We start from the raw sequence: 72,089 nt of genomic DNA on the forward strand, positions 1-72,089 counted from the left end.
AAAATATAGAATTGTAACAAAAATAAGATTATCTTGATAATCTTACAATACTTAAGAAAACGAAGGTTATTAGATTACCTCCAATATTACCAAAATCTTATATTACTTGAAAACCAAACGTGATAATCAGGTAATATAAGATGACATAAACCTAGTAATCTCATATAACTTCCAATCAAACGCCCCTAAGAGATATAGAGAATAAAGGAAACTTAATTTTCAAAATAGAAACTCTCTTCATGAACTTCAAAATTGCTGCCCTGATTTACAACACTTCGAATTTTAAAATAACAATTCAAAGATTCTTAGAATACTTGACCTTTTGACTGGAAACTGATAAAACTCATAAGACTCATAGAGAAACTCAAAAAGACATTGAAAATAACAAGGCTTCAAAACTTGAGGAGCCTCATTTTGTAGGGAACCTAAACAGGTTGTAAAAATTGGGCTGTAACTTATTCTAGAAAACTCCAAAGTCAATTCCGTAAAATGCATTAGAAAGCTAATTGGGAGAGCTTTCCAATGATGTGTAGCTTGCACATGAATTTGTTCTACATCAATACCAGTTTCATTTCGAATTTGCCCTTGAATCTAGCTCTTTTGCCCCAATAATCAATATAAGGATCTGAAGCTCATTTGAAATGGCATTTTTACCCATACATTGGAACACTCCTATGTCAGTCTCCCTTGGTTGGAAAAGACTTGTCCTCAAGTCTTGGCTGTTGTCTTTAACATGGTATCGACTAAGATCAGAAACATTGAAAGTTGATGAGACCCCATAACTTTCTAGTAATTCAAATTTGTAGGCTTTCTCACCAAAAAGGTGGAGTACTTTGAAAGGACCATTAGCTCTAGGTTTAAGTTTGGCATACTTTCCATGCGGAAACCTTTCCTTCCACAGATGTACCCACACTTCTTTAATCTCAACATTCATTATATGCTTGTTTGCCACATTTTTGTACTTCTTGTTTTGTTGATAATCTTGTCACGAACCTACTCATGCAACTCCTTGATACTTTTAACTCTTCTCTTTAACATCTGAACTGAACCAACGAGTAGCGGAAAGAGGGGCAAAATCCAAATGACTAATTGGGTTTTGACTATAAACAACTTCAAAAGGACTATGACCAGTTGTTTGACTTAAAGAACGACGGTAAGCAAATTCAATTTGAGGTAAAATCAAATCCCAGTGTCGAATATTCTTTCCAACATTTAACTCCTTGGAAGGTTTCCTAAGCTTTGATTAACAACTTCAGTTTAGCTATCTATTATTGGATGATAAGTAGGATTTACCTGGGAAGTCGAGGGGATGCCTATCGCAGTACTTTGGGAAGGTGGAGCTACTTCGGGGAGGAGTAGTCTCCTGATTGCGAGGAATCTCCTCGTTGTTGGTGCTAGTATGCTCGGTTTCAAGACCACAAGCCATGAGTTTTAAAGGTAAAACTGCTTGGTCAGATGAGAATACCGATTAAAGATCTAACGTGAAATCTTGGCCCTCCTTCTAGTGTCAAACTATTGATGCTTGATTTTGACACTAATGACCTCGCACGTGCAAAGTGTTAAGAAGGTCTTAGAAATTACATGTGACTGATGATGAGATTTGGTTAAAGTGCAAAGACTTAAATATAAATGAGACAATAAAAATTTTTATAATGGTTTGGATGCTTAAAACGATACTTATATCTATTATTTTCTTTTATATGAGTGTTCTTGGTGATTAGCCAAGTTTACAAGGGGTCGCAAATAGCGAACATAATTACAAGAGCTTGGTATTTAGAGAGAATATTAAACCTGTTTCTTTCCCGTAAGTTGTCATTGCTATTTGTTTTGTTGAATTCAGAAAGTATGGTCATTCATTCATCCCGATTTTGCAAGGGGGAGTCCTCTATTTATATCCCCTGAGTTCAAAGTGATGATTACAAGTTTGCAAGTGAATAGGTACCGTGCAAGTCCTATCTTGCGTCTCATTGGCTGATAACTTAAGAAATATCCTTAAATTATATAGGGATTGGATAGGTGTGCAGACCACATTCATTCACAAACAAAACTTGAGCCTGCTAGGTTGGTGACAGATGTGATAGCCTAAACTCTGATTGGTACTCGCTGATGTAAACTTAAGTATAACATCACTTTTAAAACCTAAAGATGAATTTTAACTATTTTTGGATGAGATGTGAAACAAAAAGAGTATTTTTTTGTCTTCTACCACTGACTTGTGTCAATAAATGAAACTTATAACGTCAACTATCTTTTTTCGGTGAAATTATCACTTGTTGAAAACGTCAACATTAAAAGTGTCACTATTTGGAACCTTTAGTTAAACCGTTAGTTTGTTCAAAATTGAAGGGCCAAATAGTTGTAAACCCATGACCATGATACATAAATTGCAATATTATCCATCAAATAATGCTACGCCAACAACTCCTTCTCACAATGCTAACATGGCACTTGACCTAACACTGTCATGATAGTTTTAACACGGAAATGATTTTAATTAGACCAAAGAAATGACTGTTCCTTTCATAGGGAACGGTCATTCCTTATAAAGGTATGGTCGTTTCTTACGGAAGGAATGGTTGTTTCTTACGAAAGGAATGGTCGTTTCTCATCAAGAGGAAGACGAGGGGGAGGAAGAGAAGAAGAAGAAGAAGAAGAAGAGAGAATAAAAGAGAGAAGAAGAAAAAGAAGAAGAAGCAGAGAAGAAAGAATAGATGAGAGAAGAAGAAGAGAAGAGAGAAGAAGAAGAAGGAATAGTTGTTCCTTGAAGGAATGGTTGTTCCTTCATAAGATACAACCGTTCCTTATGAAGGAACAACCTTTCCTTCATAGGGGATAGTCGTTCCTTCTCCAAGAACGACCGTTTGTTTCTCATAGTGCTTGATGCCTTGGGTGTGGTGAGGTGTGTGGGAGGTGAAATGACAGTGCTAATATGTTGACACGTTAGGGTTGTAAGAGAGGTTTGTGATAGCGTAGTATTACTCTTATCCATCTCCTAACAGATGGGCTAGCTTAAAGCATACCCACAATTTTTTACAAGTATTGTATTCCCTTTTTAAAAGATAAATAATAACATTAGGACGTACATAATAATTTCAAGAGATTAATGATAAGCTAAAGATGCATGTAATTTTCAAAATCACAGGTGCACTTTAAATATAAAAAAAACCTACTTCGCCATAGAATGTGAGATTTTAAAACAAAAACACCCTTTAGATTTAGTGTAAGTGACAGTTAGTTTAAACAAGTGACATTATAAACCAAGGGTGCGTTTGTTTCCCTATTTTTGCACTATCTATTCCTATCATTTCCAAAATAAACATTTGTTTCCTTATTCTGAAAATATTATTATATTTTATTAAACTATTTAAACCCCCCAAAGTTTGTTAATTTAACTAAACACCCCTAAAAAAAGTTTAGAAATTGACAAAAACAATCTCATCCACCTACATTTGCCAGATTCTGACCACCACCGTCAGAAGGTGGCCAAAATCTAGTATAATGACACACTACCGGCTGGATCTAGTCGGTAGTGTACCGATATAGCATTTTCTGGCCAGATCCACGTGGATCCGCCCGAAAAAAGCTAGATCTACAGCCAAAGATTTTGCTATTGACGGCCAGATCATTGGTCGTAGGTAGTCATCATTGATGACCAAACGCGGCTAAATCTGGCCCTCATGGCTAAATCTAGCCATAGATCTAGCATTTTATGGCTAGATCCACAGTGGATCTAGTTGGAAAAAACCCTTTCGTTGCACAACTGGCCAGATCCAACCGGTCGTACGCCGATACGACGACTTCAGCCACCCATCGATGGTGGTGGCCAACTGCCAATATTTAATGGGTGGGTGGGGGTGTTTTTATAATTTTTATTGTTTGTATTATAGGGTGTTTATAAATTAACAAACTTAGGGGAGTGTTTTTGTTAATTTTCAAATTCTACCTCGTTATTACCACACAACTCTTACTTTTTCGAAAATACTATCCAAAATACAAAAACAAATGCACCCAAAACGTTATAATGTAGTGACATTATTATAATAAAAACGTACAACAAGTGCATCTTTTATATTATTATTTTTAACTATTACATAATTAAAAAAAATTTGTACTAAAAAATCGTTTTTCTCTAATTTAAAAATTATTGTAATTTTGTTGAATAAAAAGATATTTTTTATGAAAAATATTTTTTTATATTTGTTATATCCAATTAATATTTTGTTTATTGTATTTATATTAAGATAAGATAAAAGGGTTTTTGTTCCTTTTTGCCATATTTTATATGTTAAATAACGGACTAGGCTAACGATAATTATATTTTGAATGAAAAAATAATTATATTATAACATTTAGACTTAATAATTTCACCTGTTTTTAAACCCTTGAATTTATCTATACTTTCATTGAACTTGAAGGGTGGGTGCCTTTTCTTTTTAAAGACCAGAATGAAATATGTCCGTTATAGAAACTTAAATGAAAGGATAAGACGATCAGATTAATTTATAAAGAGAAAAGAAGTTGAATAACATTTTCCACCTGAAGTTTAGTGACTGTAATTTTGAACCCACAAACTTTGAAAAAAAAAAAAAAACACATTTTTCCACCCATCGTTAACATCAAACGTTAGTTTTAATTGTGAAAAGACATTCTCGTCAATGTGCAAAAATGATATTATACAGTTAGTATCGTTTACACCCCTAAAATATAAACATCCTTTTCCTTCATGAACTTGGGAATTAGTCACACAGACCCCCTATTTTCAATTTCTACCATTAAAATAGAGGTTTGACCCTGATTGACCGATGAAATTACATATATGTCCACATCCACATATTTTTTAGACTATTTACCCCAGTCCTCTCACGTAAATTAGTTGTGTTTCTATAAAAAAAGAAATGCAAGAAACTTTTCATTTGTAATAATCTATAAAGTAAAAAAAATACAATTTCTCAATAAAAATATAATTTTTGCAAATTATATATTTTATGAAATTATAAAAAAAAATATAATTTCGAAAAAAGAGAAAAAAAAAAAACTGAAAAATTGTAATAAAATAAAAACTTATGAAAATATATAAAAATTTGAAAAAAAAATTGAAAACCGAAAAATGATTCATTTGGCTGAAATCTCACATGGCCAAGTGCAATTAAGGCTGATCGCACCATGGCTTGTGCAATTTGGCCGAAATCACACCAAGTCAGGTGTGATGGGGCCTAAATCGCACGAGCCTAGGTGTGATTCCAACAAAATCGCACTTACCCAAGTGCGATTTTGGAAAAATTGCACCAACCCAAGTGTGATTGCGTTGTCGCGACTCACGACAGGTGTTTCTGGTGACTTTCTTAATATATTTTTTTAATTTAATGATTGATTTAAAAAAAAAATTTATAAACCCTAAAATTAATATAACCAAACTAAGAGTGGAAAATTCATATAATAAAGTTTTGGGGGGATATTATTTGGCCTCATTACAATTTTTAAAGTCAAACAGTAAAGGGTATTATAGGCTGCGTTTGTTTCACATTTGGGAATGCTACTTTTAGTATTCCCAAAAAAGTTAAACAGTAAAATACCCAAAAATTCAGATTTTTGGGAATACTACTCCCAAAATTATTCAACTTTTTTTAAACCCCTTAAATTTGATAATTTAATTAAATACCCCTAAATATTTTTTTTTAAATTACAAAAACACCCCAATAATCCACATTTACCAGATTCCGGCCACCACCACCGAAAAATGGCCGGAATCTGGTAGAATGGCGCACTACCGGCTGAATCTGGCCGGCAGTGCGCCGATCTAGCCTTTTCCGGCCAGATCCACGGTGGATCTGGCCGGAAAAGGCCAGATCTAAGGCCAAAGATCTGGCCGTTGACGGCCAGATCTTTGGCCGTAACACTCGGTCACGACGGCCAACAAACGGTCGTCGTTGACCATCAACGACGACCGTTTGTTGGCCGTCGTTGAGAGCAAATACGGCCAGATCTGGCCGTTGACGGCCAGATCTGACCGTAGATCTGGCCTTTTCCGGCCAGATCCACCGTGGATCTGGCCGGAAAAGGCCATAGCGACGCATGACCGGCAAGATCCAACCGGTCATGCGCCCATACGGCGACTCCGGCCACCTCCGGTGGTGGTCGCCGGCTGGGGGTGTTTGAGGGTGGGTTAGGGGTATTTTTGTTAACTTTTAATGTTTTATTATATGGGGTATTTTGTAAAAAAACAAACATAAAGGAGATTTTATTAATTTATAAATTTTACCTCGTAATACCCGCCCAATTCAACTTTTTTTTAACTTTTTTCTAAAAACTTTTCCCAAAACCCCCAAATGTTGAACCAAACGCAGCCATAGTTTTTGTTTTTGTACCGCTATCATATGACAGAATTCACTAATAGAAATTGATGATGGGTGGGAAATTATATTTTTTCAAAGTTTATAGGTGGGAAAAATACTGAGCCAAACTTTGGTGGAAACATGTAATTCAGGCAGAGAAAAGAAAAAGAATTGGACTACAGAGAGAGAGGGAGAGACGTTAGATTAGATTTATCCAACGGCTCTGTCTCTCCAACGGATAGATCTGCCATGCCGCTCAAAATTTGAAATGTTTTCTCTTTCTGGTTTTTGAAATGTTTTCTCGGGAAATGTTTTCTTATCTCTTCAAATTAAACTCATTCCCTCTTTCTCAATCTTCTCTTTACTCATCATCATCTCTCCGTGTTTCTCCATAGCCGCCATGGGTAGCTGTTTCAGCAAGAAAGAGTCTTCTTCTTCTTCGTCGATTGCAGTGCAGCCTGTAGATCCAAACAAGTCTCAGAAAAGCGAACAAGTAATACCGCAACAAGAAACCACAAAGAAGGAAAGAGAAGAAAATGAAAAAGAAGAAGAAGGGTTAGTAAAGAAGGAAATATTTGTGATAAAGCATAGGAAGAGCCATGAAAAACGCTCTCTTCCTCAACAGAATGAAGGTGTTGATGAGGAGGAGGAAACGGGAAATAACATTAACAATGTGGTAAGGACATCAAGCTGCACCAAAGAAGAGGTAGATGCCATTCTCATACAGTGTGGAAGGCTTAGCCGAAGTAACTCCTCCGGGAAGGCAGCTTCTTCATCTGCCAGAAAGTACTCTGGTTCTAAGAGAAGTTATGACTTCGATCACATTGAAACTAGTGATGGTGTCGTTGAGAAGAAAAGTAGTGAGGATGAAGATCAAACGAGGCAGCACAGACAACGCCATCGCCATCGTTCTTCTTCTCAAGGTAGGAGGAGGACCCCCAGTAGAGAAAGAGATCAACAGCATCAACGTTCTGGTAGTAGAGAGAGAGGTGGTGGTGGAAGAAGAGTGAGCAGATCGCCTGGTAGAAGAACTGAAAACAACACTAGTAATACTAGCACTACGAGGCCTGGAAAAATGGTCTCAGTTCCTGCTACTGTGAATGTGGTGGAAAAAACAAACAATAATATTAATGGTGTTGTAGAACCAATTAAGAGGATTTCTGTAAAGAGAAATGTTGCTTCACCTCGTTCACAGTCCCCAGCTAGAACTGCGAAGATCTCAAATGATAGTCAGCAACACCCCTCTCTTAGTCGCACTTCTTCAAGGAAAGCTGAGCATTCTCCTTTCAGAAGAAACCCCTTGACTGAAATCGACACCAACAACAACAGACTTCAAACCAGAAGCAAAGATATTCCAGCAGAAGCTCTTTTAATCAAGGATTCCTCCACCAATATTCTCTCTCAGGTATTGCTTAATCTCTCTCTACTTTACTAGATCCAAATTTGAAAGTTCCCGTTACCAGGTTTAACTCAATTTTTTTGTTCAATTTAATCTATGTAGGCTCCAATGCAGAAGCCAAATATGGAGATTGCTGCTCAAGGGACTAACTACAAAGCCAGCAGCAGAGACGAGGAAGAGGCTAAAGCTCAGGTACCAATAAATAACAACGTTACTCTGCCCCAAACTTTAACAAGAAGTAGATCTTCTAGGCGATCTAGAGACCTAGACCTTAATCCGGAAACAATGTTGAATCCTACACCATCATATACGGCATTATTACTCGAAGACATCCAAAACTTTCACCAGAATAACACTACTCCTTCATTTTCACTCCCACCCTGTGTAACCAAGGCCTGCTCCATCCTTGAAGCCGTTGCCGACCTCAATTCCACCACAAGCTCCAATCTATCTTGTGCATTTTCTGAGGATACCTACAATATTTCTCTTGTTGGAAAGAAAATGACAGAGGGTAAAGACCCTTTTGTAGAATCTGAGGTGCTTGCAAGTGATGATCTTACAGAGCCAAGCTTTCATAAGTATGTGACCGTAAGGAGGGGTGGCACATTAGGAGGGGCAGATTTGGATGAGCAGGAATCATCAGGCAGCAACAGCTATGTGGGTGGTGTTCAACAAAACTGGAATCTTTCTTCCTCTTCATGGGAACCTAATTCAGCCGACTCAACCGACCGCTGGACCTCAATGGAGGACGACCGGAGGCATCTCTCTTCTGAAACTTGAAAGGGATTGAGTGGTAGAAAGAGAGACACTAATTATCAGAAGGGTGAAATTTGGCGAAGCAGAGCTGGAGTTGGAGCCAGTAAAAGTCTCCACACAGTTTCTATCGTTTCAGCTGCTGCCTCAACGTAACTAGTTAACATTTTAATTGTAGTTTTCATTTTCAATTGCGGACGGTGAGGACGATTTGAATGTTGCAAACTCGCAACCATGTTCTTGTTCATTTCAATCAAAGAAAATTTGTTGTTTCTTCCGATTGCTGATTTTGTCTAACATAATTAATTCCTTGAATCATCAGTCTCACAATTTTTTGAATCTGTTGTTATATGTATCAGTTGACTTCCTTGTGATTAATAGCATGAAATTCCGTAAAGAAAATATACATTTTCCAAATCCAAGACAAATGAACATAGGTGAATATAATCCGCTCCTTTCATAGCCCTTCAGATATACACCAACTGGAGTCATTTTCTGTATCATTGATAGAAACACATCCAATAAGTAATTTATGTTGTCAAACGCAGAAGACTAGAGAAATTTATGGCATTGCAGAACACAACTTGCTTGCGGAACAGCTAAACCATCATCGCCATCAAGAATATTTTTACTAAAAAGCTTAAAGAGTTAAAAACTTTCAACCAGCCGTGAAAATGGTCCCAATTTATACTGGCAACAATAACTCGTAATCAACAGCCATGCTCCAATGCATTTTTTACCTCTTTCTCTCCTTTGATTATAACTTATTTTCCAAATAAATACATGACTTGGTCAAGAGGTAAAGTCTAGAGACCAGTGAGCCAACTTCTCTGACAGGTTCATTTTCCTCTCTGCTCAAATGTTGTGTGTCACCATATCAACCATATGCATTATTTAACATTGTCCCTATAGTTAACCATGTAAATTGCAATTATAGTAACGACGGCTCCAACAAGTTGCAATGGTGAGAAGGTCTCACCAAGATACAGAAACCTGTGGCATACAAGCCTCAATATTAAAAAAGAATGAATCCAAAATATAGACAAATCACACTTAAAAAGTTTGTACAATCCCAAATGATAGCTATGGCACTAATTAAGATTGAAGACAATTTGCCATATTACTTTGTCATCCATTCAGCACTTCTAAAATCAATGCCATATCACTTGATACAAGACTCAAAATATAAACTTTACAATAGTGGTATCATTAAGAAATTACTTAGCTTGTAGGATTTCTTCAACTTATAGTTTGTAAAGTAGTTTCTCTTGAAAAAATTATTCTAGACAGTACTATAACATTTTCATTTCTTCTAAACTTGTCTAATAGGAATTCCTTACCCGAAGATTGATGCAAACATTGGTGTTAGAAATGTAAGGGAACTGAGCTTTGTCAAGCTACCTGAAATTCATTCCCAATTTATAATTGTCAGGAGAGCTCAAAATTAAAATTAGGTGCTATTATATTTGTATGTGATTTCAGAAACGGATCAATTAACAAGCCTACAATAATCACAATGAAGATGAGGATGAGTATGAGAAAAAGAATGATGATAACAATCATATTCTCTTCAATCATTGAAACAGCAAAAATAAGAATTTGAATTTCAGTATAGAAAATAACCTTTGGTTGCACTGTAGAAGTATACACCATAGCTGATAGCACTACCAAATACAGAGGTATAAAGAAGTGCCAATATATCACTTGATGTGAAATCCTTAAGACTCCCACTAAAGACAGGATCATGATCAAGGATGGAGATTACCACAAGAGGGAGACCACCAATTACCATGTGCTACAAAAAGTAAGCCTTCACGTTAGTCCCATGACCCCATAAATTTTGTTGAAGTTCATTGTGGCATCCCACTGCCTAATGTTGAGAACTATTTTGAATGTATATGAGTATTATTAACATCAGTTATATGCTATGTTTGCAATTAGCCCACTGCCTACTGTTGAGAGCTGCAAAACAGAGCCCACCAGATCAAGATATAAATATGACTTGCTCTATGATATTTTTCTAAAGCAGGAACATACCCATCCAGTTGCCATAACAGGATCAGAATACTTGGAAACCCAGCGAACCATGACAGTACCAACTGCCATACTCTGAGCTGCAAGGAGCATCCACCACTCCCCACTTCCCCACAATGAAAAATTACTCTGATCAAAAGTAAGTGCTGGAACCTGCAGAATAAACACTAAAATCATCAAAATCATCTGGGCAATAAGGTTATTATTCAAGAAAAACAAATTTGGTTTGCTATCTTTCATAAGCACGACCACTTATAGCATCATAAAACATTACACCATTAACAACAGAATATTTGATATGCACTCCAATTGAAAGATTAAATCTGGTATAAATTATTATTCTGCTTTGGTAAGGAAATTGTTAGTAGCAGGATTGAAGAATCCAAGAGGATCTATTACCTTAAGGGCAGGATTGATGTAACTATCAAGTAATGACCTTTGTAAAGAAGTTCCATTACGTTTGGTAAACTTTACTTACAGAATTGATGGGCTTTGAAAAGGCTAATAAGTGTTTGATAAATTTAATATTCAACAATTATTTTAATGTATAATCATTAAAATTATTTTTTAGTTTCTTAAATATATTTAGAATAAAATAATAATATATTTCAATAAGTATTTAATAAATATTATGGAAATTAAAAAAGATAGTATTAGTAAAAACAAAGGAAAAAAAAAAAATTGTCCTCAACAGTTGCTAGTCCGCAGCTAGATGTCAATGTGCATCAAGCAACACCATCAGCATAGAAATAATCGGAGGAAGCCAATCTGTCTACCTGAGGTGGAATTGACGATGTAGGATTTTGTGTTTGGCTACATGAGGCAGAAAGATATTCAGCTGAACCTTATTCACATCCTACTGCCAAACATGCAACCTATGCCAGACACACTGTTGTCTGAGTAGCAGCAGCACCATGTCTGTTCAGCAAAATATTTATGCTTTTTATTTTTAAAAAAATATATTAAATAATTAAAAAAATAACATTTTGTAATTCAAATTATTTCATGAAAGTATTTTTGTAATTATGAATTTACATAATTAGCTTTAAAATATGTTTATCAAAAGTTATTCCAAAATACTTTTCAAAATCATTTATAAAACTTATAATTAAACAAACAGCTCAAAAGATTATCAATTTTAAAAACATTTTGCCGTACACTTTTGGGATGCAAGCATAAGAAATAAAACAACAATCCCGTACACCAATTAAATTTGTTGGCAACAGAAAATATGGTGTTAAAATTGTTGCACAGCTATGTGCCCAATAACCTTGTGGTCTTTTGCACCATATTGAAACATAATAAATTTTAGAGAAACCACAATGATCCCGGAAACCAACATATAAGAGAGAGACACTTATGAGATTAGGAACAAGACGAAGTAGGAAAAAGAGAGACTCATGTGATTAGGACCAAGAAGTACAAGTCATTATCCTCTTCTCAATAAGAGGAAGGTCCTTGTTCCCAGAAATGGACAATATTCAGATCATGCTTTCTAAATATCTTGGCTAACCAGTGGGGCTAGTGCACACTGGCCTCACCATCTTTATGGGCAGCTTAAAGCTCAAAAAATAGTGCCTTTAATTGACATAAACCAAAAACCTAGCTTCCTAATTTAAGTGTGAGGCAATTTCTCTTTTCTCACCAGCAAATCCTGCATAGAAATTGTGAAGGTTTTGCCATCTATTCAACAATAATTTAACATGTGTTCAAAAAATATTCTTGTTTTTTTCATGATAATTTTTCTGAGTGGCTTGAAGCATACATATCCTTCGTATTTCTAATATTTTCTCTCATAGTCTTTTATAAAAAATCAATCTTGAAACTAGATTTTTCTGGATTTAAAAAAATAAAAAATAATCACACCAGTCTTTCAATTATAAAAAGGTTTTGCAAGTTCACTAATTCTTCCTAGGTTAATCTAGATAGAATTGCAGTAAGGATAGTGAGGAAGAGCAACAGGAATCCTGGAACTCGATAGGAATCATGACTTCCCTTTTGGTTGGAGCAGCAACTATGGCCACATGAAAAACTAGTTCATCACTTATCCAAATGAGCAAACACAATTTTCCAGTGATTGTTCAGACACATTATGTGTCATATATTCCATATATTACATTAGAAAAATGTCATCTCCGTGTAATATGAATTTCAAAACTCGCTCTTGGCTACCTCACCTATGACAACCCTTTTCCCAATAATGAGCCATATTACTCCCACAATAGCACACCATTTAAAAGACTGACAAAAGCAAAAATCAAATTTGGATGATCATCAGACCCATATAGTACACCACTCCAAAAAAATTGATTGTACATCCATATATTTACAGTAAACAAACTAAGGTTTCAAAGTATCTAGAAAAATAGATAAAATTTCCACCTACAGGTTAAAATTAGACAATTTGTTGCCAAATTTGTCTTCTTTTTTTCCTTTAATCTCTTTTTTTTCTTAAAAAAAAAAAAAAAAAATTAAAATTGGAGGGATTTTGTAGATTTTGTTTTACTAATAGTCACTTGGCTGAGCAGTGCAAGTGTTCATTTACAGAAATATCAAATTTGCATATCAAGTATCCAATGATAGTCACCTCATCTGTTCTTCAAGTATGTCCTTCTCTTGACCATTTCAATAAGACCATACCACAGAATCAATGATGTTAACAATTTATTAGGCAGCCACACATCAACAATGAGGGACTTGTATATTATATATCACAAATTACACAAGCAATTAAAATGAACTCATTGAACCAGCATGATTAGACATTCCTCTTTCAGAAACATTCTAGTTCTCCACTTCGCTACACATGTTCAGTCTGCAACGTCTTAATTTTTTTTCCAATTTTCTTTCTGGGTCCTGAAAGTCTCACATTGGGCGGTCAAAGAGGGTTCTTGCTTTTTATAATGACGACTTGCCACTTCACCTAACATGACTAGTCTTTTGGGTTGGATAACACCATGAGTGACCAGAAATGCAAGAGCACCAAATATTTAACCACTATACTACAACAATATCGTATTAAGTGGTTTTAAGTGAAAATATAATATCTAATTTTTTTTTTTTTTTTTTTTCTTATTCAGTTTCAGAATTTTTTGCTTTCCAAATTACCATATGTACCATCTGCTGCATATTAATAAAATCAAGCCAGGCTGCTCGTTTAATACACAAAGATGGATTTAGAAAGAGAGAAGAAAAAGGGAGAGAGAGAAGTGAGCAGTTAAAGTAAGATCCAGCTAATTCTATCAACTATACAAACAATTTAAATCCAATTTAAGAAAATTCAATAGTAGACTTCTTATCTTCAACTGCTCAATTAGTGTTCATATCTACTGACAAAAATTTGAAAAGCAAAACTAGCAGATTCATAAGTTCTCTCTTGCCCACCTAGCTTATTTTCTAATTTTGTTATCATATTCCGATGTCTACTTTCAAAGCATCCAGCTCCTTCATTGTATAACATGTCTATCAGTTTACTTTAAGTATTTAATATCTCAATCAAAGAGGTTTTCTCAAAGTATTTATAGGTCAATTCAAAAGTCACAAAAGATCTTTTTGTAGATTACTTGTCTCAGTTAAGATTTGAGTGGGCACAATTGCCCCAACTCAAGTCTATATTATGTGATGCAGCACTAATGAATTAATTTTAAGGCCAAAATTTATGCTAGATAAGCTAAGGTTTTAGGTCTTCCACAAAAATTATGCATCTAAATTCCTATTAATTGGTAGAAAATACAACATTTATTAATTCTGGGTATTCTCTCAACAAATTTGTGAATCCATCATTTTTCTTACACTAAATCAACCATGTACATAAGAATTTTTCAGTTTCACAAAATAGATATCAAGCTCTAAGAAATAAAACTAAAAGCAGAGAGTTGGTACCACAATACAAGATATGTTATTAGTGAAGCTGAATACAAGTAATGCAAATTGAGAAGGAAATCTAGTGTTCACCTCAAGAAGCAAAAGTCCAATGACACCAACAGCAAGGCCTGCAGCTCCAACCAATCCAATGGACTCACCAAAAAACAAAGATGCAAGCACAGCAACTGATAACGGTTGTGAGTCAATTATCACCTGACAAGAAAGGAAGGCAAAATTTGAATTTTACATCTCGTTACTGAAATCTCAATTTATTTAAAATTTGCAAAAACCATTGAAAATAAAGAAACTGATAGAACTAGAAAAAAAGATCAGTACTTTTCGTAAACTAATTCTAATGAAAAACCCAAAATCTAACATATGATAAAACAATTATGAATTTTAAATAGTAATTAAAAATCTGACCTCACTTAGCAATCCACGTATCTATAATTGGTTTTTGAGAGCACATAATTCTAACAGAAACATGGTTTCATAATTTTTTTTACGAACTTACACGGAAACAATCGTGTACTTACGCTACCCAAACCGGCAGAAGTTCTCTGTAATCCTTGAGCAAGAAATCCCTATTTCATGGTAATAACAATTAATTAATTAATTAATTAAAAGGATATTAAAGAAAATGAAAGAAAGAGTGAAGTGTAAGACCTGAAAACAGAAAGCATCAACTAGAGCAAAGAGAACAATTGAAAACCAAGCCTTGAGTCCAGAGGGAAGGCTCCTACGTTGGGAGCTCGCAAAAGTAATCAAAAGTAATCCAGCAGGAATTAGTCGAAATGCAGCCACAAAGAAAGTGCCAGCCTTCGGTAACACCTCCTTCATTGCAACCATTGCTGTTCCCCAGAAGAAAAATGGTGAAACCAAAACTGTCCATTCCCACACCAACATAACTAAGTCAATGTCTTTTTCTTTTATTTTTTCTTCGCTTACTGAAGAGACTACGCACTCCACGTCTGTGCCTGTTCCCACACAATCAACATCGGAAGAAGATTCAAGTTCCCCTTTTTTATTACTTGTTGTGCAATTGGTGATAATAAACCTTTTCTTCTTGGACAAAATGGTTCTATAAGAAGGCGAAAACTGGACAGCATGAGTTCTAGTCTTAGCATTTGGAAACGATGAAGAAAATCTATAAGAACTAGAAAAGCAAGAAGGAGGTGTAGCAGAAGCTAACGCCCACCATCCCATTTTCACTATAATTCGTAAGCTTTAGCAAAATGAATTATTTAATATTATTTATTAGTGATAAAGGAGTAATGGCCAGTTGGCCACACGTCGTACACTGACGGACAGGCTTAGCAAGAAGGGGGTCTACCGTCTAGACCCAGACCCGGCTTAGGCTTAGTTTCTTAGCATCCAGATACATATGCTCCACAAGAGTAATACTCGGTNTAGCAATCCACGTATCTCTAATTGGTTTTTGAGAGCACATAATTCTAACAGAAACATGGTTTCATAATTTTTTTTACGAACTTACACGGAAACAATCGTGTACTTACGCTACCCAAACCGGCAGAAGTTCTCTGTAATCCTTGAGCAAGAAATCCCTATTTCATGGTAATAACAATTAATTAATTAATTAATTAAAAGGATATTAAAGAAAATGAAAGAAAGAGTGAAGTGTAAGACCTGAAAACAGAAAGCATCAACTAGAGCAAAGAGAACAATTGAAAACCAAGCCTTGAGTCCAGAGGGAAGGCTCCTACGTTGGGAGCTCGCAAAAGTAATCAAAAGTAATCCAGCAGGAATTAGTCGAAATGCAGCCACAAAGAAAGTGCCAGCCTTCGGTAACACCTCCTTCATTGCAACCATTGCTGTTCCCCAGAAGAAAAATGGTGAAACCAAAACTGTCCATTCCCACACCAACATAACTAAGTCAATGTCTTTTTCTTTTATTTTTTCTTCGCTTACTGAAGAGACTACGCACTCCACGTCTGTGCCTGTTCCCACACAATCAACATCGGAAGAAGATTCAAGTTCCCCTTTTTTATTACTTGTTGTGCAATTGGTGATAATAAACCTTTTCTTCTTGGACAAAATGGTTCTATAAGAAGGCGAAAACTGGACAGCATGAGTTCTAGTCTTAGCATTTGGAAACGATGAAGAAAATCTATAAGAACTAGAAAAGCAAGAAGGAGGTGTAGCAGAAGCTAACGCCCACCATCCCATTTTCACTATAATTCGTAAGCTTTAGCAAAATGAATTATTTAATATTATTTATTAGTGATAAAGGAGTAATGGCCAGTTGGCCACACGTCGTACACTGACGGACAGGCTTAGCAAGAAGGGGGTCTACCGTCTAGACCCAGACCCGGCTTAGGCTTAGTTTCTTAGCATCCAGATACATATGCTCCACAAGAGTAATACTCGGTAAAAAATTACACATACAAAGTGATATATCATACCATGATTGAGATAATGAATTTTATTTTAGTTAAAAAATTGACTTTATATGTTCACTCTCCTAATTATAGTATAGTACATCACTTTGTATTATGGGTGTGCAAAAGAATCGATTAGAGCTAAAATCGGAGGGTATTCGGTGTTCAGTTCTGAATCTTATCCCAAATCGACTCTCATAGGGTAGATTCCGATTCTAGAAATCAAGAACCAGTACTATACAAGTCCGATTCCAATTCCACCACCTCAAGAACTGGAACCAAACCCTAGAACTGGGACTAATTGAAATGCTAAAAAAATATGGGGACCATTGTAACATTTTTATAAGTCAATTAAAGTTTGACCTGATTTCTTTAGAAATTATCTTGTTTTGTTTGTTTTATTCACAATTAAATTTAATTGATGTCTTACCTTATTATTAAAATTAATTCACAATAAATAACTTTTATTTCTTAATAAAAAAAACTTTATTTTTAAATTCATTTTCTTTTCACCTATACTGAACACAACACAAAAACCAATTTTTTTTAAATAAAAATAACTTTATTTTTTCCCTTCCATTTTCTTCTCATCAATATTGAACACAACACAAAAAAATAAAAATAAAAATTTCCATATCCAACAAATTACACCATTTAACATTAATATTAATAGAAACCCAAATCTTCATTATTCATAAAAAAAAATCAATTTGGCATAAAAATCTTCATTATTCATACAAAAAATCAATAAAGCATAAAAAAATCAATTTGGCCAGAAGTTCAAATTCTTCCTACTATTTTTTAAAATTTGGCACAAATCCTCCTTTAATAAATGCGAAAAAGGAGAAGGAGAAGAAGAAGATAAGAGAAGAAAAGAGATCTACAATAGGGTGTTCTTCGTTTCTCTTGGCTAGGGTTTTGTGGAGGGAAGAAGAAGATAAGAGAAGAGATGAGAGAACTTGGCTTGTTTTGTTCAAAGACAAAGGGAACAGAGAGAGGTTTTGTGTGGAGAAGAAGAAGAAGAGAAGAGAAGAAAGGGAGGAAATTTAACTCCTTGGACATCCCAAGTTTGCATTTAAAAAAATAACCTTGAAAAAATTTTGCAATTTTTTTTAAGTTAAAAAAAACTGACGTGGCACACTTAGGATTCATTAAACATGTAAAACGGGTTAAACTGAAAAGATTTAAACATATTTGGGTAATATTATAATTAACGAAAGTTTGTTTAAATTGTGAAAATTGCAAACGACCCCCCTTCTCCAATCAAAATCGATTAAGTGGACTCAATCGCTTAATCAACCCTAAAAAAACCTTGACGAAATAGCCACCCTTCACCGCGTTTTTCTTGTCGTTTTCCACCACCCATTGTCGCAATCGTTTACTGTTTGTATTGAAGACATTCCCTCTTACTTAAAAAGAAACAATGGCTAACCTAAACAAAGATTTTGACAAAGAGCTAGCCCCTCTTCAAATCGTGGACGCGAGTGGTTCGAAAATTGGAGAATCGAAGGTTGCGGTGGAGCAAATTCTGATGATTGAAGTTGGTCCAATAGTAGACGATACGACGCTGGTAAAAGACAGCCCACTAGGTGAACAAGGGAGGGCAGGAGACGAAATTAAAAATGAAGAGGAGGATGTCGGCGCAACGTCAGGTGAGAAGGAGGAAGAAGATGAAGTAAAGGTAATAATATATATATTTTATGAAATTATTGGTTGTTTTAGGGGATATTTGGTTGGTGTGTTGTTAAGGTTATTGTTGCATTTTGTCGAACAATTGGAGGGCATTGGAGAAGTGGGTGTTTTGGTCTTCCAGAGGACTAGGGAAGCCAATGGAGGCCCTAGGGAGGTTGTTTGTGGCAGTTTGGATGGCTTTTGTTGGCAAAGAGAGCGGAATATGGGGGGCTAGGGGGCTGCCCTGCAATACAAGCAGCTAGCCCTATAATATACAGGCAAGCCCCGAGCCCCCATTATGCAGCTCTCTTCTCCGAAGTCCAGAGCACCGAACCTGCAACAGCAGCCTCCCTTGTCTTCACAGACCTCTGGAAGCCAAAAATAGCCACTCCCCCAATGCACTCCAACATGTTGCTTGTTTTGGTTTTTTGTTGTGCTGATATGTAGTGTATATCGATTGTGCAATGTTATAAGAGCATAAATTATAAGGATTATGGGCTTGAGGTTGTAAATGATGTTGTGCCATACTTCCCGGCAAGGGTTACCGTTAGGTCTAGTTGGCAAGTGTTTAAGAAAATTAAGGACATTCTAGGTAGGCACCAGAAAGGGATGAAGCGATTTAGAAACTCATGTTTTGGTCATTTTGTGGGGTTGGGAGATAATTGGAGTAAGGCCTTCTGGGGATAGGGTGCACATATCTTTTGGTGCACGTTGTTAAATGCAAAAAGAAGAATGAAATGTGGTTTTTGGTTGATGGAAAGTCGATTCGGTTTGGGATGATGGAATTCGGGCCTAAATTGTGGGCCATTTCTAGACGTAGAAGTTAAAGAAAGGGTAAAGAATAGCAAGGCTACTGAAACATTTGTTAGAAAGGTGTTCGTAGGGCAATAGTCAATTACGGGTCATGATTTAAAGGAGAGGTTAGAAGCGGAAGAAAATCAATATAACTCTTCAAAGAAGTTCCAAATGTGCTTGGTATGGTTCGTGCATTCAGTCTTGATGGCTTATGACTCAACGAAAGTCATAAACCAGGATTGGGAGCGATATGCAAGTAATGAGGACTTCTTTTATTCTTATCCGTGGGGAAGGTTGTCATTTAAGTTAACCATCGATTCCCTACAAGGAAAAGACATGGTGATTAAATATCGCCAATATGCCGAGAAGCGGAAACCCAACTCATACAATTTGCTTGGCTTGCCTTGGGCAATGCAGGTAAATATTAATAGGTTTTAGTTAATTTCTTTGTATTATATGTGTTTTAATTCGATATGAACTATTTTTTACAATGTAGGCTTGGATATATGAGGTCGTCCCTGTCTTGGCTTGGGGGGGGGGGGGGGGGGGGATGGGGAGTTCGGATGAGGCACTACAGTTTCCTAGGATGTTGCAGTGGCGCATTGAAAAGAGCGTCCATTAGGACTATGAGAAAATTGAAATGGAAATTAAACTGGTTCCGGTAAGATTAAAGGATTTGTGTTTTGAATATATAATAGATTAAATGGTTTTTGTAAATTTAATTGATTTTTTTTTTAATTTTTGCAAAGAGTGGTCCATCCGTTCATCACTCCTACTAGGGCTGAATTGGTGATGAATTATGTTACATCGTTCAAACCGTTGGACGATGTTTTTGATGAGAAGATAGACCGCCTAATGCGAGACTTAGAAGGAGTCACACATTTGATTGCAGTGGAAGGGTCGTTTGTTGAGCATGTGACTAAGGCCGAAGGCCAAGTAGGCGGGATGGATGAGGACGAAGACATGGAGGCTCCTGTTCGTACTCCTCCTTCTAATTGACAGACCGGTACACCAAGTATTGGTTTGCCACCAAGTACCGGTTCGCCTACGCATCCTAAATCTAAGTTGGTTGACCTCATAAACGGTCTACACAACAAGTTTAACTTGTTAAGCAACAAGTTTGACATGTTGAGCAGCACTGTCTATGAGAAGGTAGATAAATTGGAAGAAAGGGTGCAAAGGGTGGATGAGAAGGTTGATGTGCTGTTGGAAATGGAGGAAGTTCAACCTAAGAAAAGAGAGACTCGAAAAAGCAAGCATGTGACATCCCTTTTCATGTAATTAAGGTATGAAAAGAACAGGAGAGTTGCGAAAGAAAATGAGGAAGTGGGGAAGCTAAACCGGTTGATACGAAGGAACAAGGAGGAACAAGGAGGAAGTGGGGAAGTGAAGCAAGCTGATACGGAGGAACAAGGAGGAAGTGAGGTAGTGAAGCAATTAAAGCTTGATTTGTTTAGGGCAGTAGATGAGGAAGGGTAAAAATCCTTTTATGCCTATTAAAATTATGAACAAAGCGATGTGGTTGTGAAGTGTAAGATCGGGGATTATCTCAGAAGTGGTTTGATCAAATTTTAACAATGGGTCACTGGGTTGAAGACTCGGTGAGTTATTTTCCCTTATTTTGCCTTATTTTTGCTTATGTTTTGTATCGTGTGATCGCTTAAGCGATCTGTTTTGTTTACAGATTGCTTAAGCGATCTGTTTTGATTCTATGACACTTATCATGTTGTTTTTTTTTTTATGCAGCACATTGATGAGGTTTTGACACTTATGACGTTGCGACAGAGCATTGAGGGTGACAATTTTTATCTGCATTATGCCATAACCGATGTGTCATTTGGCCAAAGCCTAGTAAGCATACATGAGAAGTTAATGAAAAAGGCCAATGATGGAGGAGTCACAAGGGGAGGCAAGTGGAAAAGAATGGCTACAAATGAGTATGACGGTATCTTTGCTGGCTATCGGTTTGATGAGAGGATGATCAGTATGTGAGGGGGGAAAGACCCTAATATGGCAAGAGTTAGGCAAATGTGAAAAGAGTATACTGCATTGTTAACATTAAAGATATGCATTGGATAACTGTCGTCTAGCAATTAGAGAAGGGCTTGCTGCAGATTTTTTATTGCAACCCCAATATTTGTCGAGGGAGGCAGTTGCAGAAAGAGATAGAGTCACTGTGTAAATTGTTCCTACGGTTGTTGCAAGAGAGCATTATGTTTCAGCACTTAGGCGATGAACTACTGATGCGAAAGTGGCACACAAGCACATTCCCGTCTCGACAAATGACGCAAGATAAATTTTGTATAAAACTTACATAATACAATTGTTCTATAAGCTGATTGTAATATTAATGTCTTCGTCATATTGTAGTGTTGATTGTGGGGTATATGCACTAAAATTTCTTGAGATCGACATGACCAACACCCTAATGGACGGCTTGAATGACGAAACAATGAGCAACTTTTGGGAGCGCTTGGCTGTTGAGTGCTTTTGCAGTCATATGGATCCGTTAGTTACCACGGAAGGTATGCTTGTGATCACTAATCTGTACCAGTTCTTTAATTTTGGTTGTTTTCATTATTAATATAGGTTTTGCTGATGGCTGTTAGGATTGTGAAGCACGCCATGGAAATTATCAACCTTTTGGCTGTTAGGCTCATGCAGAGACGTCGTTGAATGCAGCCCCTAGAGTCCGATGATTACAGGGAAGATTAGAGTCAAGGAAGATGGAAAGGTAAAAGAATTCATCTCAAATACTACTGCCCAAGACTAAGCAAAGACTGCATCAATTATGTCAAAAGGTAGTGTTAATGGGTGTGCCAATTGCATTCAATCCAAGCCATTGTTGATGCTGTCATCAACAGGTATGGAAGTTGGACTTAGACTTTTGTAGTTTATGTGAATTGCATTTCTTATATGGATAATTGGGTTGTGGTGCATTAAACTAATATTGTTGGAAGGGGTGTTGTAGAAGAAGACAAAAAGGTTGTTGTTGTTGTTGCTGCTGCTGCTGCTGATGCTGATGCTGATACTGATACTGAATGCGTGCTAGATAACTTTGGAGGATGGAGAAGTGGCTGAAGACAATGATGAAGAGGGAGGATGGAGCCTGCTGAGGCTGCTGTAGTTTAGGTTGGTTTAGGACATTTAGTTAATGTGTATAATGTTGTATTTTCATGTAATTGACACATTTAAGTTTTCTAATAAATCAATTTAGTATTTCTTTCCCTTTTTTGACTTTGAGTTTATTTAGTGATGTTGTTAAATGGAATGAATATGTGTTGATGAAAATAGGTTGTCAAATTGAGAAAATATAGAGTTAATATGTGTTGATGCAAAAAGGTTGTCAAATTGAGGAGAAAATACAGAATTAATATGTGTTAGACATGATTGCTTATGCGACGGCGTATATCACTTAAGCAATCAAGGGTTTCATAAACTGGATCGCTTAAGTGAGACCTTACATCGCTTAAGCAATCATGGCCAAGGGATGATCTTCATTCTGCCTTTCACTTGATTACTTAAGCAAACAACAGTATCGCTTAAGCAAAGAAGGCTAGATACACTGGATCGCTTAAGTGAGCAATGAAATCGCTTAAGCGATCGCGCGCTTGAGGATGATTTTGTTACTGCCTTGGACATGATTGTTTAAGCGATGACTATATTGCTTAAGCGACGAAGGCTGAATAGACTGGATCGCTTAAGCGATCGTACACGAGGGGATGATCTTGATTCTGCCTTTCACTTGATAGCTTAAGCGAAGCATGGTATCGCTTAAGCGACGAAGGCTAAATATACTGAATCACTTAAGCGAGCCATGGCATTGCTTAAGTGATCATGCCGTTGAGGATGAATTTGTTACTGCCTTGGACATGATCGTGTAAGCGATGACTAGTATAGCTTAGGCGACGAAGGCTAAATAGACTGGATCGCTAAAGTGAGACATGACATCGTTTAAACGATCGAACACGAGGGGATGATCTTGATTCTACTTTCACTTGATCGCTTAAGCCATCCATGACATCGCTTAAGCGACGACAGCTAAATACACTGAATCGCTTAAGCAATCATGCACAAGGGGATGATCTTCATTCTACCTTTCACTTGATCACTTAAGCGAAGCATGGTATCGCTTAAGCGACGAAGGCTAAATACATTGAATCACTTAAGCGATCGTGCACTTGAGGATGATTTTGTTACTGCCTTGGACATGATCGCTTAAGCGAAGTATGGTATCGCTTAAGCAACGAAGGCTTATATATACTGGATAGCTTAAGCGAGAAATGCATCGCTTAAGCGATCAGTTTTTTGTTTTTGGATTATTTGACAACCCCATATTAGGTAACGTTAATGTTAACTTGGGACGTTCACAACATCACAAGATTTGGGATAAACGAAGAAAAAAGTTATTGTGATAACAACAGCCACTATTCATAGTAAAAAAGTTTTTGAAAAATTCAAGCACTCTCTCGGTCTACAAAGTGCAGAGCAGATGGTTGTAGAGTTCAATTTTATATAAATATTATATTTATTTATATATTATTTTCTTGCCAAGAACTAACGCAAATAATAGAATAACAATAGATCATTTAGTTTTATGTACGACGCTGACTGACAAAGATCGAAGTATTATTTTCACATTCTATTGAAATGAAAAAAATTATTAATAATAATAAATATTAAATAAAAAAGGACTAACAATAGTAATAGAATAACTGTAGATAATTTAATTTTATGTACGGAGCTGTAACTCTGCAAAACCATATGCACAAACAATCTTTTGACTAGTCATTCAAACTTCGTTTACTCCTTAAAGTAACAACTCTTTTTAAAATCAAACCGAGAAGAATCTCAAAAGAGTGTAATATTTATCAATGCTCTAAAAAATTTTACCATCTTCTTCTTCGTCCATATCTCAACTCTGAAGCCATTTTCTTGCTCGAACTCTTAACATCTTTATATTCCAAAGAAAGAAGAAGAAGATATGTTCACTAAGCTTGCATGGTTATCTAGTTCTGTTCTACCCAAATCTCTACCCTTGAATTTGAGAATGATTATTGTAGAGTACAAAGGAAATTAGGCATGATCGCTTAAGCAACGCGAGATATCGCTTAAGCAATCATGACTCATGTATATAGGATCGCTTAAGCAATATATAACATCGCTTAAGCAATCCTGTATTTGACAATGATTATTCTACAAAAGGAAATTCAGTTGATCGCTTAAGCGATGTAGGCTGCCGCTTAAGAGATCTTGTATACATAAGTCGTGATCGCTTAAGCGATCAAGGAAAATTTCCTTTGTACTAGTAATAATTCACTCCAATACACGATTGCTTAAGCAATTTAGTATCTTGCTTAAGCGACCCTGTATACATAAACTGTAATCGCTTAAGCGATATACCGCGTCGCTTAAGCGATCATGGCTAATTTCCTTTTGCACTCTGCATTGATTCATTCTCAAATATAGGATTGCTTAAGCAATGTCATGCCTCGCTTAAGCGATCTAGTATACATAAGCCTTGATCGCTTAAGCAATAGACCATGTCGCTTAAGCAATCAAGGCTAATTTCATTTTGTACTCCATTAATTTTCTCAAATGTAGGACATCGCTTAAGAGATACAATATACATAAGCTGCGATCGCTTAAGCGATATAACGCATCGCTTAAGCGATAAGGCTAATTTTCTTTTGTACTTAGAATAATTCATTTTCAAATACACTAGATCGCTTAAGTGATATCCCACGTCGCTTAAACGACCATGGGTAATTGCCTTTATACTTAATAATCATTCTAAATCACGGATCGCTTAAGCAATGTGGGTTGTCGCTTAAGCGATCCGGTGTACATAAGTCCTGATTGCTTAAGCGATAAAGGCAAATTTCCTTTTGTAATTGGAATAATTCATTCTCAAGTACAGGATCGCTTAAGCGATTTCATATCTCGCTTAAGCGATCCAGTATGCACAAGTCGTGATCGCTTAAGCAATAACCTTAGTCGCTTAAGCGATCAAGGCAAATTTCCTTTTGCACTTGGAAAATTCATTCTCAAGTACAGGATCGCTTAAGCGATGCCTTCTCTCACTTAAGCAATAACCCAAGTCACTTAGCGATCAAGGCAAATTTCCTTTCGTACTTTGAATAATTCATTCTCAACTACAGGATTGCTTAAGCGATTTCATATCTCGCTTAAGCGATCCCATATGAATAAGTCGTGATCGCTTAAGAGATAACCCACGTCGTTTAAGCGATCAAGGTAAATTTCATTTTGTACTTGAAAATTCATTCTCAAGTACAGGATCGCTTAAGCGATCTAGTATACATAAGCCTTGACGCTTAAGCGATCCTGGCTAATTTCCTTTATACTTAATAATCATTCTAAATTAAGGATCACTTAAGTGATGTGGGCTCTTGCTTAAGCGATCCAGTATACATAAATCGTGATCGCTTAAGCGATAACATACATCGCTTAAGCGACCAAGGCAAATTTCCTTTTGTACTTGGCATAATTCATTCTCAAATACAGGCTCGCTTAAGCGATGTCTTATCTCGCTTAAGCGATCCAGTATACATAAGTCGTGATCGCATCGCTTAAGCAATCAAGGCTAATTTCCTTTGTACTCTACAATAGTCATTCTCAAATTCAAGGGTACAAATTTGGGTAGAAGAGAACTAGATAACCATGCAAGCTTAGTGAACATATCTTCTTCTTCTTTCTTCGAAACATAAAGATGTTAAGAGTTCAAGCAAGAAAATGGCTTCAGAGTTGAGATATGGACAAAAAAGAAGACAGTGAAAGTTTTAGAGCATTGATAAATATTACACTCTTTTGAGATTCTTCTCAGTCTGATTTTAAAAAGAGTTGTCATTTTAAGGAGTAAACGAAGTTTGAATGACTAGTCAAAAGATTGTTTGTGCAGATGGTTTTGCAGAGTTACAGCTTTGTACATAAAACTAAATGATCTACGGTTATTCTATTACTGTTGTTAGTCCTTTTTTATTTAATATTTATTATTATTAATAATTTTTTCATTTCAATAGAATGTGAAAATAACACTTTGGTCCTTGTCAGTCAGCACCGTATATAAAACTGAATGATCTATTGTTATTCTATTATTTTTGTTAGTTCTTAGTAGGAAAATAATATATAAATAAATATAATATTTATATAAAATTGAACTCTGTAACCATCTGCTCTACACTCTGTAGACCGAGAGAATGCTTAACTAATGCAGTAACCTTGGACTTGGTGTTGCTTTTTACAGCTCACTCGTGACTAATTCAGTAAATTGATTGATTTGACATGTCAATTATTTTGATAATATTTAAAATGGATGAAAGTTACAAATAATTAATTTTATTTAATACCATATAAAGGATGATTTATTCAAGCTTCTCAAAACACAAATGTAATGTCATCACACATTTACAAGATATAGCTATTGTGCTGAAAAATTTATTGTGATGGCAAGAGCCGTATGTTTTAAAAAAATTATTTAAAACATACTTCACAACTATATCACCACCTCAGCAACTCAATCCACCTCTTCTAATAATTTCATCAATACCTCATCAAAACTAACTTTTATACTCACTGCAATTGGTTTAACTTGCTTACTCTTCCCAATCCACTTTTAGCAACTTTCTTCCTCCACCCACTCACCAAAATATTCAACACCCTAAACAACTTGTCACATGTCTAATAATAGCCAAGTACCTATAATGCAAGAAAACAAAAATTATTAATTGATAAATTAAGAGTTGATAGATTTTAAAAAGTATCTGCAGAGTCGTTTAAGCAATGTGGTGTATCGCTTAAGCGATCTGCTATATCGCTTACTGGATTGCTTAAGCGATTCAGTATATCGCTTAAATGATCTAGTATATCGCTTAAGCGATCTGGTATAAATAAGTCTGATCGCTTAAGCGATCTTATGCCATATGCCTGATCACTTAAGTGATCTTTGATTTGCTGCATTATACGACATACCAGATCGCTTAAGCGATACACCAGATCGCTTAAGCGGTCCATCAGATTCAGAACACATTTTCAGTCATCTCCACCTACTATCAGTGCTACCACCGCCAACTACCCACAATGCAAGAAAATATTCAATAAATTTAACTTCTTTCAACTTGCATTGCATCAAACACAACCCAACAACCCAAACAACTAAATCAAAATCATAACCCAAACCCAATCCATCATTAAATCTTTGTAAATCGAAATATAAAATGGAAAGGGGAGATACACATACCTGGACGAAATGTCAGGAGGAGGAGGAGGCAGATCTGTGGCAGAGAAGATGTTAATGGCGAAGGAAGAAGATAGTGTTAATGGCGGGAAGAAGAAGATGTATAGGAAGGAGGAAGAAGAAGATGTAGAAGAATAAGAAGATGTAGAGGAAGAAGAAGATGTAGACGAAACTTAGAATAAACAACAACCAGGGGAGGGATGTGTTAATGGCGGGAGGAAGAAGAAGAAGATGTTATGTTTGGGTTTGTTTGCAATAATTTCAGGTTTTTGGGGACATCTTATAATTTTTAAAAGATTACACAATACTTCGTTAATCCTAATTAAGCCATGATTAGTGTTTAATTGTTATTAGTTTGTCTTAATAAAAAATAAGGCCAATTACTAAGGACTAAAAAACTACATGGCCTTTTAATTAAATTCAAGGCCAATATGGCCTTTTAATCATTTGCCCCGAAGAAAGGAGAGAACTTGACTTAGTTTGTTTGCAAGGGGCGCTTACGGTTTTACTTTTTAGCTTATAAAAAAGCTTTTTCAAAGTGATTGGTACATGAGTTATAATCCAATGGTCAAAATTCGTTGTGAGATGGGGGTTTATTTGTAACTTTTTAAGGGTTTATTTGTTATTTTTGAAATAAATATGGATCATTTTGTAAATTTATCGCGTACCCGAAACTGGAAGCAAAACCTGTTTAGCGGGTTCCGGTTATAGCTATTAAAGAATCAAAACTGACAGTTCCGGTTCCTTCAGAAAAGGGCGGGTAATCACACCCATCCACCCCTACTTTATACACATATCTTTGTATGAGGATTTTGTAAGTATAATATTATTCACTCAGGAAATCAATTTTGGGTCCAAGTTTGAGTAATACTCATACGGGTTCCAAGTCTTCCCGAACCAAATTTTGTACTTGGATTTAAAAAAATATGTTATATTATTTATATATATTATTTAAGGGTGCATTTGGTTCAGGGAATGTTGTATTATTGAGAATATTATATTAATGGAAAAATAGATTACCTTGAAATTACTAAGAATATTTAGGGAAATGTGTTTTGTTAAGTTAAAATAAATTGGTGGATATGTTATAGAATTACTAAATTGCCCTCCTTTTTAAATATTAATATAATATTATTTTTATTATAATTTTTGAATCATTTTTTTTTAACCCTCTACATTTGAAAATTTGCTAAAACACCTCAGCCATATAAAACTTTAATTTATAATAAAATCACCCCCACCCACCCCAAGCCATTGCTGGTAGCCAATCACCACCGCTGGTAGTCACTAGAATGGGGCACGATCAATTGGATTTGGTCGGTCGTGCGCCGTTCTAGTGATTGCTAGTGGTGGCCGGCGCTGGTGGGCAACGACGGTCAACAACTAGCAGTCCTCTTGGGTGGTTGGGATGGATGTGGTCTTGGGTAATTTGATTGAAGTACAAGGGTAATTATATCTTAAAAATCCTAAGTATGAGGTTAAAACTATCCATAAATTTATTGTAAATTGTTTAGATAACAAGGGCATTATTGTCCTAAAATTTTATCAATAAGGGATAAAATTACATAAAAATTAAGATTACTAATTAGTCTTAAAATACCTAAGAAAATGGAGGTGATCAGATTACTTCCTATATAACCAATATTATTTACTATTGGTTTTGAAAGATTACCGGAATCTTATATTACTTGACAATCAATTATGATAATCAAGTAATATAAGATGACTTTACCTCAGTAATGGGTAGAGATGGCAATGGATCGGGCCAGGACCAGGTACCCCTTGGCTCGGACCCTAGTCTGACCCCATGACAAAGGCCTAGTCCCGGCCTGGGCTCGTCATGGAGATGACGGGTAAAGCCCAAGCTTGGCCCAATGGGCTTTTTATAATCTCAGTCTCGGCCCAAGCCCACCCCTTTTTATAATGTGAATTTTTAAATATTAATAAATTTCAATTTTTTTATATATATAAATAGGGTAATTCTGTAATTAAATATATAGTATAAGGGTAATTTAGTAAATTAATAGTAAAATTGTCGGGCTGGGCCCGGACTGAAGACATACGCATGCCCGACCCGTACCCAAGGGCGAGCCTTAAAATCAATCCTAGGCCTAAGCCCAAACCTGCTAACACCAGGTAAAGCCTAGCTTTTTCAAGAAGGGTCGGGCCGGGTACCTGAAAGTTCCAAGTCCATTGCCATCTTTAGTAATGGGGGATTACCCCCAACCAAACACACCCTATAAGTTATTAAGGCAGTACTCAGCTTATGATTTGTGCGGTTTGTTTTCATTTTCTTTACATACAAAATTGTAAATCTTTGTTGCTTCATTAGTTCATTATTTTTAGTGAATTTCAATTGAGAAAATGGGAAAAAGGCCGGTTAGGAGAGAGAAATGTGGGTCCTGGTTACCATGAAAAAATTAATATTTTGAATTAAACATTAATTATTCTCTTTTTGTTTTTATAACAAAATAAAAATAAAAGGTAATTCGAAAGGGTTTTCTGGGATGAGGCGACAAATTTGGTACCTTTTTAGAGTTTAATCAATTTTGTCACTTAGGTATACTTGAAAAGTAATTTATCACCTAGGTACCAGAGATAACAAATTATCCCCTGTCGGTGGTGTGTCATCGCATTATTATTGATCTGGCTAAGTCAAACTAACAAAATGACCAATTTATCCCTACCTCAGAAAAACTATAGGTTGTGTTTGTTTCCCTATTCAAATAACTATCCTATCAAATCCTATTCAAAATACATTTATTTCACTATTTTCAAAATTTAATCATATTCTATTTAACTCAAAATATTTAGATTTTTCTAACCTCTTAGGTTTGTTATTTAACTAAATACCCACAACAATAAAATTTTATAAATTGACAAAAACACTCCCACCTACCCACATATTCCCGACAACCAGTCAGTCAACACCGCCGAAAGGTGGACACACGACCGACTAGATGTGACCGGTTGTACACTGATCTAGTATTTTTTGGCCAAATCCATGCATTTGATGGGTGGATGGGGATTTTTTTGTTAATTTTAAAACTTTTATTGTAAGGGGTGTTTAGCTAAATTAACAAATGTAAGGAATTAAAAAATAATCTAAATATTTTCAGAAAATGTTTTCCAAAAATTTACCAAACACATTTTCAAATTAAAATCTTATTCTCGTAATAACAACCCAACTCAACTTTTTCAAAAATACTATTCTAAATACTCTACCAAACTACAAAAATTATTGACATTCGTTAGTTCACCCCAAAAAATAAAAAATCTCTTCAGGCCTTCTCAAAACAATTTCAATCCACCGTAACATAAAATTATGACAAATCAAACACCAACAAATTGAAATTCAAACAAAAAATTTGGTAATTGGCATATGGCTGGCGCTGTCGCGGCCTCGCCATTACCATAGTGGTGACCTCGTAAGGCTTGATCTCGCAGTGACAGTCTCGAACGAAGATGGGGTGGTCTTGTGAAGCCTGTTGTGGCTACAGGTGGGGTTGTGGGGAGGTGCAGCGAGGGAGAAGAAAGATGGATTAAAAGCATAGGAATAAGATAAATGGATTAAAAGTTAAAACTCATCATAAATATAAGTTTCAGGTGTAGCATGAAAAAGATTTTATCTTTAAGGATGATGGTGCGTATTTGTTTGTTTTGCAAGTGNCATTAGTTCATTATTTTTAGTGAATTTCAATTAAGAAAATGGGAAAAAGGCCGGTTAGGAGAGAGAAATGTGGGTCCTGGTTACCATGAAAAAATTAACAAATGTAAGGAATTAAAAAATAATCTAAATATTTTCAGAAAATGTTTTCCAAAAATTTACCAAACACATTTTCAAATTAAAATTTTATTCTCGTAATAACAATCCAACTTAACTTTTTCAAAAATACTATTCTAAATACTCTACCAAACACAGAGTCCTCACTCCTCCTAAACCTTACCATGCTCCCACCGAAGCCCATCCTAAATCATCACTGTGACCCCCTACCGCTAAACCCTTAAAGCTAAATCAACACCACATAACCCCAAGGGGTTGACTTTATAGTTAAGATGTTTGTTTCATTTTTTGAGTTCTTGTGTTCAAACCTTAGGATTACCTACCACAATAATATTGTGATTTACCTAATCCTTTGGGTTTACAAGATGTTCAATAAACTCTCGGGATTAGTTGAGGTGTATACAAACTAGCCTGTTTACCAAAAGAAAAAAAAAAAAATCTAACACCACATCAGATTAAGATCACAAAACAATTTCACCGCCATCTAGCAACAATAAACAAAAATTATTGACATTCGTTAGTTCACCCCAACAAATAAAAAATCTCTTCAGGCCTTCTCAAAACAATTTCAATCCACCGTAACATAAAATTATGACAAATCAAACACCAACAAATTGAAATTCAAACAAAAAATTTGGTAATTGGAATATGGCTCGCGCTGTCGCGGCCTCGCCATTACCATAGTGGTGACCTCGCAAGGCTTGATCTCGCAGTGACAGTCTCGAACGAAGATGGGGTGGTCTTGTGAAGCCTGTTGTGGCTACAGGTGGGGTTGTGGGGAGGTGCAGCGAGGGAGAAGAAAGATGGATTAAAAGCATAGGAATAAGATAAATGGATTAAAAGTTAAAACTCATCATAAATATAAGTTTCAGGTGTAGCATGAAAAAGATTTTATCTTTAAGGATGATGGTGCGTATTTGTTTGTTTTGCAAGTGCACTAGTGTCTAAAAATAATAAAATGATAAATAGAGTATCATTCTCACAAAGAAAGTGTCATTAATTACTGAATTCTCTATTTAAAATACTAATTGAAGAATTAATAAATAGAATGATTGAATATTAACAAGCTAATTAAGAATTAAGAATTAATGAATAAAAATGAAATTAATGCAAGACTCAATATCACAATGAATCAAATAATGATAAAAATTGTTAGGGTGTTTGATTTCACTTAGTTATGCTAAATCCAATTTACAGATTTTATCACCGAAGCTCTAATTTCTTGATTGAAAATTGAATTCTAATGTTTGATACTCCATTTCAGGTCCAAACAAAAAATTAAAGTTTAATAGTTCTAGCTCTCTTAAAAATTGTAAAATTTTATCTAGATTTCATAGTTGACCTTTATGTATACGTAGTTTTCACTCAATTTATGATGTATATCTCAAGAGATACATATCATAAATCACTTACTCAATCAACACATCATTTGAATGGTGATTATTGGAGAAATAATGAGATGTACTCTAAGTTTGTAAGTTTTTTTAACATCAGATTGGTTGAGCTAAATACTAACTGTAGTTAGCTAGTTGTATATTGCTAGTAAGTTGGTAAACAGCTATACTGTTATTTTTGTTAAAAGGTCTTTAACCACTGTACAAGACTTAAGACTGATAGTGAAGTAATACACGAGCTAAGCTTTCTTTCCCAAAATACTCTACTCTTTGTGTGCTAACATGGTATCAAAGCAAGACTCAAAATTTTCGCTTCTTAATCTTATTCTTTGATCGACTAGAGCCTTACACTTATTAGCAAACAAATTGAGCTAATTTTCCCCAAAAGTTTCTTATCATTTCAGCTCAAATAGTCAATTTAGAGCAGATTGTTAACAATGGCGAATATTACATTAAATAGAATAGTAATAAGAAGTCAAAAACATGGCAAGAAAGTTGTTGCTGCTTGATTCAAACTTATCTCTCTACCTAATTGACCCGCTTTGGATGGACGAAACAGTGCAAACACCAGCTGATGTAGTGAACGGAATATCTTTATAGTGGGCCACCAGTTGTGCATCTGTGTGCAGATCAACTTGCACCGTCTCCCAGACCTTTTTCTTAGGGTTTAAGACATCATCAGGCTCGCCCTCAAACCCAGGGAATGTAACTCTCTCTCCAATTTTTGCCGACTTTGGCGGCTCAACCAATTCAACCTGAAAGTGAACCAGCTACAATCAAATCTGCATCTTCTTCAGTGGTGAAAAGACTTAAATGACAAAGGAATAGTTTGAGGAGAGACTCTGGTAAAAAGTGCAAAAAAGAGAGCAGATTTTGTTTTAAACAGAATTGTGAAGACACTTGAGTATTGGAGAAGGAAGGAAAGAGAATTTACAACATTTATTAGTATGACAAAAGACAAGTTTGTTAGCTGTTTTAAGACGAGACTTCCGTGTCAACTTTAATCTTGGCTATTAATATTAATATATTATAACGTAATGATTAATAATGAGTGCAAAACTTGTTTTAAATCAAATAGACTATTGAACCTAACTCTCATACATAAAGGACTGATCAAAATCATCTTAACACCAATTTTACCCTTTAGATTAGAGATCAATCAAAGGCTTAGACAAGCAGATTTTAAAAGGCAATTCAATGTACATAAGAACCACGGACTATTTTCTCAGTATTTGCATTTTCTCTCCTCAAAAGTATTTGCATTCAAAACGACTTTCTACTTTGACCATCTTATCCCATTCAATATATATGCATAACTGCCACAGGCTTTGAGTTTTCATATTTTCTTAAACAATCTCTCCTCTCAAACAATTGATTTTCTCTTAAAAATCTAAGAAGTAAAACCATATGAAAAATACAATTTGACAAAACAAATGTGTTAATGGTCAACCAGTTTCAATAAGATTGCAAGAGTAGTTAAAATTCAACAACTGCAATAATGCATACAAAGGTTTTTTGGGCTAAGCTAGGTGACAATGTTTCTACATTGTTGCCTAGTATGGTGAATTGCAAGAAAGCTTATTAGTAGATTAGAGGTGGGAGATGGACACATCGTCAAAATTGAAAGGGGATCTGTTTAGCTTTTTTCCAGAATCGGTATAGAGAGAGAATGTTTCTAGACCTGGATTACAAGGTTTGGATTGGAATCCAAATTGCAAAAATAAGATGGTGTGGTTAGAAATACCTCTTGTGATTGAAGAAATCAGAAAAGAAGTTTTTGAATGCAAAAAATGAGAAATCTAGGGGACCAGATGGCTTCTCTAGGGATTTTTATCATGCTTGTTGGGATATTGTGAAGGAAGACTCTAAATTCTCCAAGAATTTCATAAGAGTGGTATCTAATATTTTAAAGTAAGATGGTGTGGTTAGAAAGACCTCTTGGAATTTAAGCAATCAAGAAACACAAAGTTTTAGCACGAAATGAGAAAACTCAAGGTCCAGATGGCTTTTCTATGGGGTTTTATCATGCTTGTTGGGATACTATGAAGGAAGATCTTCAAAGTTCTCCAAGAATTTCATAAGAGTGGTGTGATAAATAAAAAGGATTCATTTATCGTTGATGGCTTTAGACCCATCAGTCTAGATACAAGCCTTTTAAAGGTGATAGCTAAAGTCTTGTTTCTCAGATTGAAAGAGGAGCTGCAGGAGATAATTAGTAGAAACTGGTCTGCTATCAATAAATATGGACAACTTCTTGATGTTGTTTTGGTGGCTAATGAGGTAGAGTGTAGAGTTACAGAGGAGGGCATGGTTACTAATTGATTTTGAGAAAGTCAATGATCATTCGGAATGGGGTTTTCTATGCTCTGTTTGGGAGTCAAAAGGTTTTGGTTAGAGATGGAGAATAGATTAAGTTTAATTTCTACTAATGTTTCAATCTTTACAAATGGAAGATTGAGAGGATTTTTTAGGCTTCCAGTAAATTGAGATTGAGGATCCTTTTGTCTTCCCTCTTATTCACTTTGGTGGTGGATGGTTGGAGTAGGATGGAGAGGTCTCAAAGGTATGTTTGTTTAGAAAGTTAGGTGAGGAGAGACCTGGCTGATATGTCAAATAAAGAATTTGAGAAGGATACTTTTTTTCTTTACATGCCAGGTACAAGCATAATATAGAGAGAAATAAAAGAACTTTCGACAAAGGTAAGCATGAGGATTGGAAATCACTTTAGAAAAGTGTTCAACTGTTGGTGGCTTAGCTTTTTTTTAACGAGTTAGCATTGTTTTAGAGGGCTCTTGCAGTGAAGATGCTGTATTTGCCCCCGTCTTTTTGTGCACTTCTAGCTCAAATCAGTATTCTAAGTTCATTTTATTTTTTTTTAATTTTTAATTTTTTTTTTTTTTTTGCCTTATCAAAAATAAATAAATAAACAGACATGGTACACACATCTTTGTGTTCCAATTTTGGTTGTTGAATGACTTTTACTTGTAGTGGCAGTGAAAGGTTAATTGTAAGAGAAAAGCAAGTACTTGAACTAAAAAGTTTCAAAAAATTGGAAAATAAAACCTTCTCCATTTCTGCATACTGTGAAATGAGATGGCTGAAGGAGGGAGGGGGGAGGGGGTTTGAGGAAGATGTATAGTCCTAATTATGTTAATCAGATATGTTTCTCTAAAATCTACTTATCCACGTCATCTAATATACAAATAGAAAATTCATATTAGAAATTTTGTAGGTAATCCTTCTTAAAACAATGTGGATCACTAGATCTATCCAACTATAACAGTTAATATTATACCTAAGATACGTCAATCCTCAAAGTGAATTAATTATACACAACATATTGTACTATCAACTATAGAAAACTCTTAATCTAATGGTTAAAAAATTGTTAAAATTTGTCCAAAGAACCATTAGAATAACGTACTGTCAACAGTTGATACTACATATGCTTAATGCATCTTTAGATAATATTTATCTAAATGCAATCAAAGCCATTTAAAGTGCTTTTATCGTAGCACCATCATCTTATCCCTAATTTGTGCACAAACAAGAGGTTATTAATCTATATATGCATGTAAACATGTTCTAAATTTTAAGAAAAAGCAATTAGTACAGACCATTGTTAATTAAGATCCAAATATGTCAAACAGAATCAAAAGTGCAATCCCTTTTTGCAAGGAAAAAAGAAAAAGTAATTTTGCATCAAATGCAGTAGCCTAAATTAAAGCATGCAGTCCATCTCTATAATGATTTTCTGTCATTTAATGCAGTGCATACAAAACAATATTATGAGCAGGAATGATGCCAATATTTTTCACAAATATTCGCGTCTCTGCTTACCTTGGTGTGATCACTGCTGGAAGCACAGAGGACCATTGCATGTGATTTAATTCCTCGCATGGCTGCTGGTTTTAAATTGCAAAGAACACAGACCATTCTCTCCTGCTCAAGAATCATTACAGCAAATAAAGTATTGTCCACTTTCATGAACATCAACAAGAGGCATTCCAAGGAAAAAAAAAAAAAAGAACAAATATGTATAAGAAAGTGTGTATAACTATGATCAGCAAGAGCATAGGACAAAACCTGCATTTCTTCAAGAGGTATATACTTGACAAGGCCACTAACTACAGTCCGAGGCTGTCCTTCACCCACATCAATTTCTTCAACGTACAAAGAATCAGCATCAGGATGCTTCTGAACTTTTGTAATTTTGCCAACACGTATATCAAGCCTTGCAATGGAAATTTCTGGTTCAACAGTAGTCTTAGGTTTGGCTTCAGATGCAGATTTTGTTGGCCGTTGTTTCTTTCCACTTCCATCTGTAACAAACAATGTAAAGGACAGATAGAAAAAGTTAACATTAACCAGTAAAAGATGTTACATTTTCAATAACAAAAATGGGACAAATTAGTACTTTTATCAATCTTGTTATTATGTGATAGTGACTGATATGTGATGCAATTTTGCCAATAGAGTGCTCTTTTTCACAACCAATTCCTTTTTTAGACATTTTAATTTATATTACCTAATTTTGGATAAGATATCTTAATTTACTTTGTTTCTCCTAATGAGCAGATTGAGAAAAATAAGCATAAGAAATCAAATGGCAAGGATTCTAATATTCTCTCTTATAAACTTAGACTCTTTTACTCTTTCAAGAAAGGTTCGGAGAAACCAAACAAGGCTGGCACATGTTTCCAATTCCCCTCTCTTTCCCCTACTCTTTCACTCTCAAGTGAATGAATGTCCTTGACTTGTAAGGGGATTGGAAAAATTCCATAAATTAGGTATAAATGAGCTGCAATTTCTTATTTATGACAAGCTAATCCCCCTATTGTTAGCTCATTTTCAGTTTCAAAAAATTCTGCATAGCAAGTATGATGATTAAAGAACACCAAGACACATCATAACGTGATTAATATGTGTTCCTCACACACTTGTTCAGAAGAAGGATGTAAAATCAAGAAAATCAGACAAATGAAAAGACAAGGGGCAGAGCACACTTCCTTGGTTGAAAGAATTGACAGGAAAGGATTCTGAAGCAATAGCATCTCTTATAATTCATCTTAATTCTTGTTGTCCAAAGTTGGGAAGAAACAAAAAAAAAAAAACCACTAAGCACTTTGACCTTAACCTCTTGGATTCATCTGACTGTTCCCTATCCTTCTCTTCTGTTCTCTTCTAACAAACAAGTATACAAAAGATGGATCTCCATCCCCTTCCCTACCTTCTTCCATCCTATCATCCTCTTATTTCCATCCTACCATATAACATATTAAATAAATGCAAATGGCTGTAGACATAACTTTTATGGTAAAAGAACTACACACTTTGACCTTAACCTATTAAATAAGCTTATGCTACTGCTTCAAGAGTTGAAATTAAAAGAATTGTCTTCTTAGGCAATATCATTTTTCTTTGATTTTTTTTATGAGCTGTTACAACAGATTGAATTTTTGTTCATAAAACAACAGCAAGCTTGAAGAAGCATTTGACATACATGTGTTAGCTCTACACTCGGAAAAAAAATTCTTCTTTTACAGACAAAGATATCCAATTATCAGGAGAACTGAGAACTTAATTCAAGAAAACTTTCCAAAATAAAAAGTTTGCGTTAAGTGTGCTTGGTCAAGATCCAGACAAAAAAAAAAAAAAAAAAAAAATTCCTCAACTCCAGAAAGATATACACCTTATACAAATCAACATATCCTGCCCGCACTTCAACAGTATCAGCCCATGGTAACTTCACCAGTAGGTATCCAATAAGAAATCAAGAAACTTTAATCACTTGAAGGTACTGATTCCAGCAAAATGTTATAATTGCAATACTCATTACTTGTAATGTGGAAGTGTTAACCTTGTGATATTGAACTCAAAACTTGTAAAAACAAGAATAGGTATGATCTCATGTCAGGATGGTAATCATAAGTAACAAGAAGAAAGGCATTGATACTTACGTACCATGATTATGGCACTAGATTCATCCAATAAAAAAATAAATGAATTAGCAAAAAATAAAACAAGTAATATGAAATATTTAATAAATAAACTTTAATGTAACCTGAAACTTTTGTTTTCTTCAGTTGTGCAGCAACTTTAGCAGCTTCCGCTTCTTCCCTAATAATCCTATCAGCTTGACTTCCAGCAAACTTCTTCCGAAATTCTTCCACTTCTTCGTCTTTCTGGACATCAGTTAATTTGACTAATTGAGTACGAATCAAAAGGAAGAAAGATAAGCAAACCAAACTTATCACCAGAGAGAAAAAGAACCAATTAAAGAAATTTGGCATAATAAGAAATACCAATTCTTTGAATAATGGTGCTGGCGTCCCAATTTTATGACCAGCATGGATTATTTCCCAAGGTCTTCTTGCCCTATCAATTTCCCCCTTTTCATCACAAAGGGAAACTTGCTTTTCAGGTTGCAAATTAAGCTGCTTAAATACCTTCAAGTGCAATCAAAAAGAGAAAAAGTCTTTGTATGAGGAATCAGTAGTAAAATTGAACATATATGCATGTAGATCTGAAAGTCAACTATATTACCTCAACCGTAAAGGACGGCATAAATGGTTCTAACAAACATGCTAGAAGATGTACTAGACCCACTGAAGTTCTCATAACAATAGAACAAGAAGGTTGGTCTTCCTTGTAAAGCTTCCAGAATTGGCTTTCCTAAATGGCATCATTTACAGAAGGCATTAGTGTCACTATACTAATTCAATAAGCACCCAACAGAGATTTATGATAGCAAGCACACTGATAGAAGTACCTGATAAACAGAACCAAATCCCAAGCACAACACACAAAAGAACAGACAAACAAGATAACAAGCAATCCTAATGGTAATAAAAAATTGTATTAAGCAAGAAAAGAGGTGCAAATCGGAATAAACAGCAGACTCAGTAACCAGATAATCCCCAGCAGTTCAAGGAGCTAGGAGCCTCCATTGATAATCCCTTAAAAAATTACTTACCCCTCACCCCAGACTAATACTCATATATATATATATATATACTAAATACCCTACTAATTATCCCTACCCTAACAACCACTCAGCCACATGGAGATTCCCATAACAAACTCTCTTTTTACAATTCTCATAACAAACTCTCCTTTACCCCTCTCTGCCCCTTCGTGCCCTTTTTCACCCTTTTAACTTGTAGACCTTATTGATAGGAGGTCTATCACACACACACACACACGCACACGTGAACAAGCCTAAAATCAGAAATTCAAAGTCTTCCAGGCTTTCTTGTTCTTTTTTTTTTTATAAGAAATGTAAAGCTATTTATCATTGTTAAACCAAACACACAAACAGTGGATCACGTATCCACTACAACAAAAAGAACCCATCTAACTAGGATCTAACGCTTTACGAAGACAATCATGAACCTGTGCAGACTTACTTGAAGATATGCATTCCCCTCACTTGAAATGCTCATTGCAGTTTTTAGCCCTTGCTTTAGTTTAACCTACATAAACAGGCAAACAAGCAAACAAGCACTTAAACAAATGCAAGAACAATTGGACAGAAGAGTTGTAGTAACTACAACACCTATGTAGTAAACTATCAGTCACCTTCTCCATGGCTTCTATATATTGCTCCACATGTTTACCAACTTTTTCAGCCAATGTCTTTGTCAACAGATGCGACTTGGCACCATTAGCATCAGGAACAACAGAACCATATCCTTGACCTTCAAACATGAAACAAATTTATATTCTTGTTTAAAATGACAAGGAAACTCGTGGATAAAATCCATAGTCCAGTTCAACACATATCTTATAGTAATATATCAAACATTTAAACCATTCTTAACTCCATAAAGTAGACATCCAAGTTTTCCAAATAAACGGATATTGTGATGCAACGGTTGGGTAGATAATGTTTTAGTGGTGATTCATTCCTACGAGCTAAAATAACTGTTGAATCCATCAGAAGAATGTAGAATCCTCAACAGAATAATTCCAAAAGGAAATTTTTTAATAAATTATTTTTGAACTTTTGCCTAAGTCATGAAATAACAAGCCTCCTCATAGCTAACAAATCCTAAACCTTTTTAGACTACCAAACAAAACAAAACATGAATCCTAAATAATAATAAAAATATTAAACTAAAAAAAATTCATAAATAAAATTGAAAATTAATAGGACTTTAACTATAAAAAAAAAATTTGACTTATCATTGCCTACATTACATTGTCAAAACAAATCAAGAAAAATAATAAATTATAAAACTCTGCACCAAGATCATTCCAAAATAAATGTGACCATCTTCATTGAAGTGACTGACAGATAACTAATAAGTACATTTAACAATTTGAGAAAAATAAAATAAACATAAAGGGAGCAGTGTGGCATGACTTTGACTTCCAAACAGTTTCACAAACAATAATAAAATAAAATACTTCTACGATTAAATAGTTTTGGAAGAAGGTCAAAATCAAATTAAGTAGCTAACCCAGCCGCAAATATTTCATAATAAAAGGCTTAAATGTTGAATAGCTTACTAACCTGTAGGTTTAGCAACGAAACTCAAAACTCGATTGATGAAGTTGCCCAAATTATTTAGCAACTCACTGTTCAATTTCGCTTGCAAGTCAGCCCACGTAAATAATGTGTCAGATACCTAACCCACAAAAAATTGCTATAGTTAGCAATAATTCATACACTAAGGTCAGAAAGTAATAACATCAATAAATGAAAGAATCATAAACGATATTGTAACAACAGATACCTCAGGCCTATTAGTTAGCAAGTAATATCTCCATACTTCTACAGGAATGTTTGTGTCCTTTGCATCATTACCAAAAACTCCTACACCTTTGCTCTTGGAAAATTTGCCTACAGAGACAACAATTCTAAGACAAATAAAAAAAGAAAAACATGATTTGGAAAAGCATTTTTCGTTCATCAAATCAACAGCCATTTAAAATTGGGTAACCCAAATCAGATGGTTAACTAACCAGCTTCATAATTTAAGTATTCAGTGACACTGATAGTCTTCATCAAAGTCCAGTTTTCACCAGTCCCAAGAAGCGTAGAAGGAAACATCACCTGAAATATTAACATAGTATGCCAATAATTAAAAACTTAAGCTACACATCACAAATAAGATACGATCTCCATCATTATTTAATATAACTTCATCAGTTAAAAGAAATAACTACAAACTTGAACCATGAGCATCTTATCTACTTCTAGCAAGATTTAAAAGAAATTTGAAGAAAAAACACTTACTGTGTGAAATGGCACATTATCCTTTCCCATAAATTGAAACAGCTCTACATTTTCAGGATTCTTCCACCACTTCTCCCACTCAGGGGTGTAGCATGAAGTGATTGAGACATACCCAATAGGTGCATCAAACCAAACATAGAAAACCTATCATTGCAAGACAGAAATTAGTAACATAAATAATCAATCTCCTAGAGCTCTTGCAGCCAAAAGGTATGCACATAATCCAAATAAAAAGAACTATAAACAAAATCACAATCAAGCAGTATTGCAAAATAACCATGTGTGATACCTAATGATTATCTTATCTTACCTTTTCCTTAAATCTCTCATGAGGAACTGGAACCCCCCACTTAAGATCCCTGGTAATGCATCTTACTTTCAGCCCTTCTTTAAGCCATGCATATGTTGCTTGAATAGCATTTTGACTCCAAGATCCAGCCACTGACATATTGTTGATATACTCTTCCAATTTATCCTTTAGCGCAGGAAGATCAAGAAACAAGTGGTTTGTATCACGAATATGTGGAGTGTTCCTACAGACCTGTTTTTATAACAAGGTTAGATGCCAAGAACATACGATTGGACAACACACCACATTTCCAGGTCTTTTATATATTAAAAGCATATGCTTTAACATTCTTCCTTGTGGCTTTTTTGTCATGTAATGTTCAGCAAAAATAATATTCGGTTTGTTAAAAAAAAAATGAAAATGAAAATAAATAGGAACTCAACGAGAAATACCAACAAAATGCAGACCCAATTTCAGTCCAAAACTTCAACACACAATTTCACTTTTTCAGGTAACTACAACTTAGATGGTGTTAGGATCTCACATTGGAAAGGAATGGAAGGGTTAAGTGGTTTATAAGGAGATGGACACCCTCCCTTGACAAGCCGGTTTTCCAAGGTGAGTTCTAACCAACCACCTAGGCTCTTGACCTAGGGATGGGCACAAAATCCGACCCTGCCTTGCCCCGCCCCGAACGGGGCAGAGTTTTCCCGAATCATTCGGGATTTAGGCCAGAATCGAGCCCAAAATTAGTCTTGAAATTCCGGGACCGGCCAAGGCCAGGATAGGTCTTGCCCCGGCTCGGCCCTGTTTTGTCCCCGGCCCGGCCTAGCCTGGCCCGTATATATATATATTAAAAAGTCAATCATATATATTATATATACCTACATTAATTTTAATATTTGAAAATCATTCATATATTATACAATAACAAATTATAATTGTGTAAGTATTTTATGAAACCATATACAAATAGGTAATAAATAAAACTAGATTAAATGTAATAAAACATTATAAATATTTGTAATATATATAATGTATATGTATTATACATTATACATTGTACATTATACATTATATATGGTATATAAGTATCATGCATATAACATATACATGTTATACATTATACATAATATGTTATTATCTATAATCATATATTAATACATAATATATATGTTATACATGTGTAATATATCATTTGGTGTTTAATTGATTATAATAGATCAATAAATCATTATAGATTTAATTTCTTTTTGGATGGTATATTATAATTTGGAGAAAATGCTAATAAGGACACAAGAAGACACAAAACCCCCCAAACTCCCCGAATTCCCCTTTTGGGGAACGGGCTTTATTCGAGGATTCCCCAAATTCCCCGAACGGGCTACGGGCCGGGATCGGGGAATCCCCTTGGGCTTTCAGGCCAAAGCTGGAGACAGGGGACCCGGCCCCGGACCGTGCCCATCCCTACCTTGACCCAAGGTTTAGGTCCATTCCTACCAATTGGTAATGAAGCATGATCCTACGCCCATGTGGTAGCGCCTACATGGTAGGCGCACCTTGGGCCCAAGGTTACATTGGAAAGGAATGGAGGGGTTAAGTGGTTTATAAGGAGTTGGACACCGTCCCTTGGCAAGCTAGTTTTCCAAGGTGAGTTCTACCCAACCACCTAGGCCCTTGACCCAAGGTTTAGGCCCACTCCTATTAGATGGCAACATTCATTTTTTATTTAACAATTACCACAGACTTACACAATAGAATTTTGCACAAACTCAAGTGTTGCAGATAGTGGGTTAGAAATATTAATTTAAGAAATCCATAATGGAGATCTCTTAAAGCCTCTTAACACGTATTGGGTTACACTACATGTCTTACTACCAAAATCTCTCTAGCCAGCATAAAAACAATTTCATTGTAAAATGACTTAAAATTTGTCATGTTGGGTGATAGACATAAATATGATACATTGATAGAGAAGAATCCATGATTACCTTGCATTTAGGATCTTTCAAGTCTATTGCATTCAAAAGCTTTCCACAATTTTCACATTGATCTCCCCGAGCAGACTCGTAATTACAGCCTTCGGTTGGACAGGTACCCTCCACTAGTCTGTCAGCTAAGAACCTTTTGCATGTATCACAATAAGGCTAAATGGCCAAAGGAATTCAAGTCAAACAAGAGTCTAAGTAAATCATGGAAAATATAAATGCAAGTGAAAAAGAGTACCTGCTGCATTGTGTTCTCAACAAGCCAGTTGTTCTCCAACAGTTTCTTGAAAATTGCTTGGCACACTTCAGTCTGCTGTGCAGTTGATGTACGTCCAAAATCATCAAAACTGATGTTGAACCATTTATAGACTTCCTTATGAATTGCATGATACCTATAAAGCCACGATTCACAATTACACACATGACAGAAAGTCTTGCAAACAGGAATTTATCATCACGTGTGAAAATCAGAGACAACTAATAGTGTGTTTTATTACTTGTGTATTGATAAAAAATAATACATCAATATATAGGAAAATAAAGAACTAATCTAGGAAACAAATAATCTAATCTAGGAAATGAATAATCTAACTTCCTATTTTACAGATTTTGTTCTTAATATATATTGATTACAATCCTAATATCCTAATATAAATTAATTACAATCCTAATATCCTAATATAAATTAATTACAATCTTAATATCCTAATATAGAATTATACACTTCAACACTCCCCCTTAAGCTAGAGCATATAAGTCATATGCACCAAGCTTGCTAAAGATAAAATCAATGCGCGGACCCCTAAGAGATTTAGTGAGGATGTTTGCTAACTGATCGTTGGAACAGACATGACTAGTGGTAATACAACCAAATATAACTTTTTCCCGAATAAAATGACAATCAATTTCTATGTGCTTAGTCCTCTCATGAAATACTGGATTAGAGACAATATGGAGAGCAGCTTGATTATCACAGAGTAACTTCATTTGTGACACTTCTACAAAATTCAACTCTTGGATCAATTGCTTTAACCAAATGAGCTCACAAGTAGCTAAGGCCATCGCACGATATTCAGCTTCTGCGCTTGATCGGGCAACAACAGCTTGCTTCTTATTTTTCCAAGGCACTAGGTTTCCTCCAATAAGAACACAAAAACCTGAAATAGAACGTCTATCAGATGGAGACCCTGCCCAATCAGCATCAGAATATCCAACAATATGTGAATTACCCCTGTTCTCATATAACAAGCCTTTGCCTGGTGCACCCTTTATCTACCTTAAAATCCGAACAACTGTATCTCAATGACTATCACATGGAGGCTGTAGAAACTGACTTACAACACTAACAGAAAAGGAAATATTAGGTCGTGTGATACTGAGATAATTAAGTTTACCAACCAGTCTTCGGTATCTTCTAGGATCAGCCAGCGACTCCCCCTATCCCAGTAAGAGTTTTAAAATAGGATTCATAGGAGAGTCTATTGGTCTGCAATCTGACATTCCTGTCTCTTCAAGAATATCTAGTGCATACTTTCTCTGAGAGATAACCATATCCAATTTGGACTAAGCAACTTGTATACCAAGGAAGTATTTAAAAAGTCCTAAATCTTTGGTCTGAAAGTATCTTAATAAATGCTTTTTCAATTGTTCAATACCATCTTGATCACTTCCTGTAATGACAATATCATCAACATAGACAACCAGATAGATACATTGCCCTAGTTATGTATGCCTATAAAAGACAGAATGATCAAACTCGCACCGAATCATACCAAACTCTTGAATAATAGTATTGAATTGTCCAAACCAAGCATGAGAAGATTGTTTCAAACCATATAAAGAACGACAAAGTTTGCATACCAAGGCAGACTCCCTCTGAGCAACAAACCCAGGAGGTTGCTCCATATAAATATCTTCCTAAAGTTCACCATGAAGAAAGGCATTCTTAATATCCAATTGATACGAAGGCCAATGTTGACAACAACCATTGCTAAGAATAAGTGGACAAAAGGCATCTTAGCAATCGGGGAAAAAATATCAAAATAATCCATCCCATATATCTGAGTGTAGCCCTTGGCAACTAATCGGGTCTTTAAGTGATCAACCTGACCATCAAGACCAACTTTGACCTTGTAAATCCAATGACACCTAGCAGTCGAATGTCCTGGAGGTAATGGAAATAACTCTCATGTATGATTATGATGCAAAACAGTCATCTCATCAACCATTGCCTGACACCATCCGAGATCAGAGAGTGCCTCATGAACATTTGAAAGGACAGAAACAGAAGGAAGTATGGACACAAATGCATGATGTGATGAAGATAAACAATGATAACTTAAATTATAGATCGAATGAGGGTTGCGAGTAGACCGCATACTTTTACGAATGGCAATGGGAAACTGATCATCAGGAGAGAGGACCGTGGCATTGGAGGAATCAGGAGCAAGACTGCCATTGACAGGAGCCTCAGGAACACTAACCGGATCAGGACTAGTACCTGTAAATGGAACAAGACTATGGTTTGTAATGGGAGACTGGGTAGTAGAAGACCATGGGGCTATGACAAACTCCGGAAGATTGGCAAATGTATGGTATGGGAAGGACCATGGTTATTGACTCACAATCTAAGGTAGAAGAAGAAAAGAATGGAGACAACTCAAAAAACGCAACATTAGCAGAGAGAAAATATCGATGTGTTGATGAAGAATAACACTTATATCCTTTCTGAAGACGTGAATACCCTAAGAAAATACACTCAATAGATTTGGTTGCCAGTTAGTCCTAACCAGGAGGGAAAACATGGACAAAGCATGTGCACCCAGAGACATGAGGAGGGATAGAGTACAACGATTGATTAGGAAATAAAATGGAATGAGGTACCTTGTCTTTGAAAAAAGAAGAGGGCATCCAATTTATTAAGAAACAAGCGGTCAAAACAACGTCCGCCCAAAAAGGAAAACGACTTTATTATGTAAAAATAGGGTACGGGCAGTTTCAATGAGATGTCTGTTTTTACGCTCAACAACCCTATTTTGTTGCGAGGTATAAGCACAAGAGAGCTGATGAAGGATTCCCTGAGAAGACATGAATTTAGTAAAGGGATAAGAGAAATACTCGCGAGCATTATCACTGCATAATACTCAAATAATAGAATTAAATTGAGTCTTAATTTCTGCACAAAAAGATTCAAAGATGGAAAATAACTAGGAACGAGTTTTCATTAGGAATAACCAAGTGCAGCGTGAGTAATCATCAATAAAGGTAACAAAGTACTGAAAACCTAAAACAGATGACACACGACAAGGTCCCCACACATCTGAATGAACTAACTCAAAAGAGGACGCAACCCGTTTATTGACACGCTTTGGAAAGGTGCTACGAGAATGTTTTCCAAGCTGACATGACTCACAATTTAAAGACAATAAATTAGATAGACCAAGATGCATCTTTTTAAGTTTTACTAAACTGGGATGACCCAAACGATTATGAAGGAGTGTTGGTGATTCGGAGACAGTGCATGCTATAGATGGTAGATGGAGATGATAGAGGCCTTGTGACTCATGTCCTGTGCCAATCATCTGTGTCGTGCCTCAATCCTGTATAACAACAGGGTCAGTATCAAAAGATATAGAACAATTTAAAGAGCGGATAAGTTTACTGACAAACACAAGATTAAATGGACAATTGAGAATATAGAGAGCAGAGTCTAATTCTAAGGATGGAAGTGGTTTGGCATGACCTACAGCTTTAACAACAGCTTTGGAGCCATTGGCTAAAGTAACGTATGGTAAAGATGCAACATTAGTTAAATGAGAAAGTAATTGAGGGTTATTAGAAATGTGATCAGAGGCACCCGAGTCAAGAACCCAAGGTCCAAAAGAAGAAGACTAAGTAAGGTATGCAACTAAATTACTTGATTGAGTGATAGAGGCAATAGATGAAGAAGACTGCTTATTTGCCTGAAACTAGAGGTATTCTTCATAATCAACCCCAGTGAGAGTTAATGATGGCTGAGTGTGTCCTTCAAAAGAGTCAGAACGAAGGTCAGCCTAAGCAACATTAGCGGTCCAAGTAAGGCGACCATGTAATTTGTAACATTTTTCCCTGGTATGCCCCCAACGATGACAGTAACTACACTTGGGTCGTCTGCTTCGACCACGATCTCCCTGCTCTCCATTATAAGTAGTTTGAGACTGAGAAGCCAGAGTAGAAGAGTCAACAACGATAGAACTGGGGACAGTACTTGGGGATGAAACCCAAAGTAACATAGCAAATATTTCATTAAGAGATGGCACAGTAGTGATAGCTAAAATCTGATCTCGTACAGGAGTGAGATTAGGACTAATAGTAGCAAGGGTTAGAACCATGAAGAATTTGTCTTGTTGTGCTAGATCTTCTGCAGTAGATTTACTAGCGGGTTAGAGAAGATTGTACTCTGCCTTGAGGGAGGCCATCTTACCAAGAAAATCTGACATACTTATATCCTGTTGTTTTAGATGAATGAGATTGGACACAACGGAATACAAGCGTTGAATATCATTGGTATATAATGGTTTAACTTGACTCCATATCTCACAACATGTGCGGTATGTTTTGTAAACGGGATGTAGATTATTGTCAATTGATTGCCATAATAGACTACACAATATAGCATAAGTTTTGATCTAGGAAGACTTATTTGATGGGATGTCAGCAGCCTTTGTGGTCAAGTGATCCTCCAGACCTTGACCCGTACAACATAACTCAACAGAGGCAACCCAAGAAGAATAATTCACACTCCCAATCAACTTATCAATGGTGATTAGTGGGAGAGACAAGAAGGAAAAACCACTGGAAGTGGAGCTTGAGTTGGAAGTAACCATGATAACTAGCAAATCTGATCGGAAACCAGAACCAGAGGTAACACGGATCAAACAAACAGATCGGAAACACAACAGGTTGTCCAAAAAAAAAAAAGCAACAGAAGATCTGGCGGAATCCAGTGAAGCTGTTGGAGTTTGACGTCGAAGGCAGTAGAACCTGTGGGTTTTGCTCACCGTCGTCTTTTGAGCAAGCTAGTTCCAGCAATGAGAATTGATACTCGCCGGAAAAGGAGATCAGAGTTGGATATGCCGGAAAGAAACACCGCGTGTGGAGGCGTGTGCAGCGGCTGATGACGTTGATCTTTGTGAGGTTCTGCCGGTGAGATGGAGACGATGAGACATGCATGGTCGAATGGAGGTTCTAACCACTGGAGAGAGACGCCTAATCGTCACCGGAAAAAAAAATTTTTAATTTCTTACAACCTAGCTCTGATACCATGTGAAAATCAGAGAGAACTAATAGTGTGTTTTATTACTTGTGTATTGATGAAAAATAATACAACAATACATAGGAAAATAAAGAACTAATCCAGGAAATGAATAATCTAACTTCCTATTTTACAGATTTTGTTCTTAATATAAATTGATTACAATCCTAATATCCTAATATAAATTGATTACAATCCTAATATCCTAATATAAATTGATTACAATCCTAATATCCTAATATAGAATTATACACTTCAACAACATGTACTCATAAGCAGCAATGGCTACAGAGCACGTCCTTGCCAATGTGTGAGGGAAAAACTACAGCAGTAAAGAAAAAATTAGCATTGATAGTTCCCACAGCATATAGACCTTAAGTTCTGTTATCATTTCCAGTTTGATGATCCACAAATCCAGCTAGGATCAATTTTTTTTATTTTTAGTGGAGATTGGAAATATCAATTATAATTACATAAGCACTAAATGTGGACCCAAATGTGAATTAAGGCACATAGAGTGTACCATTAACAGGCCCTGATTTCTGATTATCACATCATTCATCACGTCAAATAGGAAAATTATAGAAGTACAAAAATTGTAAATATCAACATTGTTTGAAGTAAACCTAGCCCTTTTAGTAGTAGACAAATAATCTTGATAGCAAGAAAATGAAATTTACAGGTACATAAAACAAAAATTGTAAACCAGTTTAAACCATATATCCCATAATTATACTGGAAAAAGAAAACTTACTTGTCACAAATTTCTTTAGGAGAGCAATTCTCTTCCATGGCCTTAGTCTCAGTGGCAGTACCATATTCATCAGTCCCGCACACGTAAATAGCATTGTAGCCTCTAAGACGACAATACCTAGCAAACACATCGGCACTCAACACGCCTGCAGATACCAACATCAGAACAACTCAAATAACACTAAAAATTGCATTTTTTTTTTTTAATAAAAAGAAATATAAACAGAATTGGTACAGCCGATGATGTTGCCGAGGTGAGGAACGTTGTTGACATAAGGCAAGGCGCTGGTTATCAGGATGTTACGCTTCCCCGGAACCGGAAGCTTGGGGACCGTCTGATCCTCTCCAGTGCTCCCCATACTGTGTGCGCAAGTGATTATACAAAGGTTAGATGATGCAAGTAGTGGAAAAACTGCAAATTCTGCTTATTCCGGCAACTTCTGAGGTTTTGGTCACGGGGAATGGCAAAGAAGCAGCGGCACCGGAGAAAAATTAGTTTGCAGCCATGAAAGGTGAGGTGGGTGGGAGAGGGATGGAGCGGCGGCTGTATTAGGAGTGTCTGAAGACGGAAGACGCTTTCTTCTTAAAAGAAAGGGTTTTATTATTGTTACTTTTTATTTTGTTATGTTTAACTTTTTATAATCATTTTCATTTACTTTTTAATTCTGTTAGTTTTAACATGCTAATGGTAATTTTTTTTCTTTGTAATTTTTATTTTTATTTTTAGTGTCATTGTTAACTTTTAGTGCCATCTAAGTAAGATAATTAGGAATTTGGATGAGGAAAAATTTTGCACAGATTATTAAAACGTTATTTCAAGTTTAGAATGAATTAAATAGTCATAAAGTTTTAAATGCATTATCGCTTAAGCAATTTAAATTTTAAACATATCGCTTAAGAGATAAGTTTATATATAAGTCTACATCGCTTAAGCGATAAACTTATATTGCTTGAGTGATGGTCATTTAGTAAAGAATTTCAAACTTCATGGTTATTAAATTCATTCCAAACATAAAATGGTAGTTTTATTGCATTTCCCCGTATCTTGTCATTTCTATTTTAGCATCATGTGTATGTTCATATATACATATCCAGTTTGATGAAAAGAACTATCAACAGGCTTTAGAGACAAAGTCTGCTCAATGGTGTATAATTTATTGCTTGACTTAAGTATATTATTTATACTTATATACCAGTCAATAAAATTCTCACCATTTCATTTGTTTCCCAATTCGATGATTTGTCGTAGTGATGATGGGTTCATGTTACTCATTTTAATGAATCTACAAGAGCAGAAAAACAAGTGTTATTATCATGTTTATTATTATTATTTAATAAAGTATTTTATTAAATAATTGTTCCCACTATTTTCCTCAAGCTAATACCCCTCATTATTAACCCAGTGATGAACAAATTCTAATTCCTCGTAAGTGCACGAATCGCTATCGTAGTCTAGTGTGCAAAAGCAAGGGTCAATCCCTTAGAGATTTATAAGCAATTTGCTAATCTTAATAACTATGCTTCAATTAAATCTAATAACTAGAATTAATAATAAACAATTCAGGAAAACAATTGAAAAGCACAGCTGATTAAAACTAAAATTAAATAACTATTAAAATTATCTAAAACTCAATTGACCAAAACCTAGGGCTCCAATTTCACCATAACTATCAAACTCTATGTTAACCATATATCTATTGTTTATTAATTCACTCTCTAGGGTTTGCATTTACTAAATCAAGGTATTACTGCAAGACTTTTTGTAATGACTCTTTCTAGCTAATATACTTGGGAAATTTAATACGATAAAAACACATAAGCATATAAGTAAAAGATAATGGGCCCAAAAATTTCTTTACTTTGTATATAAAATACTTTAGATTAATAAAAGTCTCATTTACATAAACTCAAAAATAGTAGACAATGGTGCCATTTCCCTCCGCTTCTCGACGTCCATCCGACCACTTCTCACCTATTTCCTGCAAAAACAAGAAATCAACGGAGTGAACACTAATTGCTCAGTAAGTAAATCCGCTATACTAGCCTTCTCTTTCCGTTGCTCACATTCTAAATTTCTTTCCTTACATTACTCTTCTCTGTTCTTATCTATATTTCTCACTGTTCTTTCGTTCTCACTTTCTTTGTTCTTTCTTTCTAGTTCTCTCTGAATTTCTCACTACCCATGATAGAAATCATGGTATCATGCATAAGTGTGATGCAAATGCACAAATGCATAGAGATGCATTTTCTTTCTACTTTTCTATTTCTTATTCTGTTTTCTTGTTTCTTTTCTTTATTTATTTCTTTTCTTTCTTGTTCTTGTTCTTTCTTATTCTTTGCCGATCGGACTTAGTTGATGCATGGATTCGGAACCCTGGTCATGTGAGTGAGTACAGTCCTCATCTACATGCACTCTTACGGACTGTACAATTTTTTCTTCTTATTCTTAGGCTGCTCACTGAAGGTGGCATGCATGTGGGAATATTCTTCTTCTTGTCACTCATGGGTTCCCCATCGCAACAACCTGTTCTTTTCTTCTTTTAAAGCATTCTAGCTTTTTCTTTCTTTCTTTTTATTCTTTAAATTCTTTAGTCTCTAAATTCTCATACATATGTATATGTTCGCATATAGATGATTCATGCTTATTATTCTTTTTAAATGCAAATATTTAATGCAAGAATTCCATGTATCATAAAAATAAGTCTTTCTCTATCATCTACAATCTCATATCAAGATCACAAATAAATACACTCATACATACACTTCTCTTGGACATTTCATCAAGCATAATGCATGCATACTCAAATTCTAATTTAGCTATACTTCTACTTCTTTCTCAAGCCACCAATATTTGGAGTAAAATTCCCTTAAATCAATACTAAACCTGGCTAGGAAAAATATACTTCATAATTCTTCTCAAACTCTTTCTAAATTCAACCCAACTTCTATCAATCACCACAAAACAACTTCCACTTCTCATGGCTAAATTCTACTCATCCACATCCATCAATCTCATCAACAAATCCAAAAAACATAAACACATACATACATATAAAAAATTCTTTACTCACTTGATTTCTCAAATCATAACTTGAGTTGACTTTACTTACCTTGAACTTGAATAATTTCACTAGAATCTCTCTCTCCTTGGTAGACTTCCACTTTCTCCAAAATCCTAAGCATAGAAACTATAAGAATTCAACACTTTGATAATTCATCACACCTCTATTTGCAAGAATTCTTACCTTGGGATGCTTCGAAATGAATCTCTACCAAAATCCAACTAAAAGCCCTCTAATTTTCCTTGAAAATTTGATGAAGAGATTGAGAGAATTAAGAATGAAAGTGGTGTGTGGGGTGTAGAGAATGGTAGGGTTTGTGTGCTTGAACCCTTAATATCTCATATTAATATTCATACTTTCCCATTTTACCCTTACACTTTCTTATAAATTCCATCTTTGTCCTTTTATCAATTACAAAAATGCCTTCATCACCATTGCAATCTCCATAAAATTTCTTTACTTTTCACTCCCCACATTTTCAACTAATTAGGGGTAGAATGATCATTTCTCCCTTAAGGAAATTTTCTCAAGAATTCCAGCAAGCTCTTTGCCCCGGTGAAAAATTCCAAAGCATACATCGCCGCGGCGAACTTTCTTCTTTGCTGCAGCGAAGTTTGTAATTACCAACTTCGCCAATCCTCCACCTTAAAACAAGCAATACCATGGGCAAACAGGCAACACTAAGAGCATATAAGCTTAACTAAGGGCGAACACGCATAAAATAGGTTACGTACCTCAATGTGGGCATTACACTTTTGGGATTAACCTAGTATCTTTAACACAAGACTAGCCTGGGCGTATAGTCTAGCCTATGAATTAAAAACTCATTAAACATAAGAATACTTGAAATCAAGAATAAAGGCGCATTTGTTAGTACATATGCACAACACTAATTATTCAAGAAATCATGAACTTACTAATGCTCTATTAGGGCATATACATAGAGTACTACTCATTCATTCACATGAGTTCTTCAACCAATCTCAACACAAACAACCAAATAATTCACACTAAGTGTTGTCACACAATAATGATAATTAAAGATTAAATTAATAACATGAATGAATCAAGATTTCCATTAAATTGATAACAATAACATATGTTTAACACAAAGCCTTCCAATTAAGCTACACTGGATCCCCAGACTAGAATTTAGCTACACATTGATATAAAGAAAGCAAACCTCAATTCCCCCAAAAGCTTGAACAATCCAAAACCCTAGGAAGAATCTCCTTCTCTTTCTTGCTACAAAGTGGCTCTCAATTTAGGTCAAAGAGAATAATCCTAAAATAAATTGCAATGTCTCATTTATACTTTTCCTTTGCTAGGGGTGGTTTTGGGAAAGTACAAGTTCAAATCGAAGTTGGAAAAGGTAAGATTTTTCTTTTTCTCGCGATCCACACTGTAGCATGATTTTCTGGCGTTGTAGCACTGACTTCTCCCACAAACCTTAAAACCTTGTTATGCCGTGGCGCCAACTTCTTCACGCTGCGGTATAAACATTCTGCCCAAATCAGCTTTTCACACTACGACGCAGCGCAGAAAATCCATCCCATGACGCCATCCAGTAATTTCACCTTCTCTCTTCTGCTTGACGATCTGGTCTCTCTCTTTAGCACGTACAAAGCCTCCAACCATTGTGTGAGCATATAATCATCACTTTTCCACCTAAAATTCTAAAACTCATACATATACCCGTGACTCTTGAAAAATAGAAATATATAAAGAAACTTACGTAAAGATAATCCATTAACGTCATGAATTTCTTACAATCTACCCTTAAAATCATGAAATATATATATTCTTTTACTACTCATCACAACCCCTAACTAGCATTTTGCTAGTCTTTAGCAATCAAAGCGATCGACAATAACCTAAACCTATTATGAGGACTTTAAACTAAACCACTTCCGTAGGTTGACATAACTGCATTTAGCGTATGTAATACGCCTTTAAACCCCTAGGTCCCCCTAGTGGATGAGTTATAGTCTCGTGAGGGTTTACAGCGATGTTACCCACAAACATCCTACAAATCCTAACTAACACACAAACATTCACACATAAAATAAAAATAAAACAAAAGTTTCCAAACTAATTCATATAAGTGTCTCAGAAATCACATACACACACAACATAGAGAATAATCAAGCATCACATGTATTCTAGGAACATCCTAAACATCAATCTCACCTTTGTTCTCAACTCTCTAACATCCATCAATCTACAATTTGTCAATCCTAACACATGAAATAATTCCATATGCAACATCCATAGACAAAAAAATTGATCCCAATAATTATGAAATATGAATAAAATTCTGTAACAATAAACTCTTTAGGCCTACTTTTCAAACCACTCTCCACTAATGTAGAACAATCATACAACTTTAGATCATTAAGACTTTATTGAGCTTGTAATGTTTAGGCTAAGGTATTAGGTTATGAAAGAATGGAAAAGAATCAAACAAAATAAGAGGATTAATCTTACTTATTTGCAACAACGTTGCTCAAAGCATATCACATTCTCTCTCAATTTTACAACCCTTTTTTATATCTCTCTTCCCAACAACATTTGCATTTACACCCTTTCCATACTTCCTTGATTCATTCATTTTTTTTTTTTCATTTTTTTCATGAAACTATAGTTAGGAAGCATGGATATTACAATCATTCCCCTTGTTACCTTGATATTCACAATACACCACAACCCCCAACCCATTCTTTTGAATACCTTTCAAAATTTTGAGAAATCACTTTAAGCCACACACATTCCTACTCTCACTTCTAGTAATATTCATATTAAATCCTCTTAAAAATCATGGGTAGATTAGTGTGTTTAAGGGTTAAAAGGGTATGTTATTGTTGGATAAATGAAATAAAATCAAGGCTAATGTAAATTCAATATCAGCACCAAAGGGTGACAAGAGATAATAAAATATATAGGGTTGGCTTGAAAGGCACAAACAATCCAAAGATGGCCTAAGTCATTTCTTCAGTCATGTGTCGTCTAGGATTTCGCCTCAAGTGGTTATCAAATAGGTTATAGAATTTGGGGATCTAAAAAGAATGTCATAGGATAATTACACATAAAACATCCCTAAATGCTAGAACTAACCCACTAGACAAACCACAAACATGAGAGTCTCAAACTCAGGCAAAACCAATATCCAGAATTATTCCCAAACTAAAGTAAAATTTGATTTCATCTAAATGCTCATGTCATTGCAATCATGTTATTATCATTGACATATAAATTAATCTAGAAAAATTGATACACACTCAATTAAAAATAAAATAAAAACACACCAAATCTAAAAAAAAAAAAATCACAAAAATTTAAAAAATAATCCAATTAAGAAAATTCAGAAAAAAGGGAACTTCCCCACCTCTAACTTAAAACGTACACTGTCCTCAACGTAACAATTAGAAAGGAAAAACTGAAAAGGAAAGAGAAAGTTACCCCCCTTTTAGAGACATCATCAAAACCTGTGTGGCGCCGCAGCACCATTTACATCACGTCGTGACATCAAGTTGCTACCCAAATTGAATTATGTCTCTTCCTTGCTCTGCTACAACATAAATATTTTGTGCCGCGACGTGAAGCTCTTTTCCTACAAACAACTAAACCATAAAATACAATGAAATAACCTAAAACAAAACAACGAAAACACTGAAAACACTTGAAAAACTAAGAAAAATAAAACCATAAATGAAATTAACATAAAGTTCAAAGTAAAAAGTTGGGTTGCCTCCCAAGAAGAACTTTATTTAATGTCTAGGCTAGACAGAATGTACGGTCTATTAGGCTCAATCATTGGAATCTGAGGGAAACGCCAAGGAATTGAAAACTAAGAACTCCAATGTTTCATCCAAAACCGTCATAGTGAGCTTGCCATTCTGAACATCAATCACTATCTTAGTTGTAGCCATAAATGGGTGGCCGAGAAAAATGGGCAAATCTCTATCATGAGTTGACAACTTCTCCATATCTAAGACTACAAAATCAACAGGAATTATCAGTTTATCAACTTTAACTAAGACATTCTCTACAATACCTCTTGGATATTCAATTGAATTGTTAGCCAGTTGCAGAGACATTGTTGTTGGCTTTAATTCCCCCAATCCTAGTCGTAGATAAGTGGAGTAAGGCATGAGATTAATGTTTGCCCCCAAATCTATCATTGCTCGTTCTTCCTTTTAATCGCCAACGGTAAAGCTGATGATGAAGCTACTTGGATCTTTTAATTTGGATGGCTAATTCCTTTGAAGCATAACACTTACCTTTTCAAGAACCATTACTTTTTCATAAGGTCCAAACTTACACTTGTGAGTAATCAAATCCTTCAAGAACTTTGCATAAGCTAGCATATTTCTTATCACATCAAGCAAAGGTAAGTTCACATTAACTTTAGATAAAATATCATGAATATCATAAAAAGACTTATCCCATTTGTTTTTCTTCAATCGGCTTGGAAAAGGAATAGGTATAACATAAGGCTTTGGTGGAGCAACGATGGGACTAATTTCCTCATTCTTAATGGATTCACTTGGTTGCTTCTCCTTAGCTTTATCTTCCCCTACATGATCAATTAAAGGCTTATGTAATACCCAAGATGTCAAAGGTATGTTCCTAACTCAAAATAGTCCTTTAGATGTTAATTTTATGTTAAAAAGCATAAAATCTAACTAAGGGCAAAATAGTCAATTCATTTGGAACGGTATGAATCAATTATCCATAGAAAGGCATTAGGGACGAAATGGTCATTTTGCCTATGGATAAACATTGAAAAAGTGAAGGATAAGTAGGCTTCATTGCATTTAATTGCATTAATTAAGTAATAATTATGTCTAGTGTGAAATGACCAAAATGCCCTTATATGAAGAATTAAGGACTTATGAGTTATACAATTAAAATAATTGGGCCAATAGCATAATTTTGGAAAATAAATGAAATATTTTCCTATAAATGAGATGAAATTCGTTCAAGCCAAGGGAGAGAGAATTTCTTCAACATTTCTTCCATTTTCTCTCAAATCTTCCATGAAACAAGCTTTTTTCTCTAAGTTTTAAAGGAGTTTTGCTTATTTTTTCAAGGAGAGCAAGATAGGAGCCTTTGATCTTCAATTTGAAGGGTCTAAGGTAAGGATTAAAAACTTTAGTTTTGATGTGATTTGAAGATTTGAAGTAGATGTTGAGGTATAATGTTATATATGTAGGATTAAGGTGTAAAAGAAGTCAAAGGCAAAGGATTTGTTGGAGGAAGTCTTTAAAAAGGTAAGGAAGAACCTCCCATGACTTTAGGGTTTATGCTAGGGTTTGTAGATTTTTATGAAACCTTAAATTAAAGCTTTAAGGCATAGAATTAGTTGATGGCAAGTGTAGTTGAACTCATTTATTCTACTTATTGCCTTGAATTCATTATACATGAAGTTATTGCTATTTATGTTTTATGAGTTGTGATGTTTGATTGAAGAAAATGAAGTGTGGATACTGATTGTGGCAAAAATTGTAGTATTGGAGGCCACATGGTGTTGAATGGTTGCTATTAGAAGTGTTGATGTGTTGTTTGCATTAGCTTACAATGTTATAGCAATAATGGATGATTATGGGAATGAGATTTTACACTTCCTTTAAGATGTTAAAGACTATTAAGGGGAGGTTTATTTGATCCATAAGTTGACCTATTGGTTAATTGTTCAATAGGAATTTGATGTGGCATAGTAAATATGAAAATTCGGATTTAGTAAGCTTAGGGGTTTTGTTAAACCTGCTTCAATATTTCGACCATAACTTGAGTTATAAAAATAAAAATGAGATGATTCTTAAAGCATTAGAAATCTAAGACATGGACCTATAACTTTTATGTTTATTCCAAGAGCCAATTCGTTTGAGAAATGGATGGAAAATGGCCTGAAGTATAAACTGGTTATTAAAGTTTAAGATTTAACATGATCAATTCTTATGATTATGAATTGATTATTAATGTATTATTGTAATTATGTCATGTACTAAGGTTTACCCATTAGGTAGATGATCTTTGAAAGATATACATGGTCATGATGTCAATGCATGATTAATGTTATGAAATGGCATGAAGACGCAATGTAATACATGTTTTAAGATGATGTATGTGAGCAAGAGGTAATGTAAATGGATTGATAATCCATATACAAATTACAAGTATTAAGCTCACCAAAATATGTATTTACATGCCATAAGATGTTAGAGATGCATATAGACATGATGGAAAACGTGTAAGCATATCCTTGTATATCGGTTGAGGAAAGATGAATATATGCTTTAGATGTTAAATATATGAGCTCTAGATGAATTTGAGGCTAGATGATATGAAGTGCTTAAGACTCTAAGAAAAGTCCGATCGGCTACATGTTAAATGCTTCATATGCATTTAGTTGCACTACATGAGTTATGATGTTATTTACATCATGAGATGATTTATACGCATGTTAGATAATATTTAGATGTTATATCATGACACGTAATGTGCGTGTACTATCTTTACATACTTAATTGTACGTGTATGCATTGATGTTTATATAGCCATGGGATAAAATGATGAAAGACATATGAAATTGAAAGGAAAAAAGAAAAAGAAAAAGGGAAGTATCCCTAGATGTAAAAGATAAGTGATGTGTTAACAAATATGTTTAAATAAAGGTCAAATAGCACATTTAGAATGAAATGGATCATTCCTTACTGAGCGATTAGCGCTCACCCTTTTATTGTTGATTGCTTTGCAGGTAGACCAGAAGCGAAGGATGCTAGAGACAGCAGGGCTACACGTGAGGGGAGATGATTTATTGTCATCTCGATGTTTTTATCTTGATGTAAATAATGTAAATGATAAATATTTGTGAAACACCTTTTGGAATCTTCCACCCTATAAATATGTTTCCACTGTTTATTTTACGGATAAATTCTTAAAGTTTTGAAATTTTATGTTTGGATCCTGCATGACAGTTTATATGCATGTTTCGGATATTATTATTATTATCCTTACACAAGTTTTTTTTTTTTTTTTTATTTCTAAATACAACTCTTTCTCCAAACATGTATCCCCGGGATTCTCATTGAGGGATATTCAGAGGATACCTGATTGGAGGGGGGTTTTTTACAGCTTTTTAGATTCAGAATTAATTTCCTTGCTAATTACCTTACCATTTCAAAGCATTGTGACTACTTTTGCTTGCTCAGGTTGGCTTGGTAAGTTCCCAGGAACATGGTCTTGTACTACTTTTGCTATTTGTCCTATCTAAACCTCTAGCTTTCTAATGGAAGCCTCTTGCTACTGAAACCTTTGTTCAAAATTCTGTTGGTTCTGTTGAGACACTTAGATGAAGTTATTCAATGTCTCTTCTAGTGAAGATATCCTTGATTGACCATTTGAGCCAGATTGTTGATGCTTGTTATTCCATAAAAAATTGGGATGGCTCTTCCAACCCAGGTTGTACGTATTTGAAAATGAATCATATTTAGGCCTTGGGTTGTAAGAGTTCATCATATTAGCTTGCTTTGAATACTTTGAAAAATTCCAGCCAGAAGGACAAGAGTTAGTTGCATGACCAATATTACCACAAATAGCACATACCTCTTTGGCAATACTTTGTCCTTGTCCCATCATCATATTGCACATAGTTCTCAATCAATTATTATAGAATTGATTCTTTGTAATAATGTTTATTTATCAATGAAAGGCATTTTCTTCTATATTGTGTAAATCATAATTGTATGTATTGATATATGTCCTTAGGATGATAGAACCGTGACGAGAGTATCAAGCATTTCAAATCTTGATAGTGAGAACCCTATGATCACATGTGGTGGATATTCTAGAAATGTCTATAGCCCCAGTATTATTCTGACCAAGGACACATTAATACGGTAAGACTATCATAGTGTTGAACGACCCTGTCAAAAGACAGTGACTGATCTCACTTGTCAAGATTGCTTGGTGACAACCTAGTGCAACACATGGGTGCTTGCTGGTAACCCCAGTGTCTATGGAATAAATCCTCTAACGAATGGTGGTGCATGTGATCCTTAGACTTGAGATCACAGGAGCACCTTGTGCACCAATTGGTGTAGTTTGACATTAGCCCAATGTAGTTCTATTCAGGACTATCAGAACGGTAGTGATTGGCTATATCGAGACATGTATCAAGAGTATGGTGGATCGACAAATGATTTATCACTCCTAGGTATGGGAGAAGTTATCTCACTGCGCAATTCAATAAATGGTAATGACACTAAATCTATGGCCATAGTGGGATTAAGTTGTTGCTCAATCTAATTTATTATTTTGGTCGTTGGTCCAGTAACTGAATACAAAGATATCAAGGACATCTGAGGTTGACACTATTTCTGTGTCTTAGCCTTGATGAGATAACGGTTGATGAAAGTATTCGATTGCGTGGTAACCATATTGTTGATAGGTAGCTATTTCGCTGAATCCGAATCTATTAGGTGGCCATGATGCCTTGCTAGGGCGTCAATCTTGGTCTGTGTGCAGTGAGATGATTAATTGGTATCAATCGCGATACTATTCATTGCCGATATGATAAGGAGCCTACGGGTCACACACTTAGAAGATAATTTAAGGATCAAAATGTGAAAGGGGTATTTTTGTCTTCTAAGACAAAAGGGTATTTTGGTAATCTCATGGTGCAATTAAATTTGCTAAGGTTGTTGGCTGTATTCAATTTTAATATTGAAATCAAAATTAGTGATATTATATTTAAATATATGTGTGCATATATTTAAATGGATTATTGTTATTATTTAATGTTAATTGTTTTAATATATTAATTGATTTTAATAATAATAATAATTAATTAAAATTAAAATACCATTATGGGGTGTTTTGTTGTAAGAGTAGATTGATGTTGGAGCCCATGGCTATTCCTAAGTGGAATAGGGTTTTAATTAGTTGTACTATATAAGTGCAACTTAAATTAAAACACAATAACAATTATTCAATTAATAAAAACCCAGCCACCCACCTCTCTTTCACGTTTTTCATTGATTGAAGAGAAAAAAATTTCTTCTTTGATTTTTCTTGATTCTTGAGCCTCTACTTGTTCTAGTAAAACAATAGTTGATTTTTTGAATTATCTTCGTGTGGATCAACATTTGTGTGATTCCATTCTTGAATCGGTAGCAAAATCAAAGCCTTGAACGAGCCTCCAAACTTCGTAAATATTCTAAATCCTTGTATGGATTTGTTTTTCACAGATTTTATAATATATGTAAACATTATAATCTATACCCGGATCTTTGGGATTAAATAATTGATTGATTTATTTTTAAATTGATTTTTCCACTGCACAAATCCAATTAGTTACTTACACTTCATACATCCCTCTTGATTTTCCCTTAATACTTTTCTACTACGAGTTGTCTCTTGTGCAGTCTTTTCTCCCATAGCACCTCCTATAGTATTATCAACCATGGCTTGACAATCCTATGTCAGTCGATCATAGAAAAAATTGGTTCAGTAACTCTAAAGGATATCTATGATGTGGACATTGAACTAAAAATAATTTAAAATGTTTCCAAGCTTCTTGGAATGACTCACCTTCCATATATGAGAAAGTAGCAATCTTACCTCTAAATTCTACAGTTTTGGCATGAGAATAGAATTTATCGATGAACTTATTATAAACTGCATCCCAGGTGGTAAGTAAAGCGGGAATTAATGACATGAACCATGTTTTAGCCGCATCCTTCAAGGTGTAAGGAAAACGATGCATCTGCAATTAGTCTTCTATCAAATTCTGCAAAGTAAAAGTTTGAATAGTAGAATAAAAATCACGAATAAAAGTAAATGGGTCCTCTGTGGCTATGCCATGGAATGAAGTTAACATCTGAAAGTGAATGTTCTTCAGCTCGTAATTTCTTGCTGCATCATTTAGCACTATGCAAGATGGCGATGTTCCTATGGTAAGACGTGCATACTCCTTCATAGGACGAGGTAATTCAGCCATTATCTTTGGTTCTGAGCTTGAATCTGACAAATCTGAATTTGATGAATTTTCAGGAAATTCTGGTTCCTTCCTCTTTCTACCGATTAAATCCACTCTATCCACATAAGGGAACTAATTCTTTATCCAATGATCGGCGACCTTGATTCAAAAACTAACACACCAAAGAAGAAGAAGAAAAAGAAGTAACCCAAATTAAAAAAAAAAAAAAAAACAATCAAATTAAAGAACACAAAAGAATAACAAAACTAAAGCGCATGTTATCACTAAATAACTTAAGTCAAATCCCCGACAATGTCGCCAAAAACTTGATGAACAAATTCTAATTCCTCAAAAGTGCACGAATCGCTATCGTAGTCTAGTGTGCAAAAGCAAGGGTCGATCCCACACAGATTTTTAAGCAATTTACTAATCCTAATAACTATGCTTCAATTAAATCTAATAACTAGAATTAATAATAAAGAATTTATGAAAATCACTTGAAAAGAAACAACTGATTAAAACAAAAATTAAACAACTATTAAAATTATTTAAAACCCAATTGACCAAAACCTAGGGCTCCAATTTCACCATAACTATCCAGCTCTATGTCAACCATATATCTATTGTTTATCAATTCACTCTCTAGCGTTCGCACTCACTAAATCAAGGTATTATCGTAAGGCTTTCGAGATTAACCTAGTATCTTTAACACAAGACTAGCTAGGGCATATAGTCTAGCCTATAAATTAAAAACCCATTAAACACAAGAATACTTGAAATCAAGAATAAAGGCACATCTGTCAAGGTGTATGCACAAACACTAATTATTTAAGAAATCATGAACCTACTAATACTTTGTGAGGGTGTATGCACAGAGTACTAATCTTTCATTCACCAATAATGCTATGGACACTGAAGGTTTACACCAAAATTTTGCACCGAACAATGTGTCACTTGAGTCAGACGTAGCCACGTAACAAATTAACAACTATTCCATGAATGAACAACTGTCCATCAAATGTGGACACTTGTCCATGATTATTGGACGACCGTTCATTTTAAATGGACTCCCATCCATGTGAAAATAACAATGGACTCTTGTCCACCTAGAATGGATACCCATCCATAGTTTAAATTAAAAAAATTTTAAAACAAAAATCATAGACGCCCGTCCTTATATTATGGACGGGCATCCTAATTAATAGGAAAAAAAAAAAAAAAAATCTTCTCTTCAAACTCTTCTTCCTCATCTAGCTCTTCAATGCCATCCATGCCATCTTCACCCTCTCCCATGGATTCAATCACCTCAACTCTGCACCATCTCCTCAACCACCCCACCATCCTCCATTTCACTTGGTCCCCACCTCTCACCTTCGCCTCCTCTCCCCATTTCCTCTACCTCACTCTCCTCACTTATGTTTCCCTCACCTTCCTCCTCTCCCGTTACTTCCTCCTTTTCTTTCTCCTTCCCTACTTCCTCAAACCTATCCCTACTAACTTTCTTGTCCAACTTTACACCCTTAAAACACTCTTCAGATGTAGCAAAGTGGACCAAAGAATGGAGAAAAAAAACCTTTCCTTACTCTATATATGTAAGTACGTGATTTTTACACATCATGAAGAGTGCGTGTGACTAAATATATACAAGGACAATAATGTATTAATTTTTGTCCCTTTCAGGAAATTGCATGGCAATTTCCATTCCACCAAAAACCAAAATCATACGTTATCAACACTCTCGTCTCTGTCAACGACTGTTTCATAGCAACTCCTTTAAGCTTTCAGAAAATTCATTTTTTCTGTCAGTCTTTATTGCCTTTTGCTCTATATATTAAACACTAGCTGTTATGTTACATGTTATTGAAACCATTGAGCCAAGATGGCAACTGATTGAGTACCTAAACCATCCAAATGGTTCTCAAACAAGGGGATGAGGTTAAGTTTTCCTCGTCATTGATCAAAGTCTAGGTCAACATCTAAGGAGGCCGTGGAGGGCGGAGATGGCTTTAAGGAAGTGGGGAGGGAGGAAGAAGAGGGGGAAGTAATGGGAGAAGAGGAAGGTGAGGGAAAGGTAAGTGAGGAAAGTGAGGAAGAGGAAATAGGGTAAGGAGGCGAAGGTGAGAGGTGGGGACCAAGTGAAGTGGAGGATGGTAGAGTGGTTGAGAAGATGGTGGAAAGTTGAGGTGATTGAATCCATGGGAGAGGGTGAAGATGGCATGGATGGTATTGACGAGCTAGATGAGGAGACGAGTTTGAAGAGAAGATTTTTGTTTTGGTAGGGACGCTTGTACATAATATATGGATGGGCGTCCATGATTTTTGTTTTTTGTTTTTTTTTTTAATTTAAACTATGGACGGGCATCCATTCTAGGTAGATGGGAGTCTATTATTATTTTCGCATAGACGGGAGTCTATTTAAAATGAAAGGCCATCCAATAATTATGGACGCTCATTCGTATTTTATGGATGACCGCTCATTCATGAAATATTTGTTAATTTGCTATGTGGCTACATCTGACTTAGGTGACACATCGTTCAGTGCAAAATTTCAGTGTAAGCCTTCGATGTCTGTAGCATTATTGTTCATTCACATGAGTTCTTCAAGATTAACACATAATATTTGTCCAATCTCAACACATACAACCTAATAATTCACACTAAGTGTTGTCACACAATAATGATAATTAAAGATTAAATTAATAACATGAATAAATCAAGATTTCCATTAAATTGATAACAATAACATATGTTTAACACAAAGCCTTCCAATTGGGCTACATTGGATCCCTAGAGAAGAATTTAGCTACACATTGACATAAAGAAAGAAAACCTCAATTCCCCCAAAAGCATGAATAATCCAATACCCTAGGAAGAATCTCCTTCTCTTTCTTGCTACAAAGTGGCTCTTAATTTAAGTCCAACAGAATAATCCTAAAATAAATTACAATGTCTTATTTATACTTTTCCTTTGCTAGGGGTGTTTTTGGGAAAGTACAAGTTCGAATCGGAGTTGGAAAAGGTAAGATTTTTCCTTTTCTCGCGATCCACACTGAGGCGTGATTTTCTGGCATCGCGGCATCGACTTCTACCGCAAACCTTAAAATCTTGTCTTGTCATAGTGCCAACTTCTTTACGTCATGGCACAAACATTCTGCCCAAATCAGCTTTTTGTGTCATGGGGTAGAAAATCCATGCTGCGGCACCATCTAGTAATTTCACCTTCTCTATTCTGCTTGACGATCCGGTCTCTCTCTTTAGCACGTACAAAGCCTCAAACCATCATGTGAGCATATAATCATCACTTTTCCACCTAAAAACTTGAAACTCATACACATACTTGTGATTCTTGAAAAATAGAAATTGTGTAAAAATAATCCATTAACGTCCAGAATTCCTTACAATCTACCCATAAAATCTTGAAAAATATATATATATATATATATCATTTCACCACTTATCACTTGGGAAAGCCCGTTGGCTTTCCTAGTGGACTGAGATCCCGTCTAGCCCATTTCAAACCCTCGTTTTAGCGAACAAGCCAAAATGTGTTGATTAGGTAGGCCAACAAACTTAACTTATACTAGTTAATAGCTCCAACTACCAACCTCTAATGTAAACAAAGCTAATAAGCCAATTACACAATTCAATGGCACTAGCCATTGTCCTCAAGTGTAATTTCATTAGGTGGACTCTACATGTCACCACATACACTTGTATAGAACACTTCTCTACTATGCCTATGATATGCTTATCAACCTTCGCTTTGGCGAACAAGCAAAACATATCATTGAAGTCGACCCATCACCATTAAGGAAAACTCCAATGAAATTTAACCTCCCACTGGTAGAAGTGTACCCTTCACTTTGGCAAACAAGGCTCTGACGAACAGTAGTTTGATTAAACCCATGATGATGGAAGGCTTTTATCGATTTGACTTAATATACTTTATCGAGGGATTTTTATTTTGTGTGTCTCACCAATTTTATCTTGGTTAGCATGTTATAGTCATAACATACACCCTTAGCATGCATACTATCTTTAAAATAAACGTGTTGGTGCATAGCATTAACTAAAACCGATTCCCCAAGCCTAGAGGAATCTGTAGATCAACCTAGGTTTAATTACAACTTTGGATTCTTCAAGTAATTTGCCTTCTCCTTTGTTTGCTTCTTCTTCTCGAACATTATACAACTTCCAAAATAAAATTACAAATCTAATTTTACATATTTGAAAAGAAACCTCGAGTTACATTCGAGGGGAGTGAGATGAGAAAGAGAAATACAACGGAAATAATAAAGAAAGGTAAGACATGCAAACCCTATTTTAAAATTACATAATCCAAAATTAAACTAGGTCCAAAGGCTTATGCACCATACACCATGCGTATTCATATACAAGAATCATGCATAAAACAATCAAAATTGAAATTTTTATTAGGTTGGTAAATTACAAGTTACCCCTTGATTTTTGGCAATGTTCTTTAAGTCCAACAAGTTTTAAAAATTTCTTTTTGGTTCCTTGTTAACATGCATCACTCAATTGGGCCTCCAGAATGTTTCTAACATGCAGCAACATTTTTTTAGAAAATTATAGATTAAAAATTATTGCATAACAATGCGATCATGGCCCAAAATTTAGCCCAATGCATCTTTACATGGGCTGCCCAAAAAATCTAGAAAAAACGCGCACCAGATCAGGCTCTTGGTTGAAAAACAAAGAGCTGGTCAAGGCCAAGTAATGGGAGCACTTGGCCACCTCAGGGTAGCCCCAAAACCGCAACAAACGGCAGGGATAACAATTGCGTATTTGCATGCGTTGCTGCTGGTGCAACAACAGCCTTTGTGCCGTTGCCCCAGGCTGTTACTATGCCATTTGTGGCGGCACAACCCTACCTCATTTTAATCAGTAGTAGCATGCATTTGTGTGCTGCTGCTTCTGTTGGTGGCTGCTGCTGTGCATGGCAGTGCACAACAACAAGTTCTGCCTTCTCAGCAGTCCACTCATCATGTCAAGATCAAGTTTTATTTGATCTTAATCAAACCCACAATTCAAATCAAATGCAAACTCACATTAAACACAACAAATCAACCGAAACAAAATTTTTAAACCAATTTTCCAGATTTTATAAAATCGGTAATATCGTAATTGGTTGACAAAAATTCCAAAGCATCCAAACAAATATTTATTGATGTAAATACGTAAAAGTGGCTCTGATACCACTGTTGGGTTTCAGATCGAATGCACATCGAATAAATTAAAATTTTTTGATCATAAAACCCAAAGATCCTTTTACGGATCTACGTCAATTTTAATATAAATAAATTGTATAAACAAAGTTCGATGTTATACTAGTTTTTGGAGGCTCCTCCAATTGATGTGAATCACTCCCACTCCAAGTTAGGAGTGAACTCCCAATATCCACATGAAGATGGGACAACGTCGTTGAGGAAATTTTAGGCTAGGAAATTCACTCAACTATAAGATCAAGATTCAGTAGAATTTTTCTTTGAGAGAAAAATTCTTTTCTGACAAATGGAGGCTCACAAATTTTAGAGAGAGAGAGGGGTGGCTAGGGTTTTCAATTTTGAAAATGAATTCCTTAAATGATTTAATTTTAGTTGCACTTAAATAGTGCACACTAAAACCCTATTCTAACTTAAAATAGCCATATATTCCAATTGAAATAGCTAACTTATTCCTAATTGGAATATATTCCCCTTGTGACTAAACATGGCACTTCAATTCAAATTTAAAATCAAATTTGATTTCACATTATCAATATTAATATTAAATAATATTTATTATATTTAAATATATATAAACTAAATATTTAAATATACAATCTCACTAATTTAATTTCCATATGGAATTAAATTTAGGCAGCAACGTCAGCAAATTCAATTGCACTGTGAGATTACCAAAATGCCTTTTCATCCTAAAAGACGAAAATAACCTTTCATCATAAATGACAAAAATGCCCTTGTCATGAATCTTATTCTTAATATGTCTTCTACGTGTGAGACTCGAGGCTCCTCATCATATCAACAGTGAATAGCATCGTGGTTGACAATCAATCAACCGTCCCACTAGACACAGACCAAGATTAGCCTTTAGCCTAGCATCATGGCCACCCGATAGATTCAGATTCAGCGAAACCGCTGCCTATTAATGATATGGTTACCGTGCAATTCAATCATTTCATCATCTATTATCTCATCAAGGTCGAGGCGCATAAGTAATGTCAACCTCGGATATCCTTGATATCTCTGTATTCAGCTATTAGACCAACGACTAGAATATATTGGATTGAGCTACAACTCAATCCCACTGTGGCCACAGATTTAATGTCGTTGCCATTTACAAAACCACTCAGTGAGATAATTTCTCCCGTACTCAGGAGTGATGAGTTCTCTGTTGATCGACCATAGTCTCGATACACTTCTTGGTGTAGCCAATCACTATTGTTCTAATAGTTATGAGTAGAACTATGTTGGGCTAGTGTCAAACCAAACTAATTGGTGCACAAGGCGCTTTGGTGATCTTAAGTCTAAGGATCATATCTGTTAGAGGATTTATTCCATAGACACTGAGGTTACCATCTATGTGGAATCCTTTGGTGGGTCTGTCCGATGAACTCGCCTATGGCAGGCACCCATGTGTTACACCACGTTGTCGGCAAACAATCTTGACAAGTGAGAAGGTCATTCAACACTATGATAGCCTTACTGTATTATCTATGTCCTTGGTCAGAATAATACTGGGGCTACAGACATTTCTAGAACGGCCACCATATGTGATCATAGGGTTCTCACTACGAAGGCCACACATCCAAGCATGCCACTTGATCATTTAGCTTTGGCCTAGGAAGAATTAGCCCAACTGGAAAAGGAAGGATTAATTGAACCAACCCATTCTCCATGGGTCTGTCAAGCCTTTTATGTCAATAAAAGAGCTGAACAGATTAGAGGAAAACTTCGATTAGTCATTAACTATAAACCATTAAATTGTTTCCTTGTTGATATCAAGTTCCCTCTTCCAAGAAAAGATTTTCTTTTTGGATACCTCTCCAATGCCAGGGTATTTTCCAAGTTTGATCTTAAAGCAGGTTTTTGGCAACTTGGCCTTACTCCCACAAATAGAGAAAAGACTGCCTTTTACATTCCCTCTCACCACTACCACTGGACCGTTCTGCCATTTGGACTAAATACAGCTCCTTCCATTTTCCAAAAAGCCATGACCCTTCTTCAGCAGTTTTCCAAAATTTCCCAGTTTGTCTTAATATTGTAAAATATTTCATGTTGTATTCATTGTATTCACTATATTGTCGGCAGAGTTATGACCTAACATTTGTCGCTCTTATGTTTCTTGTTTTATGTCCCAGTTTTACATGTGTCCCTTTGTAAGCGTTCCTCCTTCGCTATAAAAGGAGGGCTCCCTTCCCTTGGAAGGTATGAAAAAAAATAAACTTTTCTCTCTTTCTGTATGTCTCTCTAGCTAAAAACTCTCTCATTGCATTCGTTCTTCTAAGAAAACTACACTGGCCGGAAACTCATCCCTTCTCACAAAAGTTTCTTTCCTTAATAGGCTCTCAATTTGGCTCTATCGCTGTTGCCTGTTAAGCTTAGAATATTTCTATGATCCTGGATGCGGTGATTTCCAATGAACCATGTCTAACAAACAAGATTGATACACAGCAGCTTCTGTCAGTTTAGGGTGATTTTTGGCGTAATTGGCCTCATTCTAGATTGTAGAGGCCCCAACTCATCAGTCCTCCACAACGGCCACTGTAGCAATACTGTTCAATTTCGTCTTTTGGGCTAATTCTTCCTAGGGCAAAGCTAAATGATTAGGTGGCATGCCTGGATGTATGGCCTTCATTGGATTTATATCCTCATTTTTCTTAAAAGGAAGCCTGACAAAGAACTTCGGATTTAGCCATAAAGGATGTGAGCATTTGGTTAAGAAATCTGTGTGGGGCTGTGCGGAGTATTTGGTTACTAGTTGTCGTGTTACATCTGTGTTGGGTACAGGGGTTGGTAGAGTGGTGAAGTATTTGTGGGGGTGTTTGTATGGCATAAAGTAAGATTTGTGTTTCGATCCCTGATGAGTAAAGATGAATTTGGCCTTGAGGAGTTGATTGAGAAGATCCCAACTAATGACCATGTCTTTGCCAGGATGGTGGGAGCCGAGGCATTCATGATTAAGAACAAGGTTAGGGAAAAATTGGATATGGATTGGTTTACTGATTAGATTTGTGGAGAAATGTTCACCATTTGTTGCAGTAAACCAACGAATGTGGGGTCTCCAGTATGACGTAGGAAGGACATCTTGATTTAAAATGGTAGAGGCTGCACCAGTATCAAAAAGTGCCATGACCTTGATGGGACGGTCATACTTGGTCTCAAGAAATAAAGTAATTTCTACCATGGGAACCTGGACGGCTAGATTCATGGGGAGAAAGCCAAAATGGAGCGAAAAATCACTAGAGCTCTCATCTGATGAAGAAGAGTCCTCCATGGGTGGGAAAGTCAGAAGATCAATAGCAAAAATAGTGGCAGGAGTTTGTTCTTCTGTTTCAGAGTATAAGGACTCAAGATCATGATCCGCAAGGGCAGGATCAAGAGAAATGAGTTGTTGAGCGGATTTTTGCTTTTTTGGACAATTTTTGGCAAAATGTCCAGGTTGTTTACAAAAAAAAACAACCTCTGCCTTTTGGAGAGCTAGATTTCTTTCATTGAAAATAATGGCGACGTTTTTTGCGAACCGGGCTTTTGGCTTTTTCTGAAAAGGTTGGCGGTC

General features: G+C 35.5%; 3 protein-coding genes and 1 non-coding gene across 4 annotated transcripts; 2 read left to right on the forward strand and 2 right to left on the reverse strand.

Annotated features, from left to right (window-relative positions):
* Positions 1-6,672: 6,672 nt before the first annotated feature.
* Positions 6,673-8,770, forward strand: LOC116135246 (uncharacterized protein At1g65710-like). Its single transcript, XM_031420942.1, has 2 exons — positions 6,673-7,737; positions 7,834-8,770. Exons 1-2 carry the CDS (start codon positions 6,733-6,735, stop codon positions 8,509-8,511), a joined length of 1,683 nt encoding a protein of 560 aa, XP_031276802.1. The 5' UTR covers positions 6,673-6,732; the 3' UTR covers positions 8,512-8,770.
* Positions 8,771-8,922: 152 nt separating this feature from the next.
* On the reverse strand, positions 8,923-16,569 carry LOC116135239 (WAT1-related protein At3g02690, chloroplastic). The gene is made up of 9 exons (XM_031420933.1): positions 16,030-16,569; positions 15,878-15,947; positions 15,049-15,593; positions 14,919-14,966; positions 14,473-14,595; positions 10,522-10,671; positions 10,108-10,279; positions 9,825-9,885; positions 8,923-9,477 (listed from the first exon to the last, which is right to left on the reverse strand). The coding sequence occupies exons 1-9, from the start codon at positions 16,567-16,569 to the stop codon at positions 9,375-9,377; spliced, it is 1,812 nt and encodes a 603-aa protein (XP_031276793.1). The 3' UTR covers positions 8,923-9,374.
* A 16,325-nt stretch (positions 16,570-32,894) lies between these two features.
* Positions 32,895-50,834, reverse strand: LOC116135248 (probable methionine--tRNA ligase). The gene is made up of 17 exons (XM_031420943.1): positions 50,482-50,834; positions 50,248-50,392; positions 44,439-44,592; positions 44,204-44,359; positions 42,234-42,464; positions 41,924-42,067; positions 41,650-41,740; positions 41,421-41,527; positions 41,198-41,312; positions 40,261-40,379; positions 40,089-40,154; positions 39,226-39,354; positions 38,985-39,128; positions 38,744-38,864; positions 36,766-37,001; positions 36,520-36,621; positions 32,895-33,434 (listed from the first exon to the last, which is right to left on the reverse strand). Exons 1-17 carry the CDS (start codon positions 50,603-50,605, stop codon positions 33,204-33,206), a joined length of 2,415 nt encoding a protein of 804 aa, XP_031276803.1. The 5' UTR covers positions 50,606-50,834; the 3' UTR covers positions 32,895-33,203.
* A 12,000-nt stretch (positions 50,835-62,834) lies between these two features.
* On the forward strand, positions 62,835-62,942 carry LOC116135256. The gene has a single exon (XR_004128866.1). It is a non-coding gene; the product is annotated as a small nucleolar RNA R71 (small nucleolar RNA).
* The last annotated feature ends 9,147 nt before the right edge of the window (positions 62,943-72,089 follow it).

This window comes from Pistacia vera, unplaced genomic scaffold (genome assembly GCF_008641045.1).
Source record: "Pistacia vera cultivar Batoury unplaced genomic scaffold, PisVer_v2 Contig297, whole genome shotgun sequence".
Classification (NCBI taxonomy): Eukaryota; Viridiplantae; Streptophyta; class Magnoliopsida; order Sapindales; family Anacardiaceae; genus Pistacia; species Pistacia vera.

Bases quoted from the DNA above. Each gene is read 5' to 3' on its own strand.
- LOC116135246 (XM_031420942.1), top strand. From the start codon at position 6,733: ATGGGTAGCTGTTTCAGCAAGAAAGAGTCTTCTTCTTCTTCGTCGATT. The intron at 7,738-7,833 runs GTATTGCTTAAT...TAATCTATGTAG, and splicing joins CCACCAATATTCTCTCTCAG to GCTCCAATGCAGAAGCCAAA.
- LOC116135239 (XM_031420933.1), bottom strand. From the start codon at position 16,569: ATGGGATGGTGGGCGTTAGCTTCTGCTACACCTCCTTCTTGCTTTTCT. The intron at 15,948-16,029 runs GTCTTACACTTC...ACCATGAAATAG, and splicing joins TTGATGCTTTCTGTTTTCAG to GGATTTCTTGCTCAAGGATT. The intron at 15,594-15,877 runs GTAAGTTCGTAA...TACGAATTATAG, and splicing joins AAGTACACGATTGTTTCCGT to TGAAAATGGGATGGTGGGCG.
- LOC116135248 (XM_031420943.1), bottom strand. From the start codon at position 50,605: ATGGGGAGCACTGGAGAGGATCAGACGGTCCCCAAGCTTCCGGTTCCG. The intron at 41,741-41,923 runs GTAAGTGTTTTT...TTAATATTTCAG, and splicing joins ATAATGTGCCATTTCACACA to GTGATGTTTCCTTCTACGCT. The intron at 39,355-40,088 runs GTAAGTCTGCAC...GATGCCATTTAG, and splicing joins AGGGGAATGCATATCTTCAA to GAAAGCCAATTCTGGAAGCT.